Here is a 72089-nt window from a genome sequence, read left to right on the forward strand (position 1 = left end):
TTGCTGTGAATAACCATCGCCGAAGACTTAGCTGTGGGCATGTGTACCAGAATTTGCATTATTCTAACAAACGACTTTAGAGAAGAAGATATTTGAAGAATATTTTTTTTTTTTTTATTTTTTTTTATCTCCTTAGTGTCAGAGACATCACTTTGTAAAAGGTTTCTGGGTGCTATGTCTAAAGGTCCATCGGTTCCTTTCATTTTGTAGAATAATAGAACATATGCAACTCCAGTATGGCGTACGGATAAATGTATCCCATTAAAGTGGACCCTGGATCGAGTCCCCATTTGGTGTAGTTAATTTCTCTATACATTATACTGGTATTGCATTTGTTCTGTTATTCTGTGTGTTGTTGTTTGGTTTTTTTTTTTTTATATGTGCATATTAAAAAAAAAATTTTTTTCCAGAACCACATATGCCACAGATCTGCAGCTTGTTATGTCCAACCTGGACAGCAGTGATAAACTAAGAACATTGTTTTTCTAGTCTGCCTTGTGTCTGAGAAGACATTATAAACAATAACTGATAATACAGTGTTTACATAGGTAAGTGAATAAAGAGATGTTACTCTCAGAGATGAATAATGTCAGGGTACCTGAGGTCTCTACCTTTGAGAAGGGTAGAGACTTACTTGTTTATCCCTCTAGACACGCCATATCTGCCGTTCCTCGCGGTCCTTCCAGTCATTCTAACGCTGGCCGCAAGGGATCCGCTTCCTTTTCTAACACGACGCTCGATACATGACGTCTTCACGCTATCCCGAGCGACCTGTCACTCTATTGGCTTTATCCTATCAGCACCCAGCTGAGGCGTGTCTACTCTCCGGACTCAGGGTATTTAAGCTTGCTTCTCTCGTCAGCTCATTGCCCTGTCGTGGTTCTAGCTTGTCTAGTCACTCAGTGCTCTTGTATTCTAGTATTCTCTTTGGTTTTGACCCGGCTTGTTGTACTATTCTGCTTATCTCTGTTATCCCTCTGACCCGGCTTGTCTCTCGCTTACCTGTCTTCTCGTTCCCTCGACCTCGGCTTGTCTCTGACTATTCTCTGTTACTCTATGTACGTTAGTCCGGCCATTCTAAGGCCCGGTATACGTACCTTTCTACTGTTTGTACTCTGCGTGTTGGATCCCTGTCCCGATCCTGACATTACGACAGGGCCAATGGATCCTGCAGGTACAAACAGTCAGCTTGGTTCTTCCGACCCCAGGTTTGACGCCATGGAACACAGGATGGATCAGATGGCCCTAGCACTACAGGCGCTATTGTCTCGTGCTAGTAACCCACCAGAGGAGACACGTACTCCTTCGATCTCTCCTGTAAGTTCAGGACTAGAAGTAGCTACTGTTGGTGCTTCTTCTCGTATTACTCCACCAGTACGTTATGGCGGTTCTCCTGAGAAGTGTCGTGGCTTTTTGAACCAGATCAGCATCCATTTTGAATTACAACCCCGTTCCTATCCTACAGATAGAGCGAAGGTTGGATTTATTGTTACGTTACTCATTGAGAAGGCTCTGCGATGGGCTAATCCTTTATGGGAGAATGATAACCCGTTAGTCTATAACTATAATGCCTTTGTAGCTGCTTTTAAAAGAACTTTTGACCCCCTGGTAGGAAGGTCAATGCAGCTAGGTTACTGTTGCGCCTTAGACAGGAAAATCGAACACTTGTGGATTATGCACTAGAGTTCAGATCCTTGGCGGCAGAGGTTAAGTGGAACGAACAGGCTTATATAGATGTATTTTTAAATGGGTTATCAGATGTAATCCTTGACGAGGTCGCTACTAGAGAGCTCCCTGAGAATTTGGAGGATCTAATTTCTTTTATCTCTCGCATTGATGAACGCTTAAGAGAGAGGCAGAACACTCGAGATAGTACTCGTAGACCCTCCTTTAAACTAGCTCCTGCATTTCGAAATTCTGAGATCGAAACCTCACGTTTTCCTGAGCCTATGCAGATAGGTAATACTCACCTCACAGAGGAGGAGAGACAGTACAGGAGAAGGGAGGGTTTATGTATGTACTGTGGAGACAGAGGTCATCTACGCCTAAATTGTCCCAATCGTTCGGGAAACGCTTGCACCTAAGTTTCTCTAGAGGACAGGCCTTGGGTGTATCTATTTTGTCCTCTGTTCACAATTATAAAGATCACAGGCTTCTGCTACCCGTTTCTTTGACTTGGGAGAAGGGAGTAGTAAAAACCATGGCTTTGATTGATTCTGGAGCTGCTGAGAGCTTTATCGATCAAGTTTTTGTTAACAAGCATACTATCCCATCCCAGTTAAGGGAGACACCTCTGGCCGTTGAGGCCATAGATGGTAGACCTTTACTTGAGCCTGTTATTTTCCGTGAGACCATACCTGTTAATTTAACTGTTGGTATCTTGCATGAGGAAGACCTATCCCTGTTGATCATTTCCTCTCCTTCTATTCCCATAGTCCTGGGGTACTCCTGGTTAAAGAGACACAACCCTATCATTAATTGGGAGTTAGGGGAGATAATTTCATGGGGTCAGAATTGTCAAGAGAAATGTTTGCGGAAGGTCTCGCCCCTTTGCCTGGCGAACACGTCGGCTAACTCCTCTAATCCTACAGAGACTCAAATACCGCCTCAGTACCTGGATTTTTAATGGCAGTATTTGATAAAAGGAGAGCCGATACCTTACCTCCACACAGATCCTTTGATTGCAAGATTAACCTACTCCCTGGTACCATGCCTCCCAGGGGACATGTATACCCGTTATCTACTAAAGAGAATTCAGTTCTAGAGGAGTATATTCACGAGAATTTAGACAAGGGATTCATTAGGAGATCCTCCTCCCCTGCCGGGGCTGGATTTTTTTTTGTTAAAAAGAAGGATGGTTCACTTAGGCCTTGTATTGATTATCGAGGTTTAAACAAGATAACCATTAGGAATGCTTATCCCATTCCTTTGATTACCGAACTCTTTGATCGTTTAAAGGGTTCTACCATTTTCACCAAGTTAGATCTCAGAGGGGCATATAACTTGGTGAGAGTCCAGCAGGGACACGAGTGGATGACGTCATTCAATACTCGCTACGGTCACTATGAATATACAGTTATGCCTTTTGGGTTATGTAATGCACCGGCTGTATTCCAGGATCTGATAAATGAGGTTCTTAGGGAATTTCAGCAGGAGTGTGTTATTGTATACCTGGACAATATACTCATACATTCTAGAGAGATTGAGACTCACCACGAACAGGTCAGAAGGGTTTTGCACAAACTTCTTCAACATGGTCTGTACTGCAAATTGGAGAAATGTAGTTTCGATCAATCCCAAGTAAATTTCCTCGGTTATGTGATCTCTGGGGAGGGATTTAAGATGGACCCGGATAAACTCCAGTCCATTCTGGATTGGCCTCTACCCAAGGGTCTCAAGGCCGTTCAGAGATTTATTGGGTTCTCCAATTACTATAGGCGCTTTATTAAGGGTTATTCTTCTATTATTGCGCCCATCACCAATATGACCAAACAGGGGGTTGATACTAAGAATTGGTCTACGGAAGCTCTCCTTGCTTTCAAAACTCTCAAGGAGCTTTTTGCTTCCGCCCCAATTTTAGTTCATCCTAATACCACTCTCCCTTTCCTACTTGAGGTAGATGCCTCGGAGACTGGCGTAGGTGCTATCCTATCCCAAAGGCTAGGTGTGGATAAACCATTACATCCATGTGGATTTTTCTCTAAAAAATTGTCTGGTGCTGAGAGCAGATATGACATTGGTGACAGAGAACTACTAGCTGTTATCAAGGCTTTAAAAGAATGGAGACATTTATTGGAAGGGACATTACATCCTGTTACTATTTTAACGGATCACAAGAACTTGTCCTATATTGGTGAGGCCAAGCGATTGTCTTCTAGGCAAGCTCGTTGGTCGTTATTCCTCACCCATTTCAATTACGTTCTTACTTATAGGCCTGGTTCAAAGAATTCTAAAGCCGATGCTCTATCTCGCCAATATGAACCTTTGGCTTCTTCTGAACCGGTTCTGTCCTCTATAGTACCCCAATGCAATATTATTGCTAACACTACTCTCAAAATCCATTCTCCGTTGCTTGCCCAGATCTTGAACCTACAGCATCTGGCACCAGGACAGACTCCTGAGGGTAGAAAATTTGTCCCTTCTGAACTCCAACTGGAGCTCTTACAGTGTTTCCACGAAAGCAAGGTGGCTGGTCATCCTGGCATTCGCAAGACTTATTCCCTGATCTCCAAGGATTTCTGGTGGCCTTCCTTACGAAAGGATATTAAGGAGTTCGTCGGAGCTTGCGAGACTTGTACCAGGACTAAACAGCCTCACGCATCTCCTTGTGGTTTGTTGCTCCCCTTGGACATTCCTGAGAAACCATGGTCCTGTTTGGCCATGGACTTTATTGTGGATTTACCTGCTTCCAAGAGACAGACTGTTATTCTCACTGTGGTGGATAGATTCACTAAGATGGCTCATTTTGTGCCGTTGCCTAAACTCCCCACGTCTCCTGAATTGGCGGAGATTTTTGCGAGAGAAGTTTTTCGCCTACATGGGATACCTTCTGAAATCGTTTCTGATAGAGGCTCTCAATTTGTCTCACGATTCTGGAGATCCTTCTGTTCTCAATTAGGTATCAAGTTGAACTTTTCCTCTGCATATCACCCTCAGTCTAACGGAGCCGCTGAGCGTACTAATCAAAAGATTGAACAATATCTGCGCTGCTTTGTTTCCGAACACCAGGATGATTGGGTCGGTTTGATTCCTTGGGCAGAGTTCGCACACAATAATCTCGTTTGTGATTCTACTCGTTCCAGCCCCTTCTTCATGAACTATGGCTTTCATCCCTCCATTTTTCCTTCGGTCTCTTCTTCCCAAGGAGTACCGTCGGTTGATGATCATGTCGCCAATCTGAAGAAGTTGTGGGATCAGACTCGTCAAATTCTCCTGCATAATTCGATGTTGTTCAAAAAACACGCTGATAAACACAGAAGGGCGGCTCCAGTTTTTGTTCCTGGGGATAGAGTATGGCTGAGTACTAAGAACATTCGTTTAAAAGTTCCCTCTATGAAATTTGCACCTCGGTACATAGGTCCTTACAGGGTTTTGTCTCGTATCAACCCGGTTGCGTATCGCCTAGCTCTGCCGTCGGCCTTACGCATTCCCAACTCCTTTCATGTGTCTTTGCTGAAACCACTGATTTGCAACAGATTCTCCTCTACGGTTTCCTCACCTCGTTCGGTTCAGGTGGACGGTCAGGAGGAGTACGAGGTCAACTCCATTATCAATTCCCGATTTTCCCGGGGTAGATTACAGTATCTGGTCAACTGGAAGGGATATGGTCCCGAGGAGAGGAGTTGGGTACCTCAGGAGGACGTTCATGCTCCTCGTCTCCGCAGGGCGTTTCACTCCCGCTTCCCATCTCGTCCCGGTTCCTTCCGCCCGGTGGGCGTATCTGAGAGGGGGGGTACTGTCAGGGTACCTGAGGTCTCTACCTTTGAGAAGGGTAGAGACTTACTTGTTTATCCCTCTAGACACGCCATATCTGCCGTTCCTCGCGGTCCTTCCAGTCATTCTAACGCTGGCCGCAAGGGATCCGCTTCCTTTTCTAACACGACGCTCGATACATGACGTCTTCACGCTATCCCGAGCGACCTGTCACTCTATTGGCTTTATCCTATCAGCACCCAGCTGAGGCGTGTCTACTCTCCGGACTCAGGGTATTTAAGCTTGCTTCTCTCGTCAGCTCATTGCCCTGTCGTGGTTCTAGCTTGTCTAGTCACTCAGTGCTCTTGTATTCTAGTATTCTCTTTGGTTTTGACCCGGCTTGTTGTACTATTCTGCTTATCTCTGTTATCCCTCTGACCCGGCTTGTCTCTCGCTTACCTGTCTTCTCGTTCCCTCGACCTCGGCTTGTCTCTGACTATTCTCTGTTACTCTATGTACGTTAGTCCGGCCATTCTAAGGCCCGGTATACGTACCTTTCTACTGTTTGTACTCTGCGTGTTGGATCCCTGTCCCGATCCTGACAAATAACTAGCACAATAATAAGTAGTCCAGCACATCATCACACATGCACCAAAAAGCCTTCTGCAAATAATATATATGTATACTCTGAAATTATTATAATACATATATTGATGGGAATGGAATAGGCAAATATATACATTTTAGAACATAAGTTAGGTGAGTTATTCACATACTCAAACAGACCACTTACAGGTATGTGTAAGGATTATGTAACTATTCTGGAAATATAAATACCCAAAGTACATGCTTTATGAGTAATACAGCCGTATCTGTGCAATACCTCTACTTAGCCGCCTGCTACTGTTGCAGCCAGCAAGAAAAATTTGATGCCTGTCTCAGAGCCCCCATTCCTCTCTATATGCAGGAGTACTGGCTGAAAATTCACTTTCTGTGATCCTTAATGCTTCTATATAGTGCAGTGCAAGAAGGAAGCTGGTAACATAATTTCTACTTTGTCTGCTTAATACAGAGTCACTGATGGATTTGGTAATGGAAATGTGGTTTTGGAGCTAGGGTGGAGTAGGGCAAGAATGTCAGGGGGGAAAAACAACCATACAACCATGTATGTAAATTAAAGGAACACTCTAGACCCCTAAAGTACTTAAGCTTGTGAAGAGTGTGTCCTCTTTTTTTGTCATTTAACAAAAAGTGCAGATGTTTATACAAATTCAATTTTTATAGATTAACCTTGTCAGTCAGACAACCCAACCGGTCCTGTTACTTTTTGGTTGTTTAGTTCAGTGGAGCTAAACTCAGGACGGAGGCAGGTAATTGCTGCATTTGGGAAGTCTGTGATTGGACAGTCACAGACAGTCTGGGCGGGGTTAGAAGAGGAGGGCTGTAGCTTTTGCAAGGTGTTTTTAGATATACCCCCAATGAGAAAATGCATAATTATATGCATGAATGTATTTATTGAGGGTATTTATACTAAACAGTGTTTTATTTTATTTGGGCAGTGGTGTGTCCCTTTAAATAATTTTTTGTGTTGATCCCCATGATAAATGTAAGCAAAGACAACAGTTGATCCACTTTTTTTTTTGTGCAAATATAATTTTTACTGAAGAAGTTTTCAATACGAAACAAGGAAATAAAATGGAACTCTCATGGTCCAGAAACATGAACAAAATAATTTAAGAGCAAGCAAGAACAAAACATACTGGTCTTTGTCAATTCCAAGCAAGGAATAATAGGTACATGTATGTAATAGCAGAGATCAAAATGGAACCAATTGTAGAACCAAAGTGTAGCAGCAATATAAAATGCAAAGGGAACACTTTGGTAGAAGAAGAAAAAAAAGGGGGGGGAGCAGGTCTGGTGGAATCACTTTTTTAGCTATAAATTATCCGAATACACCATTAAAAAAGTGGTATTTTACTCTGCTGTCAATAGTAACAGAGGCACTGAGGCTAGTGGTGTTGTGCAGAGAGGCACTGAGGCTAGTGGTGTTGTGCAGAGAGGCACTGAGGCTAGTGGTGTTGTGCAGAGAGGCACTGAGGCTAGTGGTGTTGTGCAGAGAGGCACTGAGGCTAGTGGTGTTGTGCAGAGAGGCACTGAGGCTAGTGGTGTTGTGCAGAGAGGCACTGAGGCTAGTGGTGTTGTGAAGAGAGGCACTGAGGCTAGTGGTGTTGTGAAGAGAGGCACTGAGGCTAGTGGTGTTGTGAAGAGAGGCATTGAGGCTAGTGGTGTTGTGAAGAGAGGCATTGAGGCTAGTGGTGTTGTGCAGAGAGGCACTGAGGCTAGTGGTGTTGTGAAGAGAGGCACTGAGGCTAGTGGTGTTGTGAAGAGAGGCATTGAGGCTAGTAATCTTCCTGATATAAATTGGAAAACAAAAATAGCTACTTGTGCCAGGAGCACACATATTCCAAACTCCCTACTGGGATTGTCTCTAAAACAAGTCGTTGAGGAGCCAACTCGTAAAGAGGCCATACTAGATTTAGTGTTAACAAATGGAGATTTGGTATCAGATATTACTGTAGGTGAAAGTTTAGGATCCAGTGATCATCAGCCAGTGTGGTTTAATATAAGAACAGTGACTGAGTCACACCACACAAAAACAAAAGTTTTAGACTTTAGAAAAACAGACTTTTCTAAAATTAGAATATGTGTAAAGGAGTCATTATCAGACTGGAGCAATTTAAATGGAGTCCAAAAGAAATGGGATTATTTAAAAGTTGCACTACTGAAGGCAACAGAAAATTGCATTAGGCTTGTCAGTAAAAGCAAAAAATTCAAGAAACCACTGTGGTACTCCACAGATGTAGCCAAAATAGTAAAAAACAAAAAGTTAGCATTTAGTAATTATAAAAAAAACCAGAGTGAGGAAGACAGAATGACCTATAAGATTAGGCAGAAAGAGGCTAAGCAAGTTATAAGAGCTTCCAAATCACACACAGAAGAGAAAATAGCACAGTCAGTAAAAAAGGGGGACAAAACCTTTTTTAGATACATAAATGAGAAAAGAAAAGTAAAACAAGGATTAGTTAGATTAAAAACAAAAGAAGGAAGGTATGTAGATGAGGATAAAGGTCTAGCTGACTGCCTCAATGAATATTTTTGTTCGGTATTTACAGATGAAAATGAAGGAAAGGGACCTCAGTTAAGAAAAAGGATAAATGAGTCATTTATTACACGTGAGTTTACAGAGGAAGAGGTTCTATTTCAACTGTCAAAAGTAAAGACAAATAAGTCAATGGGACCTGATGGAATACACCCAAAGCTATTAAAAGAGCTTAGTGGTGTACTAGCAAAACCATTAACAGATTTATTTAACCAATCATTGATAACAGGAGTAGTCCCAGAAGATTGGAAGTTAGCGAATGTTGTGCCCATTCACAAGAAAGGTAATAGGGAGGAGTCGGGCAACTATAGGCCAGTAAGCCTAACTTCAGTAGTGGGGAAAGTGATGGAAACCATGTTAAAGGATAGGATTGTTGAGCATCTAAAAACACATGGATTTCAAGATCAGAGACAACATGGGTTTACTTCAGGGAGATCATGCCAAACTAATCTTATTGATTTTTTTGATTGGGTAACTAAAATTATAGATCAGGGTGGTGCAGTAGACATTGCTTACCTCGATTTCAGTAAGGCTTTTGACACTGTTGCACATAGAAGGCTTATCAATAAACTACAATCTTTGAGTTTGGATTCCAATATTGTTGAATGGGTAAGGCAGTGGCTGAGTGACAGGCAACAGAGGGTTGTAGTCAATGGAGTATATTCGAAGCTTGGGCTTGTCACCAGTGGGGTACCTCAGGGATCTGTACTTGGACCCATTCTCTTTAATATTTTTATTAGTGATATTGCAGAAGGTCTTGATGGTAAGGTGTGTCTTTTTGCGGATGATACTAAGATATGTAACAGGGTTGATGTTCCAGGAGGGATAAGCCAAATGGAAAATGATTTAGGTAAACTAGAAAAATGGTCAGAGTTGTGGTAACTGACATTTAATGTGGATAAGTGCAAGATAATGCATCTTGGACGTAAAAACCCAAGGGCAGAGTACAGAATATTTGATAGAGTCCTAACCTCAACATCTGAGGAAAGGGATTTAGGGGTGATTATTTCTGATGACTTAAAGGTAGGCAGACAATGTAATAGAGCAGCAGGAAATGCTAGCAGAATGCTTGGTTGTATAGGGAGAGGTATTAGCAGTAGAAAGAGGGAAGTGCTCATGCCATTGTACAGAACACTGGTGAGACCTCACTTGGAGTACTGTACACAGTACTGGAGACCCTATCTTCAGAAGGATATTGATACCTTAGAGAGAGTTCAAAGAAGGGCTACTAAACTGGTTCATGGATTGCAGGATAAAACTTACCAGGAAAGATTAAAGGATCTTAACATGTATAGCATGGAGGAAAGACGAGACAGGGGGGATATGATAGAAACATTTAAATACATAAAGGGAATCAACACAGTAAAGGAGGAGACTATATTTAAAAGAAGAAAAACTACCACAACAAGAGGACATAGTCTTAAATTAGAGGGACAAAGGTTTAAAAATAATATCAGGAAGTATTACTTTACTGAGAGGGTAGTGGATGCATGGAATAGCCTTCCAGCTGAAGTGGTAGAGGTTAACACAGTAAAGGAGTTTAAGCATGCGTGGGATAGGCATAAGGCTATCCTAACTATAAGATAAGGCCAGGGACTAATGAAAGTATTTAGAAAACTGGGCAGACTAGATGGGCCGAATGGTTCTTATCTGCCGTCACATTCTATGTTTCTATGTTTCTATGTAACAGGATTATTCACTAAAGTGAGAAATGTCAGAAATTCAAAGGACATTTTACATTTAAGAATAAATCTCCAAGTCAGATTGCTTTCAGTTCGGCTACTGCGGGCGTAAATTTGAAAATGACTTTGAATTCACTTTGATTTCTGACAATTATTACCTAAGTTGTAAAAGATTTGTCCTTTGTAATTAACTCAACAGAACCTAATTTATACTAAGATATGTAACAGGGTTGATGTTCCAGGAGGGATAAGCCAAATGGCTAATGATTTAGGTAAACTAGAAAAATGGTCAGAGTTGTGGCAACTGGCATTTAATGTGGATAGGTGCAAGATAATGCATCTTGTACGGAAAAACCCAAGGGCAGAGAACAGAATATTTGATAGAGTCCTAACTTCAACATCTGAGGAAAGGGATTTAGAGGTGATTATTACTGATGACTTAAAGGTAGGCAGACAATGTAATAGAGCAGCAGGAAATGCTAGCAGAATGCTTGGTTGTATAGGGAGAGGCATTAGCAGTATAAAGAGGACAGTACTCATGCCATTGTATAGAACACTGGTGAGACCTCACTTGGAGTATTGTACGCAGTACTGGAGACCGTATCTTCAGAATGATATTGATACCTTAGAGAGAGTTCAGAGAAGGGCTACTAAACTGGTTCATGGATTGCAGGATAAAACTTACAAGGAAAGGTTAAAGGATCTTAACATGTATAGCTTGGAGGAAAGACGAGACAGGGGGGATATGATAGAAACATTTAAATACATAAAGGGAATCAACACAGTAAAGGAGGAGACTATATTTAACCCCTTAAGGACCAAACTTCTGGAATAAAAGGGAATCCTGACATGTCACACATGTCATGTGTCCTTAAGGGGTTAAAAGAAGAAAAAATACCACAACAAGAGGACATATTCTTAAATTAGAGGGACAAAGGTTTAAAAATAATATCAGGAAGTATTACTTTACTGAGAGGGTAGTGGATGCATGGAATAGCCTTCCAGCTGAAGTGGTAGAGGTTAACACAGTAAAGGAGTTTAAGCATGCGTGGGATAGGCATAAGGCTATCCTAACTATAAGATAAGGCCAGGGACTAATGAAAGTATTTAGAAAATTGGGCAGACTAGATGGGCCGAATGGTTCTTATCTGCTGTCACATTCTATGTTTCTATGTTTCTATGTTAGTGAACTGTGCTGTAAATGAATCTACATCATTGTAGGTTGAAAGAAATCAAGCATTTTTAAGCATTAATAAACAAATCAAAACAGGGATAGGAAGAGACAGAGAACGTTAGGTGTTTGAATTATATGGTTAATGTTGCCATCAAAGATCAGAGTCTAAGTTACAAGTAAAAGGTCAGGTGTTATAGGGTCAGGCCTCCATCCAGATAATATATGCAAAGACGGCCTTGAGACACATCCTTCCCTTGAGATTAAACACTACGCTTGGATGAACCAAGAGCATAGCTATATGGAAGAGGAGCAGGTGTAGACAATGACTCTCTTTCTTTCTATCAGAGGCAGATGAACTCAACTGGCCACCATGTAACCAACACAATATTCTCATTCCCAATCCTTGAACGTCTTGATTGTGCCCAATAAAAATAGATGAATCTTTTAATAAGTGCCTTAAAACTAATTTCTTTAGGAAAGCTTATGGCCTCCCAGACCTCCTACAGACTGTAAGCTCGTTTGAGCAGGGTCCTCTTCAATCTATCGTTCCTGTAAGGTTTCTTGTTATTTATAGTTAAATCCCCCCTCTTATAATATTGTAAAGCGCTACGGAATCTGTTGGCGCTATATAAATCACAATAATAATAACAACAGGTGATGTTCTAAATGTAACAGCTATATAGAGCTTCAGCCAATTCTACAATCAATGTATATATATATATAGATCAGAAACATGCTTTTATCAGTCATGTACCTGTCTCCCCATACCCATTTTTCCCATTCTTTTCTTTTATATATTTCCCATACACCATTTTCCCATTCTTTTATAATATATATATATATATATATATATATTCTAATTTAGAGAGAGAGAGAGAGAGAATGGTCTGCAATAATCTCTTGCGTCCTTTTAACATTTCTTATAGTCTGTCTCTTGTTTGCCTCAATATTCTCACATTGAAATTTGAAAGCCCTATAGAATATATAATGTATATATTTAATACCCACTGTATTGTTTACTGAGTTATTTTCACACAGCACGCAATATTAATATATCATTAAAATGGTGCATGGTAAATGGAGTGTATCTTGAGGGATTTAGAAATGTCACAGAGTTCATAAGAGTATAGTGACATCATTGTTTCAAATGATGTCGCAAGATCTAGGGGCAGGGTTAAAAACGATTCTGGGTTGTTTAGCATTGGGAACTTAGAATCAGGTGGTTTAGGCGAGGAAGTGTTTGGGGTTAGGACTGTGGGACTTAGGATCTGTCTGGCTGAGGATCTTGTGGGTTACACAACAGAGACATACCCACTAATTCCCCCCTAACTGTAATAATGACTGACTATGTAAAGTCAACTTTTTGGTGCCAACTAATGTAATATATTTTTTAATATTTATGCTCACACTGAGGGTGTCACTGTTATTTGTTTCATGTGTTACGTCTACCATTGTTATAATTTTTACCCATTGATTGATAATTAATATTATGACCGTCTTTTTATATAAGACCAAATTACACATTAATTTAGAAGGATAAGTAGGGACAAGTGAACTAGTTGTCAATATAAAATTTGGTGATTTTTTTAATTTTCCAAGTGCTGTTAGTAGTGTTATGATCTGAAGCCACATGACCGGTGTACAGTCGCCATATGGGAAGTCGGAACCTTAGGACAAAACCCCCACATACCTAACCCAATAATACGCTGACACTAGGGTATATGGGTAAAATTGTCCACAGCTTTTATTAACCATATAATAATAAATAACATAAGTTTATTATTAATAATAATAACAATCATAACAATATAATATAATAATTTATTATATAAATATGGGTCATTGCCCCCATACTCTGCCCTCGCATCCGCATCCTTCTTTTAATATAACGGGCAATGACCCCCAACATACTAACACATATATATATCTTTAACAATTTGCAACTGTACTCCAACATAACAATTTAAGTGCCAACCATAAATAACCACGGCAGGGGTATACCCGGATACCCCTACCCCACCAGGTTCTGAGCCACCTCCAGGACTCGAAACCTACCACCCTGACCACAATTTCCATATCCATGACGTTCCTCATGGGAGCCTATTTCCTCCTCCTTGGCTCCCTATCCCGCCGCTGTGACCAAACGGGATACCCTCATCTATGCCAACGAGAAAACCAGGGAGGGTGGGTGGGACAAACTCGGCCAGGTAAGAAATTAAATGTGCTCTACCTAAAATGGCTGCCTACTTAAGTAGACCAGCCCCCTCTCTCCCACAATCCCCCAGTCCTAGCCGGCTCCTCCAAAGCCCGCCTCCTCACCCCTGTCAAGGCCCTCCTCCGCTAAGCTGTGCTTTGGCTCCTTGGGGCTACATTACAGAAAGTTAAGAAGGAACATGGCATTGTAAACTGGCTTCTCATGCAGCCTTGTAACTACATTGTGTAACTATGTAGTGGTTGGATAGAGAGAATAGATTAATAGAATCTTTAGGGTGAATGTGAACAATGTGTGTGGTCAGGAAGAAAGGTACATATCATAGAAAAATATAAATTTGAAATACTACTTAAAAGAAAGCTATTTAAACTCATTTTAGGTTTTTATAGGTGCCTTGTCGTGGTTTACATTTACTGGTATTTAGAGAGTGCGTTTATCTTGAAATTCTATTTAGCATTTTGACTTTGGCTTATTTAATGTAGTTATTCTGGTGTCTATAGCCTGTCCCTGCTGGCATTTACATGTAAACATTGCCAATTCATAGAAAAGGCAGTGTTTACGTTGCTACCTAGGCACACCTCCAGTGGCAGTCACTCAAAGGTGTTTCCTGGGTCAGTGTTGCACAATGTGCAGCACTGATGATCACATCTCCACCCTCTGCATGGAGGCCAGGGAGGTCGGGTGGGGGTAGAGCCAGCGCTGGAGGACCCAAACAGTGCTGGAATAAATATGAATAATAACCCTATTTAAGGGTGCCCTGGCCTAAATAGTGTTTTTAGAAAATCTATTGGCCTGTCTACTCTTTACTGCCTCATTCTGTATCCCTGAACTTGGCTTGTCTCTGACCGTTCTATATTTATGTTATGTCCGGCCACTCTAAGGTCACGTAATACGTATATTTCTATGGAGTTTGCAAATTATATATTTTACTTGGACATTGCATGTTAGGTCATTGTATATCCTGACACCGGGTCTGACTTTCTTTGAGTTGCTGTTTGATCAAGTTCAAGTGAAATTTCTTACATTTTTTGAGTTGATACGGTTTCCTTGTACCATAATTAAAAACGATGTACGTGTTGAGGTTTTTACAATCTGTGGTTGTGACTTTTCTCATTCTATGCATGGTGTTCTCTGATTCTCTTCTTTAAGTTCATTTTTTAAATAGAGATTACCCATTTGAGAAGTGGTAGTTGTCTCATTCAGTGGGTCCCTTTTTCTTTTTATTAAGACTCATTGGGACTCATTATCTGTGACATGATTTTTTTATCCAAATGAGAGATGTAATTTTTTTAAGAGCAAGTATTTATGGCATTTTGGTGTTTTCTTTTATTAGTGTATCTCTAGACTGTGGGGGAATTTTTGTGTCTGTCAACATTTTAAAGATTTGTAATTAGCACTAGGTTTGCTGGTGGTAATTAATATCTAATTTTTAGATTGTATATTTTTCAATACTACTTCTACTGGAAGGCTATTCTATTCCAGATACACTTAAATGTATCCAGACACTCACTTTTCCATAAACCCTTTGCAAAAGCCTGGGCAGTAATAGAGAGCTGGCTCCACTATTACTACTATAAATGCTTCCGGCCTTGTGGAGCGCTGCTGTGGGAATTTGTTTCCATTAAACCACAAGATTATTATCATGATAAGACCGGGCTCAAAATTGCGTTCCAGCTCACGACAAAATATGTTTGATGGTGTTGAGGTTGAGTGCTCTCTACAAGCCAGTCAAGTTCCTTCCTAACCGTTCTTCACAAACCTTTCTACAGATCTCTATTGTCATTCAAAAACATGGTCTGTAACAAAAAAAACAGTCAAAGATCACTATTGCTACTTCAGCAAAATAGCTTTCAAAATAGCACTTCAGCTAGAAACAGTGCAGAGGAGGGCTACAAAATTAATAAAAGGAATGGAACATTTTAGCTATGAAGACATTAACACATTTAAACCTCTTTAGTTTAGAAATAACGGTGCCTCAGAGGGGATATGATAACATTATACAAATATATCCGGCACCAACACAAACCATTGTCTAATAATCTATTCACAAACAGGACTATACATAGAACACGAGGTCAAGCATTTAGACTGGAAGAAAGAAGATTTAGGTAGAGGAAAGGGATTTTTACCGTAGGAACAATAAGGGTGTGACATTCTCTGTCAGAAGTAGTGGTTTTATCAGAGTCTGTACAGATGTTTAAACAGCAACTAGATGCTGCCATTCTGGGGTCAAGAAGGAATTTTCTTCCTAGCTTGTTTGAAAATTGGAATTTCTTCAAACTTTGGACCTCAGCTATGAAAGTTACAAACAAAGACAAAAAGTTGTACTCGTCTGTACTCTTCCCCGGTGGTTACCAAACTAGTCCTCATGCCCCTCCTACCAGTCCAGGATTTAGAGATTACCAAGTTGTGTCTAAGGTGTTTTTTATTTTTGTTTTCTAAAACCACCTTAGACACACCTGGGTAAATCCTGGACTAGTAGAAGGGGTCTCAGGATTTGTCTGTATATGATTTTAACTGCAGTATGTACTGCTGGCTTCATAATAATGGATATTTGCTAATATATATGTATTTTTATGTGAACTGTTACTTAAAAGATATGTGAATAGTAGTTTAACGATTTATTACGCGTGTCATCTTTTCAGCTCCATATAACACCGTGATATACAGTAGCTGTATAATGGGTAAGAGGATAGCCTTGAAACTCGGTTGCCATTCTAATGCTAATTAAAAGGAAGCATCCCATGGAAAATAACAGGTTTATGGAGTTCCTTTTCGGTTCTAGTGAAATGTATTCTCTACAATATCTTAATGCAGACGGTGGCTAGCTCTGTTCAGCTATAACAACTTAAATGCACATTAGCCATACTGGAAGAATAACTAGAATATCTGACATGGTAAATTAAAATTGGCCTACGACGTTCTTTTGTTTCATTATAAAAAATATAAATCAGTTCCCTGTCCTGTTTTGATCTTCTTTTAGAGATAGACTAGATTGTTTTTTCAGTCCCTTCCTCTTCAATGACTTTAGCATAACTCCGTTGAGTGATGGATGATGAGATTTAAACACACACAATCTAAGGTTTCGCTTGGACCTGGGGATTCTCAGTGCGACTGACTATAGAGCACACTGTACAGAATCAATCACAAAAAAACAATAAAAAGAGGGATTGTGCATGAGAATAAAAAGGTGTAATATGTCAGTGTGAACAGTGGGATTGTGTGTCTCTGTGACCGGCGTGACGGCAAAATATAGCCACATATAGAATGGTGAGTCGCAGTATGTCCTTTCGTGGGGATCTATTCATGATCGAAAAGACTAGCGATAATTCTTGATAATAATGGAAAATAAAATGTGATGTATTCTATAACCACAGATGTCTCGCTGGCTTTAGAAGCTGAGTTGGGTCTATGTGGATCGCTCTTTGCCAATAAATACCTGGCTCGCAAACACTGACATCCTTCCTTCGTTTTCAGTGCATTTTTCGGTAATTGCAGGTACAAGAGACTCACAGGAAGTCATTAATCTTTCATCAGACCATTCTACCATTCCTGAATTCTGAACAATAGTGTCTCACAGAGGCTTGCAAATTCACATACATTAAAGGAAAGAGCAATTCAGAGAAAGATAAATCAGATACATGGATGCAAGTGAGGATGAAGTCGTTATGTCAAAGAATTACTACTGGGAATGAGCCGAAGAACAGATGGAATTGTCGAATGGTCTTAATAATGTCATAAGTGACTAGGTTTGATCGTTAGACAACTTTTATTCAGTTTGGTTTATTAAATGACCAAAAAAGGAGAAGAAATAAATCGCTTTAGCAGAGGTAAACATATTTGTGTTTTTTTGTATGTCATATAGAGAGTTTTTTGCTTGCATACGATCAATAGGTTCATTATTTGAAATAATTATTTTCTGGTTTATTACATAAACAATGAATTTGACACAGAACATTTAAAATTTAGGCAATAAATAAAATTGAAAAAGTTTTACATTTTTTGCTCTAATTTGTATATACAGTTTGCAGGAAACATAATAACCTGCAGTTCTTCCTTTCCTTCAAACTACCACATTTGTTTAATAAAAACTAAATGGGGCTTATTTCACACAACTGAATATTAGATTGAATGGAAAAAAAAAATTATATTAGACAGTAATTTTCCTTTCACTATGAATGAGCTATTTTAACTGTTTTTAAAGTCTGGTTAATGTATCAGATGCTGACAGTCTAGCTGTAGAACGAGAATTACATGATATAACAGTAGTCATCATCATTAACACAAATCTAGCTTGTTCAATAAAGAAATAGACATATGAGAAACTAATTCACTCACACAGTGAAACAAAAATTAAAGGGTTACTTCGACTAATGTAAATGTAAATTAAAAGGAAAACAGATTACCGTATCTGGTGAAAGATATGTTTAACACAAGTTATAGGCAATTTTCAAAGTTTTATTCAATGGTATAAATTCCACAGAAGTGGCTGTTCTGATCCCCTTTAATTTCATGAGCATAATTCTCTCACTAATGATATTTTGGAAGTATTGCACGACAGTAAAACCCATTACTGTGCATATAAAATATATTTATAACAGATAGAATTGTGCATTTTTACATTGTATAAGTCTATTGTTTGTTGCTGATTGTTAATGTTTAAAAGTCTCTATATCATTGTTACGTGCTGGAACATTTGCCTATCCAATGTATATACAATAGTGATGTACCGAACAGTTCGCCGAGAACCGTTCACCGGCGAACACACCGTGTTCGCGACCGCGAACACGCACAATGTTCGGTCCGCCCCCTATTCGTCATGGAGGTGGGAGGGTCTGGTAGGGAGGGTCTGCTGCTGATTGGCTGGAATGTGTCTGCTGACTGTGAGGTACAGGGTCACAGTTTACTCAATGATGATGAATAGGGGCAGACCGAACATCACGCGTGTTCGCAACCGCGAACACGCTATGTTCGCCAGCGAACGGTTCCCAGCGAACTGTTCGGGACATCACTAATATACAACAAAATATGTACATTACCTCTGAGGATGCTGGAGGCAGTATCTGTACAGTAGACAGTGTGAGGACAAACATTGAGGTATAAGAACATTTAAATTAGTGGTTAGAGTGGTCATTCTATGCAATAAAGATAAAACCTAGTATATGTTAACATCACTCTTTCTTTGTGAGTTTTTTAGCCAACATTATGAAAACATGTGTGATGTAAACAGTGGTAAACTGAATAACTGACCAGATCCTATTATGAAGAATCTGAATATATACTACATCTTGATGTTTTGATATCTTGCATTTTATTTTCCCTAATACCCGGAAAGGATATTTCAACAAACAGATATTAACAGACACTTCTTCTTATATGTGCTTCGTACAGACTGATGATTCATGTTTCGGAAAAATGTTTTGGCTTGATCACCTGATGTACCGATGTGCAAACCACAAAAACAAATAACAGTTAACCACAGCCTGAATGTAACACATATATCTACGGCACCCTGCAGAACTTCATTACAATGCAAAATATACCACATAATGTATGCAATGGAACTTTAAATGCAGAATTTGTGTAGAACCAAAAAATATATTTTTACAGGATCTTTTCTTTTCTTGCAGGACCTATATAAAAATGATCTGAACAGCATCTAAAGAGGTTTAGATACATGATCCAGCAAGACCTTAAAAAACCCAATCATATATGTATTTACTAGATTTAAAAATAATTCTAATTTCTGTGTGTGCAATGCCTAAATTGTCAGTGCAATTCCAACAATGTCATGGTAACATGTTCATTTTCCAATATTGGTACAGAAGCAATACTTTGGAAATTAATATTTTTTACGACCTTTTATTAAGATTTGGATAAAATTGTTGAAATTATATACTTGCTTCCTTTTGTTGAAATTTAAAAAAAAAAAAACTTCTTAGTGTACATGTGTTTTTAATTTATTTAATTTTTGACAATTATTAAAAGTTTTTAATTTCTATTAGTGTTTTTAGACTTTGAGGAAGTTTAGTTTTAAGGCAGCATGCCAAATTACCGGAGAGACTGGGTGTGACTGAAAATAGGAATATAATTAGATTGTGTAATCCAGGGACTCAACAATACATAGAATATTATGAGAAAACTGAGTTTTAATTAAAATGTAATGGGACGTGCTAGAATTCATGATGCGTTTTTTTCTTAACAAGTGCCCCTTGGCTGAGTTAAAATAACCTAAAAAAAATTTAAACATATGATACAATAGAGATAGTCTTTACTGAATACAGTGTTAATTTTGGCAGAAAATTTAAATTTAGTTTAGTCATAGTCTTTTGACTAAAATGCTATTTTAGTTTTAGTCGTAATTTAGTCATCTGAATTGTTTTAGTTTTCATCTAGTTTTAGTTAACTTAATCTCCAGTAGATTTTAGTTGACATGACAATCAAATCGAATGGGTTTAGTTAATGCCTCTATCTGTCTCTTTTGCCCCTTCCCCAACTCCTCTATGTTTCTTTGTGTCCTGCCAGTTCCTCTAGGTGTCTCTCTCCAAGCCCTGGTCTGTCTCTTTTGCCCATTCCACAGCCCCTCTATGCAGTGTTAATTTTGGCGGCAAATTTCAATTTAGTTTTAGTCATAGTATTTTCCCAAAAAATACATTTTAGTTTTAGTCATATTTTAGTCATCTGAATTGTTTTAGTTTTAGTCTAGTTTTAGTCGACTAAATCTAAAATGAATTCAACTAAAATTGTTAGTCAACAAATTAACACTGAAAGAAAAAGGGGCGTATACCGCGCCTATTAGTTTATATATGCAAAAAATACATACATGTATCCTTGGACATTCCAATTAATCGTAACCTCAAAAAAAGAAATTAAGAAAAAAATAATAGTGCAATACAGTAAATTTTATCTTAAAGGTGGGTAGTTAATAACTATGTACAGTCCACTCACATAGAGATGAGCTATAACAGAGCTCTGCTGTGAAGCGCTTGGACGGTACAATCCCCGTCTTTGGATTTGCAGTAGTTGCCACAGATGTTCTCAAGGTGCAATGTGCGTAGTTGGTATAATGCGTTAAGTGGGACTAAATTTTATATTTTATATTTTATCATCTATTATTTTGTTTGTTTATATTAAAGTATACTTTTAATGTTACTTTTTATATCTACTATTTTTATTTCCTGGTATCCTGTATATCCTTGGTGGGGCTTATACCACCTAAGCTGTTTATACTAGAGCAGGTCACATGCTCTGGAAATTGTAAGTACAATACTATTTATTATCTATTATATTATTGGTACTTACTTCACCATATTGCTGCTATCTTTCTTTTATACCAACTACGCACATTGCACCTTGAGAACATCTGTGGCAACTACTGCAAATCCAAAGACGGGGATTGTACCGTCCAAGCGCTTCACAGCAGAGCTCTGTTATAGCTCATCTCCATGTGAGTGGACTGTACATAGTTATTAACTACCCACCTTTAAGATAAAATTTACTGTATTGCACTATTATTTTTTTCTTAATTTCTTTTTTTGAGGTTACGATTAATTGGAATGTCCAAGGATACATGTATGTATTTTTTGCATATATAAACTAATAGGCGCGGTATACGCCCCTTTTTCTTTCTCTGTTATTCACTCACAAGGTTGGGGAATCCTTGTTCTGTATACTGCTGCCTGATCACTATAGTGAGCGCCTATTAATTTTTCTCTTTCCAACAAATTAACACTGACTGAATAGTCACTGGAAAGTTATTAAGAGTTGCTTCATGTTGCCAAAGAACAGGTAAACCACCAAACACTAACCAGCTACTCAATGGCTAAGAGATGCCAAAATATACTCACAACTTCTTAGAGACACATTTCCATGGTGGTAAAGGGAACATTTAGATTTTTAGATTTTTTTATATGTACCCATTGTTTGATTTATGAAGCTTAGCAACCATTTGTCTCTTTTCATTCCAGCTTTCTTGGCCTTTCCTTATGATGATAGATGCCAAATTGATTTCAGATGTGTGTTACCCCATTTTTTTACCACAGTGAAACAGGAAGCCATAGAATACTGAGATTTACTGAAAACCTAGATTATTAATAAAGATTTATTTGATTTTCTTTGTAAAAAATAAATAAAATGACTAGTGAAGCCAAGAATGGTGGTACACATTTTTTTGGAAAAATAACTTAAAATTTAAGCAACTAATAATATGAAATAAAATTAATATTAAATAATAATTTATATAACAATCATAATAATTTAATGGGCATTCAACATTCCTAAAGCGCTATAATATACCTTATCAAATTAGTGCAAAACAATGTCTTGATTTTTGTCCAAGAGACACTCACCTTCCATTTAACATGGATTTTTATTTTTTATCTTAATGTTTTGATGCTGAGATAACCAGAACAGTGTTTCTTACTTAAAGGGAATCAATCTGTTAAAACAGATATATTTTCATATTTTATCATGGTTTTATTTGCTCTTTGTGTTTCTACAAGAAGTTTATTTAAAAGTTGGTAAATTTGAGCGGAGCTAAGCGGCCATGCTGAGCGGTCGCACTGAAGACGAGCTCCGTGCAAAACCGCTCTCCAATTGCCAAATACTGGGCAAAATCCTGCCAAATCTCACTATATCGACGGATGGGCGACCCGGTGAGGGGAGCCCACACACTGCAGACCCGAGGGCCAAGCATTCCGACTGAAATCGGAGGTCCCCACCCGGGGATAGGCCTGAGGCCTACCAGAGGCTTACCCAGCCAAAGGGAGAGACTGAAGCCACTGACCTGGGGAGCTGCCCGGCATACTTCCTCCCCCCCCCCTGCCGGAGAGGGTTATCCCGGCATCTAAAGCCTGAAGACACAAAGACAAGGACACAGAGGGGATTGCCCTTTTAAGCCAGCACGGAGACAGCAGGTAGCGGGTCACTGGGAAATGGCTAAGATGGCCGCCCAGCGGAAGCCCCAACAGCAAGGCACGCAGGCCAAGCCGGCCATGAACCCCTTGGAGGAATTCGACCGCCTCTGTGCGGGCTTTTGGGCACTGCTGAGCGACCGAGGAATGGCTCGCCATCTGGAAATTAAATTAGTGGCCACATGGGTCCGTCCGGTAACCAGGAGGCGCCATTACAGGCATCTGCTACAAACACCCAGAAGAGAATCAAGACCCCGCAAACGCCATCGAGCCCCAGGGCGGGAGGCGGCGACATATGGTATGGGCGAACATAAAGACCCCCACACACGAAAGAACACGACTGCTAAACAGGCCTCCCACACAAGCTACTCACCAACCCCAGGAACCAACGTCCAGCGCAGCGCACATCCATCACTCCTCAGCACTGCCGCAAACCGGAGAGTTGACTCTTCGCCCAGCGCACACCAACGAGATACAGAGGCGCAGGACATCCGCACACCGGGGAAATCGCTCCAAAAATTGAACTCCCATCCATACCTGGGAAGTATCCAGCACCCTAAGGGCATAGGCTGATCCTTCAAGGACACCCCACAGGCTTAACAGCCAAACTTTTCCTGGCGACATGTTCTTGGCACCTGGACCTCCCCTATATCGTATCGCAGTACGCAAGTAAACACCAACTGGCATCACTCTGTGCCCACTTATGTTTGCTTTACAATTTTGATTTGACATTATAATTTTGCTACAACTATATGCATGCCACGAATGTCTAGCTGTACAACCAACAGTTCATGCACTCGCACTATTTATGCCGCTGGCAGGAACTAGATGATCCTGGGACTGCACCTATATTCCGAACCCCTCTCAGAGAGAGACGGCAGTGGCACACTCAAAGGACTCTGTATTGCTTTCTATGCACTTAGCTTCCAGCTACCGGGTTTTAAATTATGGTTATTGTGCCCTTAGAAGTAATACCCCTGAGTTCAACCAAGTCGTATCAGCAAGTTCTTATTTGTTTATTTTTCTTGTACTTAAGTTTAGTTTAATCGTAGGTAACCATGCATGCCCTATTAACGCTCCACGCTCACTCATACAGTAACTACAACACATAGGACGGGCATGGAAAGCATGTAAATCAGCAACTTATACACATGCAGAGTCACAAATCTGTTATCACACAGGCCTCATCTAAACTTCCACAACTTCTATCTTAGCTAAGCCTCGGATCTCTCATCCCACAAAAATGGCAGTTTGTGACTCCATATTAGTGCCTCATATGCTATAACGTTTACCTGGCACATAAGATTAACTCTAGATAAAATTTAACATGTTTATAGATTCACGTTAACTTACCTGTGTAATCCTTCTTAGATAAGCTGTTGATACTGGTGAAACTATTGTTACTCTTAATAATGATACCCAAGCATAATCAACATAATCTAACTAACTCTGCTCACTTATCAATAACTTTATCAAATGCATGTTTAGCATAGAATATGTAAAACGACTACTAATACTACACAGCCTGTAAGCGTACACTTAATCGAAAAGCTTGTTAGAAACCTTAACACTCGACATGTACTAGCCTAAAACCTAAACGTTGTCCATTTGCTATGCCTTTCAAACTCTCTAAGCAAAGTTCATTTTTACGGTTTATCTCCATACTTTTCAAAAATTTGTGTGCAAGATCTCATGTTTACCCCTATGTTCGAATTGTACCTAACAAGCTAGAGGATTGCCTTCGGGGTACCTCATAAGCAATTGTTATCACTATGCGCACTTCAAAAATAAAGAATTAAAAAAAAAAAAAAAAAAAAAGTTGGTAAATTTGGTATACCTATTATAATACTTGTAATAGACGTATAATGTTTAATAAACATTGACTACACAAAATATCTGATACTGTATATTTCTCATAAATACATACTTTCCTTCTGATGTGACTGTGACAATTAGAGTGGTAGCAAGTGATGGCACTTTCTTTACTTCATGATTTATGTCTTTTAAAGGAAAACTCCAAGAAGCATAAGAACTGCCTACACTGTATTGGTAATGATCAGGGCTGCCATCAGAAATGTTGGGGCCCCTGACAAAGCACAAGGTCTGGGCCTCCCCCCCCTCCCCCCCTCCCCTTCCCCTCCCCCCCCCTCCCCCCTCCCACGTCCTACCTAATCCGCTGACAATGAAGCCGGATTGAATGTGGTGTGTATGGTGGAAGCAAATTAGAATGTGTGTAATGGATGTAGTGTTTGTGTGTATTAGATACTGTTTGTGCAGTGAATGCAGAGTGTGTGTTTGTGTAGCGGATGCAGTGTGTATAGTGAACGCAGAGTGTGTTTGAGTAGTGGATGTAGTGTGTGTACTGTGATGTAGTGTGTGTTTGTGTAGTGGATGTAGTGTTTGTATGTACTATATGAAATGTGTTTAGTGGATGCAGTGTCTGTAGTTGATGTAGTGTGTGTATTAGACGCAGTGTCTGTGTATAGTGAATGCAGAGTGTTTCAATTTGTGGTGGATGTAGTGTGTGTACTGTGAATACAGGATGTTTGTGTAGTGGATGCTGTGTGTACAGTTAATGCAGAGTGTGTGTCAGTATAGTGAATCCAGAGTGTGTGTGCATAGTTTAGTGAATGCAGAGTGTGTGGTATTGTGTAATAAATGCAGAGTGTGTGTTAGTGTGTAATAAATGCATAGTGTGTGTTAGGGTGTAATACATGCAGAGTGTGTGTTAGGGTGTAATACATGCAGAGTGTGTGTTAGGGTGTAGTGAATGCAGAGTGTGTCAGTGTAATGAATGTAGTGTGTGTAAATTTGTAGTGAATGCAGAGTGTGTGTTAATGTGTAGCGGATGCAGAGTGTGTGTTAGTGTAGTGAATGCAGAGTGTTAATGTGTAGCGGATGCAGAGTGTGTGTTAGTGTAGTGAATGCAGAGTGTGTGTCAGTATAGTGGATGCAGTGAGTGTGTTAGTGTGTAGTGTATGCAGAGTGCATGTTGTATTAGTGAATGCAGTGTGTGTATTGTATTAGAGTATTCAGTGTGTGTGTGTTAGTGTATGCGGTGTGTGTTGTATTCGTGTATGCAGTGTGTGTTGTGTCAGTGTTTGCAGAGTGTGTGTTGTGTCAGTGTATGCAGAGTGTGTTGTGTCAGTGTTTGCAGAGTGTGTGTTGTGTCAGTGTATGCAGAGTGTGTTGTGTCAGTGTATGCAGAGTGTGCTGTGTCAGTGTATGCAGAGTGTGTTGTGTCAGTGTATGCAGTGTGTGTGTTGTGTCAGTGTATGCAGTGTGTGTGTTGTGTCAGTGTATGCAGTGTGTGTGTTGTGTCAGTGTATGCAGTGTGTGTGTGCAGGGCCGTCTTTAATAACGACTGGACCCGGGGCAAGCGTTTGCTTGGGCCCCCTGGGCCCTGCCGCCGTCGCCCCTCACTCCCTGGTATGCAATCACGGCATCCGTCACAATGCAGTGGCGGCACTAAAATAGAATTAATTTCATTGGGACACCCAATTGCAAGATTGGACTAAAGGTAGAACCCCATCTGTCGTGCAACTCCAACAATGCTTTGACAGCTGGGGCTCTACCAATTTCCCATGCTTGCAGGGTTGTATTTAGCACTGTTTTGTGTGTTTGAATGTAAGCATGTGTTTGTATGAAGTATGTTTGTGTGAATGTGTTTGTATGTGGTACTGGAGTTTGAATGCAAGTGTGCATTTATGTGTAGTGTTTGTTTTTGAATGTAGGAGTGTGCTTGTATGTAGTGTTGAAGTTTGAATGGAGGGGTGTATTTGTATATAAAGTTGCGGCTCAGATGCACAGGTACATACTCTGACTACATACAGATAAGCAGGCACATACACTGACAGACATACTGACACACAGGTACATATATTGACACACACAGACACTGGTAGACGTACTGACAGACACACACAGGCTCATATACAGACATACTGACACACAGGCACATATACAGACATACTGACACACAAACTGATCAACATACTGACACACATACACTGACAGAAATACTGACACCCACACACAGGCACATACACTGACCGAGATACTGACACACACACACACACACACTGACACCCATATACACTGAGAAATACTGACACACATACAGGCACATATACTGACACACACAGACTGGTATACTGACAGACACACAGACACATACAGAGACTGACACATGCATGCACTGACAGACATACTGACACACACACACATAGACATACTGACACACACACAAATATATTGACACACAGACAGACCTACTGACACACACAGATATATTGACACACAGACACACAGACAAACAGACATACTGACACACAGACAAACAGACATATACAGACACACATACAGATATATTGACACACAGACAAACAGACATACTGACACACACACAGACATACTGACACACAGACATACTGACACACATGTAAAATGTACATTTTTAAACCCACCCTCCAGTTTCCTACCTTTTGCTGGAGGGTGGATTCCCTGGGGTCCAGTGTGGTGCCTGAGGATGATGGGAGTGAGGATCCCTCATCCTCACTGCAGCCTCGTCCTCTCTCCCTCGCGACTCCTCCTGGCTCCTGCCCCCGTCCATACAGCTCCTCTCTTTATGGGAGGAAGTGACTTGCGGCTGTCACTTCCTCCCAGCCGGCTGCCGGAAAGCAAGGGGCCCGGTCGCGGTGTTAAAGAGAAAGAGCGCCCGACCGGGCCCCTGCTGATACAAGCCCTCCGGGTGGCCCTAAGTAAACTCAGAGGACGGGGGAAAAAATTTTACATATTTTTTTTTATTATTATTATTTAATTGATTGTTTCTCCCCCCTCCCTGCTTACCTTTGTCCAGGGAGGGGGGAGATTCCATCCCTGGTGGTCCGGTGGGGGGCCCCCCGCTCCCTGTTACCGCAGAGGGGGCCCAGCACACAGCTTCTCCTCTTCTCTCCTCTCCTCTCTTCCAATAATTCTCGCGAGACCCGCGGAGCGTTGCCATGGCAACCGGGTCTCTCGAGAGTTATTACAAGAGAGAAGAGAGGAGAAGCTGTGTGCCAGAGCAGTCCGGGCCCCCCAGGGCCGCCGGGCCCGTGACAACCGTCATGGTTGTCACCCCCTGATGGCGGCCCTGGTAATGATGCATCCTACTACCCCATTGTATATAATTGGCTAAAATGCAAATCGTTGACTACTTACCTGGAGTCCACTAGGCATCGCTTCCCAGAACCACCACTTCCACTCAGGAGAGCAAATGGAAGCCCCTGAGGGTGGGAGTCTGGCTCTCTGTCAGAAGTAGTGGAGGAAGGGTATACCACCCAGTGGGTCACAGAAGTAAATCATTCTATTCTATGTTTCTATATTTAAAAGAAGAAAATCTACCACAACAAGAGGACATAGTCTTAAATTAGAGGGGCAAAGGTTTAAAAATAATATCCGGAAGTATTACTTTACTGAGAGGGTAGTGGATGCATGGAATAGCCTTCCAGCTGAAGTGGTAGAGGTTAACACAGTAAAGGAGTTTAAGCATGCGTGGGATAGGCATAAGGCTATCCTAACTATAAGATAAGGCCAGAAACTAATGAAAGTATTTAGAAAACTGGGCAGACTAGATGGGCCGAATGGTTCTTACCTGCCGTCACATTCTATGTTTCTAAATATATTTTAAAATGATTTGACTACTTATAAGGTAGTGCACCAGGGCACTCTTGGCACTGTACCCACTAAAGAGGGTAATTTTCTTGCCCTTTGAGCATTGTTCTCTTACACCAGGTTTTGACTTATTCACACATATGATTATGAATCACGTAATCCAGATGTGGCCCTACTTGCTCATTATCCGTAGAGTAATATCAACTAGACCTCACTGGCAAGGCCCAAATAAGGACATGATCATCCTGGGTTGCTATATTTCTGGGACATTTCAGTGCTAATCTGCACTTTTGGATGGGATCAGTCTGATATGCAAAAAGAACAGGTCCCCTCAATAATGACACAAATTAGATCAAATATCTAAGTGGGGGGGTGGGGGGGTGGTATTTGAGATTCAGTGATGCATTGTTCTCTTACAACCAGTTTTTGCTAGTAATACCGATTTATGTTTGATGTAACTTGTTTGGCTTCATTTAATACCAAACTCAACTGCCTGCCCCAGGTTTTAAAACAGCGAGATGTGTTAAGTAGTGCCACAGAAAAAGATGGTGGCTCTGCTTTAATAGTCAAATTCTCATACTCTAAGCCAATCACATGCATTCTCATTAGCCCAAGCAGGACAGATGGGATGGGTTGCAGGGGACTCTTTTTTAGCATTAAAACATAAAAACATTAAAAACTGAGTAACGCAATATGAAAGGGCAGCACTAGGGGACTCCAGAAGTTATAACCAGCTTAATGAAATGCATACAGTGCCTTCAGTGTCCCTTAAATGAACCCCTTAAAGGACCACTCTAGTGCCAGGAAAACATACTCGTTTTCCTGGCACTAGAGTGCCCTGAGGGTGCCCCCACCCTCAGGGTCCCCCTCCCGCCTGGCTCTGGAAAGGGGAAAAGGGGTAAAACTTACCTTTTTCCAGCGCTGGGCGGGGAGCTCTCCTCCTCCTCTCCGCCTCCGTTCTGCCCCATTGGCTGAATGCGCACGCTTTCCTATGGATCCTTGCGTGCTCTCACTGTGATTTTCACAGTGAGAATCACGCAAGCGCCTCTAGTGGCTGTCAATGAGACAGCCACTAGAGGATTTGGGGGAAGGCTTAACCCATTTATAAACATAGCAGTTTCTCTGAAACTGCTATGTTTTAAAAAATTGGGTTAACCCTAGCTGAACCTGGCACCCAGACCACTTCATTAAGCTGAAGTGGTCTGGGTGCCTAGAGTGGTCCTTTAAAGATGTTTCGACCTGATAGGCTTTCTTAATATTTTAGTTTTTTATGTTAAAATAGGCTTAAACTTTGGCTTTGTACTTTGGTTATGTGTTAGTAAAATGGTGAATTATGTTGCCAAATATACAAGGTAAGGCTTATTTTTCACTTATATTGATGAAATATGAACACTCTTTGCATTTCCAGTGAGGTAGCTCAGTTGGAAATCCCCTGACTACAAAGCCTGTTCAAAAATGCAAGGTCACAGGGTCAACTCAATCCTTTATCCTTCTGAGGTCGCTAAAATGAGTACCATAAATTGGGTAATAATAACTTCTATTACTATTCTGTTGTCGATTTGGTTAAGTCTGAGAGCAAGCGCTTAGAGTCCCGCTGGGAGAAAGGGGCTATATAATTACTAGTTATTATTCTCATACAACTTATGGATTGAAATCAATTGCCTTCTATTTCTCGTTTCTACCTAAATAATCATGACAAATATACATTGCAATTTTTTTGCATTGCTTTCCTAACATCATGTGATGTCTCTCGGCAATGGTAACGAGTCATCAGAAACCCATCCTTAACTGCCTCCACCTGATAATGATGTTTTTTATTGTCCTTGTAAACCATGTAAAATAAATAAACAATTCCACTCTGGCTAAAGTCACTAAATAATCAATGCCCTTACTGCAAAAATAAAAAATAAAATAAAGATATAAATATATTTAACACTAGTCCACTTATATAATCTCAGCGATATGCTCCAGTTTCCTTTTGAGCCAAGGTACTTATGTGAATACACTGACATTTTTCTATATTATGTTTCTCATGTCATGTGATCCCTTCTTCTGAAGGCTCAGCTGGCGAAACTTGAGAACAGAGTTCAGTGATATTATATAAACCAGTTAGTTTATCCCTAGCTAGTAAAGAATTCATCTATTCCATCATGACTTCAACATCTTTAGGTTTAGGCTCTTCTACCTTAGAGATAATGACAATATAATAACACGTGGGAGGCATCAAAGTGATGGAACAGTTGTGATACATTCTAACACATTATTGCAGATTCTAGAAATGTTATGAGGTGAGTGCATACTGTAATATAATGTATCCATGTCTATTCTCACAATTCCAAATGACCAATAAAGTTCTCTTTTATTAAAATGGGTGTAACTAAAGGTGTGGTCAGGAGGCAGGACTTTTTGTAGCATTTAGGAAACTTCACAAACTTCACAACTGAAGGCTGAACTTTCCCCACAGAAATGCATCTCTATGAGAAGATGCTGATTGACTAGGGTTGCGTTGGGCTCCGTCCCGCCCCGCCCCGCCTTCTTGGCTGAGATCATCACAATTGACAATCTTTCCTTTGGGGAAGCATTGGATTGACTGAGATCATTGATTCTGATGACCACAGCCAAGGTGACAGATTGGGGAAGAAGCCAGCGCCGGCAGACCCCCGCGGTGTTGGAAATAAGGTTAGTAAACTACTTATTTAATGGGAGTAAGGGAGGCTGGGGACCCAAATTGTGTTTTTAACACACATTTGCATTCCTGATCCTATAGTGTTCCTTTAATAACATCATTGAATGAGAAGTCCGCAGGATGTTTGAAATAATATAACTTTATTTTATATAAAAATGCATTGCACACTGTAAAGGATTTTTTTTTCTTGTTTAAAGTCTCTTTTTTTTTGAGCCATTGCATAATTCCCCAGGCATGAAATCGTTCAAGGAATCTAGCCATAAGAAGTCTGTATGAAGAGGATTTGATGTATATGGGAAGAGACACAACAATCATTAAATGGTAAAGTGTGCAGTTCTAATAGAGTCAGCAGGCCAACTTCCTGATGACTCATATGGCAGAACCTACTGAAATAAATGAGGACACCAACACTGACCTCTCTCTCTCTCTCCGCAGCTGGGTCACACATGGTGCTAAGCATATACATAATACAAGTTTGTCTCTTTCTGCAGAAGCAAGTCAAAAATAAATCAACAACATGAATGAGAACCAAACGAGGGCTTTATGTGACTTTATGAGTGTATTTAAAACAGCTGAACCTACACCTGGATAAAATCCAAAGAGGAAGTCCCCTGGTTAATATTAACAATCATTTAGAAGATAAATGAAAGTCTTGAATAAAAGGAAGCACTTGGCAGATGACTTTCCCTCCCTGACCTCTTGCTAAAGACAGACTAGGTTTGTAGAATTCACAAGCAGAGATGTTGCAACAGTACGTCATGGTGTGGAAAGGTGAAATGTGTCTAACACAAGCCCGAATAATTCATTCCAGACATTCGTAATGCAAGAGAAACAGGTGCAAACAATTGAGCCATCTGTCAGTAAGCTCTTGTGATCGCTCCTGATATCTTAATCGTTTGCTGATCCATGTGCAACATTGGCAACATGTCTACCGTGGCTGGCTGCTGTGAGCACATCTGTAAGTCTTCGCTGCTCTACGGCTGATGTGCTTTTTAAATTCAGGCACACATCGGGTTCTTGTGAGACTCAAACAGACATGATTGCCATCATTTCCAGTCTAAGGCATCAGATCATTAAGAAATGTCTATAAATATTAATAATCCACTACTGGTTCTCAAACACATGAAAGGTGATGTGTTCATTCACCAAGACTTTTCATTATCAACTAAGTAAATGTTATGACAGTTCCTTGATTATTATCATGTTAGTTTTCTTTTTTAGTGTATAGGAAGATGTAAATGATTATGACAGCATGAAACTTTATGGAATCATTAAGCCACTTAATTTGTTCACAAATCTGGATATATGATTGGTGTTGTATTAGTATTATTGCAATTAGTGCAGTTTTATTTATATTTCTTGTTGCCAGTGTTGCCATGAATTACTTGATGACTTCGATATGCTCAGGTATGCACATAGCTGCGCCACTGCTCATTAGTTATACTCGGAAGTCAGTTTAGATTGGCTTCTGAGTGTGACACAGCTATTTGATCTATTTCCCTGAAAGTATGACAATAGGGAAATTGCAGATGTAAGCCTAGGAATTATAACTGAAACATCCACACACTGATTCTGTTTGTAGATATAATAATTACAAATCAGATAAATATTAACAAATAGTGAAAAAAAAACAAAAAAAAAAAGGTCTGCGAAACTTTGAACGTTACAAGTGAACCAACTGGGTTTCTCCATTAAAATAAATAAATGTGTAAAATTAAGAAATTAAGCTTGGCAAAGAAAAAAATAGGATCCTGTGAGTGGCCTCTCCATGGCCCCATGGAATGAGAGGTGGATAGTAAAACAATATGGGCCCAAGAGATGCCCAGTCTTATGTGCTATACAAATAAAATGCATGCCCCATAAAAGGCCCAGAAGATGCCCAGTGTCTTCAGTCCTATTAAAATAAAGGAACATAAGGGCTCAGGATATAACACAAGAGAAATAACTCTTTGGGTCTCTAAGCTCCCGTTCACACCTCAAAAAATATATCACTCCCTAACCCTTTACATTTATAATATTAAGGAGTTACAAAGAATCTAAAAATAGAAAAATACTTTGAAAAATATTTTTTAAAAACATAACAAAACACATGTAAAATTTGGATAAAAATCCATGTCTTATATCCCCCCTAAGGACGGAGGCAATTGTCCAAGTACCGAACCAAAACAAAAAATAGAATTTGAGCTATATGTCTGTTCAACCATAATTCACAGCTTTCATATTAAGTGCACCCACACGTATTATATATAATTTTGTTCAGAAGAAATAGGGCTTCCATATCACATCAAATGTATATACAAAAACATAATGGAATATGACTAAAATCTAAAAAACTGTGAGTCATTAAGAAAAGTTCTGCATGGCATTCTAACTGAGAATATCATAATGCTATGATGTCCTACAAATAAAATGATAACCCCATATACAGGTTTCATTGTATTTTGGAAAGCTACAGGGTGAACTTGCTCATTTCAGTTTTTATATATTAAAATTTGGCAGATTGATTTTGCTGACCTATGTTGCCTTCCATTCCTTGTCTACCACCACAATGTCAGGTTGGTTGCAGGTGCGCGAGGGAGCAGAGAGGAAATGGAGGATCCATTCCCCACTAGACCTCAAGGACAACATCATTACTGGGCCCCAGGAAGAAAATTCCCACTGGACCACAGGGAGACAATCCTCACTGGGCCCTAGAGAAGAAAATCCACACTAGACCTGAGGAAAGAAAATCAGTGAGAGTCTGTGTTTGTCACTGAGAGTGTGTGTTAGTGTGTCTGTCAGTGAGTGTGTGTCTGTCAGTGAATGTGTATGTCACTCAGTCTGTCTGTCAATGAGTGTTTCAAATTACTACAATAGTGTGTCTGTCATTGAGAGTGTGCATCTGTGTGTTTAAGAATGTATATCTCACCATTTATGGAGCAGAGAGCTTATTTGGAAAAAACACTATCTATTTCTCTGCATAATGTTTGCTAGTGGTATTTGCTGAATTCGGTTGCTTGTTTCTCCTGTGTGCTTTGGACATATCCCATCATATCAAGATTTTTTTTGTTTTTGTTTTAAAGAAGCATTAATGTACATATCACCATTTATTAGGTCAAATAGCTCATTTGGCAAATTCTCCTCCTCTGCTATAGTTGTGTCAGCTGAAATGTATGTGTAAAAAGCATTTATTACGTATATCACCATTTACTGGACTGCATTCACTATTTCAGCCCATGTTGGGGAAATAACATGCTTGCCCAAATACAGTCAACAAGCTACCAATGTTATATTTTGGCTGAATGAAAGGTCAGTTTGTTTTATGGATTAAATTGTTATATACCATGGTAAAGGTGGCAAAGTATATAGGCACCAAGCTGAGTCTTGACATACATGGTAACCAACTCTTTTCTTGGTAAGTATATAATTCCAGCTGGATACCTGATGATTGGTAGGGCATATGAGTTAATGGCTTGGATCTTGTTCTTGCCATTGAGCTGGGTCTTCAGGACCTGTTTGACTATCTGAAAATAATTTGATGTTGCTATCCTCCTTGCCTCTTCCTCATGGTTTCCATGTGTTTGTGGAACCCCCAGGTACTTGTAGCTGTTCTCTACATCTCCTATTTGACCTTCTGGTATCTGAACTCCTGTCCTCATCATCTTCCCTCATCATTTATCTGTCATCCTTCCACACTTATCTAGTCCGAATAACATTCCGATGTCCTTGCTGATATCATCCTATCAATATCATTATCATCAATGATCATGATGTAGATAAGATTTATACACACATATATATATATATATATATATATATATATATATATATATATATAAATACATTCCGACATGCGTGGTCTGTGAATTTCGTCAAAACAAAACGTGTGGAAAAACACGTTGACCAAGAATTCTGAAAAAATGGTCAAAAGAAAAGTGTCAAAATGCTCTTAATTACATAGCCTGCGGGATCTACTTTCTACAAATATATACTATTGTGTAGTAGTTTTGGATTATGTGACTACTGTTAAAGTTGTAATATCAATATGCCTCATTTTGCTAAGTTTTTGCTTTAAAACCGTAATTCACTACATTATTTGTTTTATAACTTCTAATAATTCATTGAAATCCTAGACATATTGGGCATTTTAACAATCAGGTCTAATTAGTGAATCTACTTTCAGTTCGTTTTCTTTACTTGTACTTGGTGTGTAGAAATGATTGCATGTAAAACTGAGTTTTTCCCCTATTTTTTTAATATTCTACTCCTATTTAATAGAGCATTATGTATACATTAGAGCTTTAAAAGGAAGCCCTATTTATCCTTTAAAAAAATTATATATAACATGCACTTAAACAGAAAGGGGGAAATTGTGTTAGAATTAATGCATGGCAAAAATAAAAAAAATAAAAACTGGTCCTTAAGGGGTTAATTGGAAGAAAAGAAGTGAAGACTCCACCAGTCTCAGTGCAGGTGTTGGTTGTAATTACATGAGGCACATTAAAAAAACATTCCTATCCCTTCTACCTTCTGGGCCGGTGCACAGCCTCACTGGCCCAAGTCCGCGGGTTGCTTGGCAGGAGGGGAGAGCTGTGCTGCTCGTCGGCGAGTGGCTGTGTTCCCGGCAGAAACATAAGGGAGCATACTCCCTGCTCCCCTCACACGCCGTTTGCTGATGACGTCATATTCCGGCTCCCGGCATCAGTAGACGGCCCACGCGGCAGGAGGGAGCAGAGCAGGGAGAAGCCTAGCCGTCTCTGCCGGGAACACAGCCGTCTGCCGCACTGAAGCCCCACTGGACCCCAGGGACAGATCCACGCCAGCTCCCCAGTTAGGGAGACTGGGTGGACATTTTTAAATTTAAAAATTGTGAATAATTTGTGTGTGTCTGTGAGTGTGTGTGTGTGTGTCTGTGTCTGAATGTGTGTGTGTGTGTATGTTTGTGTGTCTGTGAGTGTTTGTGTGTGTCTGTGAGTGTATGTGTGTGTGCTTGTGAGTGTATGTGTGTGTCTGAGTGTGTGTCTGAGTGGGTGAGTGGGTGTGTCTGTGAGTGTGTGTCTGTGAGTGTGTGTCTGTGTGTGTCTGTGAGTGTGTATGTGTGTGTCTGTGAGTGTGTGTGTCTGTGAGTGTACGTGTGTGTGTGTGTATCTGTGTATCTGTATGTCTGTATGTGTGTTTGTCTCTACATGTCTGTGTGTGTATCTATGTGTGTCTGTATGCATATCTGTATGTATGGGTCTCTGTATGTATATGTCTGTGTGTGTCTGTATATATGTGTGTGTCTACATGTATGTGTCTGTGTGTGTGTGTCTATGTGTGTGTGTGCATGTGTATCTGTTTGTCTGCATGTGTGGGGGGGTGGGGACATGTGGGGTGGGAGGTAGATGCTATTTTTGCACCGGGACCCCATGGTTTCTAGTTACGCCTCTGATGATATGACAAGCAGTTACTCATAATCCGAGTAAATCTTTGCATGATGATGTTTTCATACGTGTTTACATGTTGCTTCTTGCAAATAATTCAGCATTTTTTTTACAAGTTTTGTAAATTTGGCAGTATTTGTATTTTTTTTTTTTTACATGGATTACAAATTGAAAGCTGCAGTAACGCTTATATGAATTTTAAAAACGTCCTTTTATTTATGTACTTGGGTAATTCTTCTTTTGTGTTTGCAACGAACCCTGGAGTGGTAGCTAGGGGTTTGTCAGTTTTTACCCGAACGGCTAGAGCAAGAGTGATTACAGCTCGCCGTTCAGTTCTCCGTTCGTCTAGTATTCCAGAGTAGATGAAGCGCTCAAGCTGAATTTACCCAAAGCAGTAATCAGGTACCCAAACATCAGCCAAAACATGATGAAGGGTGTAACAGGAATGAAGTTTTATTGTGCCACACTGGCTTTTATGCAAGTTTCAGGCCAGGGGAACATCCCCCCTGGACCTTGTGGAAAAAAGGGACACAACTTAGTACAATAGTAACACAGAGCAAACCAGTGACACTCTCAGTACAAACAGTTAATCCCCGCCTCTCTGCCTGGAGATAATTGGGTCAGATAATAACTTAATTATCTCTGGGCAGAGGGGACACAATTTCCACAATATCTGGAAAACACCCCAAAACATACAGGACCCCCACAAATGTCACATCCTCTGATAGCCCCGATCTGGATGACCAACATATCCAAAAATCACCAAGATCGGTTCAGGGGTTTTCGAATTTCATGGAAGTCCTATGAACAGTTCCATGAGTTTAGGCTGTGCGGTCGGTCTGTTTCGTTAAGTCATAAAACCAAACAAAATACACAAATGCATTCATCTGGCTCATAGCAGCGATTGTTCCCCTGGTTCGTGGGAACCAAACTACCGAACAGTGCTCTCCTAGCTGTTCGGGAAAAAGGAAGCAGTCATTCATCAATTTACCGGTGTTTCGGGAAGTCGAGTGTCCGATTTTAGTTCCAGACACTCGGCGACCAAGTCCCACTACCTCCTTTCGTGCAAACAAGTTGGCCGCCATTTTCTCTTCCACGTGGCATTTGGCTATACGAACGGCGGCCACACATAGAGAGCACTTAATTGAAGGTTTCCTGTTGTGATAATGAGCCATAGCGGTGGTCGGTTGTTCAATAGTTTGAAAACTACCGAAAAAATGTATGAAATGTATATAAAAATCCGAAAGGTTGCACGCACAAAGGTAGAAAAGGCTGATTTTCTCATAGTGTTGTTGAAGTGAAACCAAGTAACTAACCCTTCACCAAGGCCTTAATTTCTCTTTCGTGACAAATTAGTTCTTTATTCTTTTAAAAAATACAAATTGGAATTAAAATGTACATGTGCAAAATCCACCATTCCAGGCAAATTGTTTAGCTAACACAAGTGGTTTAAAAATCGAAAATTAGTTTTCTCGTACAAACAGGTGGATGGATTTTCTGACGTAACCTAGCAATATGCACAATAAAGGAGAAATAACACAACTTCTCAGGTGACAGCCCCAGACCCTGAAAACTGGCCACGGGCTTGTCCATTGACAACTCCCACGCCCTACAAACAAGTCCGATACCATATAGCATGCACCTAGAAGATAATAATTCGGGAATAGACATAACCGCTAGAAAAAAAAAAGGCTTAGGCTACAACTAGTTGTAGGTGACACTTTACTTTCTTTCAGTTCCGAGTTACTTTTCGTTATGTTTCCTATTTCTTTTGTCATATACGATCTACAATACTTCCAGCATCTAGGAGAAAGCCCTGTAAAACCAAAGTTCAAGGAAAAAACTATCCTATAGCAACTGACCTTGGTCTACACTAGCTCTGGATACCTCCGGAATACCACTGAGGGCCAAACACAGAGACACAGGCAATCTCAACTAATGAAACAGTGCAGCTGAAATCTTGGATCATCTCACACACAACATAGACATATACTCCGCAATTCAGACACTTGATGCTCACACATTATGATAGCTGAACCTAAAGACTACATATTAAAACACAGCAAAAGAATAGCTGGTAAGGAGGCTGCTACAGATCGGTATTACCTTACAATGTTTGTATGTATTTCCCTATCATGCCTTGCACTGTATTCGCTGCATGTTTTGTTCGGTTGCACGTTTTATGTAAAAAAAAAAAAAAATGAGAAATAAAGTGAGATAGCCAACAATTCTTCAGTGCATTTAGTTTGCAAATAAAGCAAGATTTTAAGTTTGACATCTGGAAATATTGCAAAAGATATCAATGAAACTACAAATGTAAGGTTAGCATGGCTGCAGATGTGAATCGATTACAGCTGTGACAAAATGGCTTGAAGAGTTATAAAAGTCAAATTAACAGTGTATTGGAAAATAATAGTGTTAAATCTGGAAAACAGTCTTTGTAAACCGTAGAGGTAAAAATTGGTAGTGGTATTGTGTTTCAGGTACTGCTTGCACTTTTCCACCAATCCTCAAATGTTTTTTGTTTTTTTTTAACATCATGTAGAATAGTGTGAGTTATAATACTCTCGTACAAAATATTGTAGTTGGTCTGTGCCTGAGTGCCTCTCAAGCAAAACAATATACACGAGGAAGATAAGAGCACTTTGGAAAGACTCTAAATGTCAAAATGTTGGTGTTATAGCAATATCTCTATCGATGTTACAGATTTATACGGGTTATATATGAGCAATCAGTAGTCACACAAGCAAACTGGGAAAAGAATAATAATGAAATGACTCAATTACTAATATAATAGCCTAAATAATCTATTTAGAAGGCATTATTATTATTATTATTATTATTGCCATTTATATAGTGCCAACAGATTCCGTAGCGCTTTACAATATTATGAGAGGGGATTTAACTATAAATAGGACAATTACAAAAAACTTACAGGAACAATAGGTTGAAGAGGACCCTGCTCAAACAAGCTTACAGTCTATAGGAGGTGGGATATAAAACACATTAGGACAAGAAATAGCAATCAAATAAGGTGGGAGTGAAGCAGCTGGAGGAGAGAATAGAGTGCTGCCCTTTAGGAGAGAGCAAGAGACAGGTATGTAAGGTAGAGGTTAGTCTGGGAGGCCATAGGCTTTCCTAAAGAGATGGGTTTTAAGGCACTTCTTAAACGATTGAAGACTAGGGGAGAGTCTCAGGGCGGTAGGCAGGCTATTCCATAGAAAGGGAGCCACCCGCTAGAAGTCCTGCAAGTGTGAGTTGGCCATACAGGTGAAAGCAGCGGACAGGAGACGGTCACAGGCAGAGTGGAGAGACCGAGAAGGGGCATACCTATGGATCTGTGAAGAGATATAAGAGGGGCTAGAATTGTTCAGTGCTTTGTAGGTAGGGGTTAGCACTTTGAATTGACTCCTATATGATACAGGAAGCCAATGTAAGGACTGACAGAGGTGTGAGGTGTGAGAGGACCAACTAGAGAGGAAAATCAGTCTGGCGGCAACATTTATTACAGACTGTAGAGGGGGAATACGGCTTTTGGGAAGACCAATTATGAGAGGGTTACAATAATCCAGGCGGACAATTACTAGAGCATGCACAAGCTCCTTGGTAGTATCTTGCATAAGAAAGGGGCGGCTGTTTTTAAGATGGAATCTTCAGGATTTGGCAACATACTGGATGTGAGGCCAGAATCAAGTATGACACCAAGACAGCGCGCTTGCAAGGATGGACTTAAGTGGATAACACTAATTTGAAGGGAGAGCGAAAGAGAAGGATCAGTATTAGGAGGAGGAAAGACAAGGAGCTCAGTTTTAGAGAGATTGAGTTTCAGAAAGCGGGAAGACATCCAGTCAGAGATGGAAGAAAGGCAAGCAGTTACACGTTGCAGGACGGCATTGAAAAATAACAACTGAAATAACTATGAGAAATGTGCTAATTAATGAACAAATAACATGGAAACAAATAGAATTTATTTTACCATTTAGGACAATGCTTCAGAAAAGCACCTGATTTTATTGGTAATTCTACCACTATGTGTCCAGTTATAAGATTTTTGTGTGTGTGTATACCATTTTACCTATACTTAAACATTTTTTTTTCTAGTCCAATAATTTTTATTAAATAATTTATCACATTTAACAAAATTGAATAAAAATAAATTTAAACAATAAACAACAACATCAAAATAAAACAGGGGGGAAATTTCCATCCAATATAAATATATAAGTGCAGTAAATCTGCAGTATTTGTTATATAACACATTAATAAATTGGATTAGGAAACTAATCTGAGATAATTTGTCCAAATAAAATATTAATTACAGAAAATACACACGTATAATTCTATCCGTCCAAACACTCCAATGATGCTTCAGAATGTCAACTGTACAAGATAGAAGTCTAAGGGCCAGCTATCTTATTTAAACATTTTTGTAGATTTTATTTGATTTTTTAACAAACCAATGTAAGCAAACTTTATTGGTATTGCCATTGCATGTCATACATTTTTCAATTTATATATCCCAGCTCTCTTCTATGGATTATCAATTTAAATTCTCTTTTATTTCAAACAATAATGTTATAGGCACTCACGGTCATATAATTTTTTCTACAGGTGCACATTGAAACTTCTGTCCTTTAATAATCAGCAACACTATGGTTCCAGCAATGTGGTGTTTATTAATATCCAAAAAAGGACCCAGTGTTGTTTCAACTCTCGCAGGTGTCTTTGTCAAGCTTTTGTCTTTGTAGCTTGAGAAAGACACCTGCAAGTGTCAAAACGTTGCCAGGTCCTTTTTCTGGATGTCTAATAAACACCTCATCGCTAGAACCACAGTGTTGCCACATCCCAGGAAATTCACTTTTATGTCACATTAATGGATCTGTGAATGTTTTACGACATTGTGATATATGTATTTCACTTGTTAATGTACTTGACTAAATATTATCCCCTCTACACCTTCTACAGATGTTTTTGCTGCTACAAATAGTTTGACTGCAAAAAAAAAAACATGAAACACTTCCTAAAAAGAAACTAATGATAAAAGTTAATGAAACTAGATTTTGTTTCACATTCTTAATTTAAAATTCTGTAATGTCAAGGAGAAGGATTTGATGTGAGTGAGAAGGCAATACGAAGACTATAAATCAATTCAATAATGGCCTTTCCCAGCATATTTTTACTTTTTTAATTGAAATGTAATTGATCTAAAAGCTACACCATCATGACCCATCTTACCCCTCCTATCTTATCACTAGATTTTTTTTGGGGGGGGAGGGGAGATTAGACTTTGCAATCCCCACATCTTTCACCAATTCAACTGAGGCCTAAAGGCCTACTTTACTTACCAAGATTTTTAATATTATGATTATGTATTCCCTGTATTTTGCAAATTTGTGTTTGTGAGGGGGGTGGGGGGGGGGAAGCATTAAATCATACTACCCAACATTGGGAAGTATGCACTCTGGACCACGGGGGAGGGGGGTAAAGACTCTAAGGGACATTACCAGTGCCATAATATGGGCGTCACAAGCAATGTCAATAATGGGTCTGACCAGGACCAGGAAGGGAGCACTGCTCAAGCACTCTGCACAGCGTGTCTAATGATGTGCTCGCACTGTGCTGCCTGAGCACAGTTCCCTGGTATCTCCAGAGTGGGACTTTGGGAGACACAGAAGTTCTAGGCGGTCAATGTTTTTTTTCAGGTAATAATTTCCTGAGAGACAACAGTTATCCTTTAAGAAAACTTACAAACAAAAATGTAAAGAATTGCAGTCTATCTTTAATTTATTGTTAACATATTATGTAACAGCTTCTTTAATGAGTATGAGGGCATCATATTAAAATCTCAAGAAAACACTATTTCTGGTCCCTCAACAAAAAAGAAAGAAAGCAGCTAAAACTCAGAGCCACGGCCAAGTTCTCCCAAAGCCTGAGAGAGACACCAAACAGCTGAGAGGAGGATATGTTGTGCACAGACGAGGAAGACGTGCCACCATTGGCTGTCTGTTGCCAGCATGCAGTGCGTGCTGATGAGCGATGAAAAATGTGCATAGAACTGGCTTGTTCAGGGCTAGCTGATGACGTCCCAATGACACTGCCAGTAAAAGGGTTAAACTGAGAATGTGATGTGTTCCATAGTGATGCTGCTCATACAAAATCCAATAGCATCCAAAATACTTACAGCAGTGTAACAAACAGTCAGGGTAATTTTAACAAAATGGAAATAAACAAATACTTTGTTCTGCTTTTCTCATACTGCAATGCCAGTAAGGTATTATTTTTTATGTAAAAAAAGTGTATCAATTGATATCCATTAGGATAAAAGGTCTGAGCCATTTTATATGCACACTTACCTTATAAGGTTGTAACTAAACATGATGTCATTATGCATCTTACATCATAATAAGCTGAGGGTATAGAACAAGGGCTTGCACCATCTGAAGCCGGTCAGGGTTTAGCTAGGACTACGGATAAACAGATACCCATCAGATTTCATATATATATAATCAGAACAAACTGAGACATTCAATTTCAAGATTTCAATGTCTTTGCTTTCCAAGCATGCAGTCCATTAAGCAGTATTACTGCTGCAACTTAACTGGATCTGAAGAGGATGGTGAAAAATAAGTAAGATTCATACTAAATAAATGTAATAAAAATCCAGGGACAGTATGCTGTATCGAGTCTAGTGCTCTAACCCATTGTAAGTAGTCAAACTGTTTTAGAAGAGCTTGACTTCCCACCTGGGATCCGCTGGTTGATGTTCCCCACCTCCACTACAGCTGACAGAGAGCGTAAAGCTGTCTGTCTTAGCAAAACCTAGAAGAGCAGGACTTAGCTGATTGGCTGAGAGTGTGTCAGAAAGTGTATGGATTGAGAGTTTGCCAATGAGTTTATGTATTTGTGAGTGTGTGCGTCACTGAGTGTATGGGTCATCTACTGCTGTCTGTGAGGCCATGTTACAATACAGGTGTATGAGACACAAAAAAAGGGGTATGAGCCACAATGGGTGATGGGTAAGGGCCATAAGGAGGGATTAGAAAAACAAAGGAGATAAGGGACACAGTGAGGTAAGAGGCACAGGTCGGTAAGAGACACAGGGGGATAAGAGACATGAGGTAAGAGACACATAGAGGGGAGTGTATGAGACACAGGGGGTAAGAGATACAAGGAGGATAAGTAAGTGACACAAGGGGGGGGGTGAAAGTCAACAGGGTGGTAAGAGACACAGGGAATGATTAACACAGTTGATTAAGAGAGTGAGGAGGTAAGAGACACAAGAGTGGAGTAAGAGACTTAGGACGGTAAGCAGAGACGACAGTAGAATAATTGGATGTATTTGTCCATTGGCACCTCCCCCACCTGACATTTTAAAATTTAAAGGCAACATTCCAAGCACCATAACTACTAGGACTGATTGTAGTGGGTATGGTGCAAGAAGGCTATGGGTGCAATTACTCTTTGTTATATCAAACTATTTTACAGTGGTTTAATATCAAGCCTCATGCAATACCTTGTGTATCTCTGCCATCTCTACCATGTCCCTCATGTGCCTATGCAAGCTCGCCGTGTGACTCTTCAATCCGCCAATGTTCCTCATCTGTCTCTGTCTTCTACCCCATGTCCCCATGCATCTCTTTCATCGCCCATTCTCCTTCTTTGTCTCTGCAATCCCCCATGTCCTTCATGTATCTTTGCCATCATCTCCACATTCTTTGTCTTTGTCAGCTGCCATTGCCCCTCATGTGTCTGTGCCATTCTCACATGTATCTATGCAATCCCCTTATGTCCTTTATGTGTCTCTGCCATCCCTCTAGTATGTCTGCAACGACTTTCATATCCCTCATATGTCTCTGTAGTCCCCAAATCCACACATCTTGTTGCCCTGCACCCCCCTCCCCTCCCCATATCCCTCATGTGTCTCTGCCAGCCCCATGATTTTCATGTGTCTGCTGTCACCTGGACCCGAACTCCCCATGGACCCCTTAGTTCACCACTGCGAATGGGTTTCTCGAATGTTGTTATTTTGATTATTTCTCTCAATCTGTGCCTCCAGGTTTAACTTTTTACCAGGGTAAAAATTCTGAACTCATGCCAACAGCTGAGATGCTAACTTAAGGTTAATTCTGTCTTTTCCTGTTATGTTACATTTTGTACCATCATGGTTACATTGAAAGATACCAAGTGGTCTCTATATAATGTACCCAAAGAATAAACCTGCAGGGGCAAGTGAGTACTGAGATAAAGACAGCAGCCGTATACAGGGAGGACCAATGCCCTAAGATGTGTGGTCATTTACACCTTTGATGGATTCCCATGATGTCTCTGAATCTACATTATTAAAGTTCTAGTGTTTCTGAATATAGTGTTAAAGCTACTACTTTGGTACCTGATTCAGACATCGAAGAACCACACTTGTGACAACTCCCAGGATTTAAACAGCAATTTGTATTATGTATTATACAAAAATAGATACACAAGGCAGCATGAACAAACAAAATGTGTGAAAAATTCACATTTCCATGCAGCAAAACATAATAGGAAGAACACCAAAAAGCAAAAAATAGAAACAAAAAGAAGAAAAACCTGGACGCGTTTTGCGTCAACTAAACATCACTTCTTCTGCAAACACAATAAAATCATTAACATCGCCCTTAAAAATTAGCGTAAATTAAGGGGAGGGCTGGAAAAAAAAGGAATCCCACGTCCTTTCCTTAATAACCTAATTTAGGAAACGGGGGTTTCCATTCTTTTCCTTTCATCCTCCACTGAAACATGGAGGATGACTTCTACCCTCCATCAAAGCCACAACACAAATAATAACGGCAGCATCTTTAAGCCGATACATAAGCCGCCACAATTGCGTGCTTATTTGATTTATCAGATTACAAATTCCGCAGTGGTATTTTTACCAGTATATCGTATCATGCTATAATATTCTTTATGACCTCGTCCATCTGCCTGTGCAGAGGGTAATTAGGGGTCAGCATTTTGTTCTGCTATTCAGGTATGTGTTCCATAGTATACATAAACACAATTATTTAACTATGTATGAAATAGCAATGACACAGCACTACATTCCCTAATTCCAATTGTGTTTAGCTTCTATACAGAGAAAAATTGGGTTTTAAAAATAAATGCTGGAATGGGCAAGCTCAGACATATAATTCGGTGGGTGGGCAGTTTCATATTGCCTTTAAAACTGATACAGTTCAGTTTGCGTAGCTTGCATAGTGGTACTTTCCAATTTGGTGACATAAAACCTCAGATAAAACCGAATAGAATATGTTTGTTATTAAAATCAAATAAGATCCTTACGCTGTACTGTTACATCTGCTGTACTGTCTATTTTAGTGAATAACTGGCATGTTATTTGCCTGGAGTTCTATGTTATTAAGTGTACAGGTATGTGTACACATTATATTGTCGTCAAAGCTTTAGCTACACAAATTGATGTGAATCTTACATGAAAAGTGGTGTTTGAAGAGATGACATAGTTTCATTTCCTATACATTTAGGAAATTGCAGATATGCATGGAAATTCCATGTAGCTTGCCCAAACATATGTATACATAAAGGGACACTATAGAGATCATGCCTCTGATGTCTCGCCGCTCAATTATCTGCCATTTAGAAGTTAGATCACTTTTATTTCTGTCCATGCAACCCTAGCCTCCCCTCTCCTGGCTATCGCTCACACAGCCTGCATTAAAATGATGGTTTCGAGGGGAGGGGATGCTTTCTGAGAGCTCCAAGCTTGATCACAATATATTGCCAATAAACCAACTCTCAGCAGCCAATTTGTCTCCAACTAAGACTTACCTGACCCTGGATCCAGTCGAGGCACCCTGGAATGTACTAACAAGGTGTTTACTGTTGTTTCTTCTAGTGATTCCAGTGGGGCCTAGTGAAGCATTCGGGCGGGAGAGATGGCCGCTCTCCAGTTCCTTGCGATCACACAAGGCTGTCCTATTGACCTGTTCCCCTCCCCCCGGACCAGTGGGGGTTATCCCGGTCCTGCTGGATCATACACTCACACCACCATTGTCGTTGGGCTGACTTACTGCCACTTTAACTACATTGCGGACTGCGTCTCTGTCCACAAGATGGCGGACAGCCGCCTACAACAAGGATGCATACAACAGCCACCACACCATGACCCAAGCAACCACATAGAGAAATGTTTGCAGAAACTGGACATAATCTTCAATACCTTCTGGGCTACTTGGGAAGCTAAGGCAGCAACACCTCAGAGGAAGCCTCCAGGGGGTGATTGTAGAAGTGAGCGGCGGAAGAGAGGAGGGACTCCCTTAGGTACCGCTCAAACACAAACGGTATAATCCCCCTCTACTGACCTGCCTAGGCCAAAGGCCATCAAGCTGATTTCCCCGCTGCATCGACCACGCAAACAGAGGATTAAATACAGACAGTGTCTGGGACCACCCCGACCCTTCACTATCCCCACGCTGGGGAGGACTTGAACCTTGCACAATTACCAGTCAGTGGCACAAGGATGCAGGCCGGCAATGGGTCTGGGGCTCTGGAGAAGACCTGTTGAATGCATATGAGTGGGTAGGGGTCTGTGAGTAGGTAGGGGTTCTGTGAGTTGGGTAGGGGTTCTGTAAGGTGGGTAGGGGGGCTGTAAGGTGGGTAGGGGGCTGTGAGTGTGTCAGGTGGCTGTGAGTAGGTAGGGGGACTGTGAGTCGGTAGGGGGACTGTGCGGTGGGTAGGGGTTGTGAGGTGAGTAGGGGTTCTTTAAGGTTGGTAGGGGGGCTGTATGGCGGGTAGGGGGACTGTGAGTGGGTAGGGGGCTGTGAGTGGGTAGGGGGTTCTGTAAGGTGGGTAGGGGGGCTGTATGGTGGATAGGGAGACTCACTGACAGACAGTCCAGCCCTGCTGGGGGGAATTTCACTATTACCTGTCCCCCCCATGATTTCCTTTGCCCGTGCCGCCTCTACCTATTTAAGACAAAAACGCAGTTTGACTGACAGACACATACTGACACACCCATTCACTGACAGGTACACACTCTCAGATACACATACAGTGACATACATTCACTGACCGACACACACTGGTAGACACACGCATTCACTGACAGATACAGACACTCACTAACAGATACACACTCATTCACAGACATACACTCATTCACAGACATACACACTCACTCACAGACACACTGACAGACAAACACTGACATAAACACACACATTCACTCACAGACACACACACATATTCACTGACAGACACACACACACATTCACTGACAGGCACACACACTCACTGACAGACACCCTGATACTGACACATTCACACACTTACAAAGTATTATATATATATATATATATATACATATATATATATATATATATATATATTAAATATTAATTTGTATCCACCCAGCCTCCCTAACTTTGGGAGAGATGGAGTGGATTCTTCACTTCTGGAGTGGAGTCTCTCTTCTCTTTACTAATCCTATTATATATATGAAAAAAGTGGAATGGGATGTTTTCCAGTAATCACCACAGTTTATTGTGTTTTCTTGTTAAGTGGAACTCTGAGGTCAGGTGCAAAACAACTTCATGCTTGAAACCATACTCAGGTTTCCTGAGCCAAACATGCATTCAAACCCAATAGGGTCAACCAAATTGCCATATCAGCTCCAGTGTGTCAATATGTGTGAGAGTGTTTTTTCAGTTTTTCAAAACTGTATGCATGTGTCTTAGACTTTGAGCTACACTAAGATCATGTCTGTAAAGTGTAATATAAGTGTGAGTGTGTCTAAACTGTATGATATGTGTGTCTGTTTGTAAAATGCTGAGAAAAACAGCACATAATATTGACATCTGCAATTGTTTGGTTAATCATCATTATATTTACATGGTTAATCATCATTACTAAATGTGTGAACTGAGGTGGGAATGAGGTGGGCATATAAAGACAGACACACGCATGGCAAGGGGGCACCATAATTCTGCATCAATTCCTATAATTGAGCTTTGAATTACAACCCCATTTCCTCTATGTTGGTCCTGTGCAGTGGGTCCAAGTGTGACATATGTGTTCATTACGTTTGAGACTTTTTCCTCACAACACAATAAATAATTTTACAAATATCATGCTCCTCTGCCCATGTCACCAGCCTTCTTCCTCCTACACCACACAACCACATCCACCCCGACCTATAAGAAATCGGTGGTACCACGATTACTCAATGCGGCGAAAGCAACGGTCCCCATATTCTGGAAACAGCCACGTGCCCCCTCACTCAGACGCTGGGTGGAGGAGGTGGAGGACATAAGAAAATTCGAGGACCTGAAAGCCACAACGGCAGCGGCAAAATAAAAGCTCCTGACCAGATGGTTCACTGGATACGACACATCGCTACAGATGAGTTCTTACAATACCTGAACTCACCCTGAACCCAGGACACGCCACCACAAGACAACCGGGCGCCTGCACCTTGGGTGGCCCCTATGCGGGTCGCCCTCACCCACTCCCCCCACCCCTCCCCTCCACCCTGGTACATGCCAACACATACAACCCAATTACGGACTGGAGGCAACATGGACCACACCACGTGCTAACTGCTCTATGAACCGACCAGTGCATCCATAATGCAACATTATATATTACATAGGAACGACACATGAAAACCCAGGCCTCACGTCCGGGGGCTCCCGTTCAAATTTTGACACTACGATTTCGTTTAGGGCAGGAACACCCGCGTAGGGAACCACATGCGCACACAAGCCAAATTAAACTGCTAAAAGGAGGTCATACACTAACGTACTAAACCTCTGCGTAGGCTAACTTTGAATACTTATACTGATATGCTTAACGATTGCCTCTAATGACAACGTAATAATTACAAATAGTATAGGCCTTAACTATAATAGACCAGCTATAACTACTACTTGAGCCTAGCAAAAGCGAATATGCACTGTTTACTGTATGCATTAAAATAATTTTTAATTTCTGATATTTCTGACTTTCTGACTTCTGATATGATTTTAGCACACCGCACCATTTCAAACCTCGCAGGCCACGTAATTACGCTATATCACTATTTGTCACAAGCATTCTAACACGCTAGACATGCATAATCCTGCAAAGTATGTACAAAACTATGTTGTATTGTTGGACATTCACTCTGATTCATTTGCCTCTGCGTAGGCAACCACAAGCTATAACTCCGCACTGTGCTCATCTTCAAAAATAAAAATATATTTAAAACAAATATCATGCTCATTTTGGGCAATGATCGTTTGGCCTCTGAAACTCTGGCAGCTTGTTTTCTGTTGCAATAAGAGTTCACATATTAGAGTTCTAATTTTCAGACCTAGTCATTACACATTCTGCTAATTGGTAATCAACTGCACAGCTAGGAAATTTTCTTCAATGAGGAAAAAAAATTATTTTATGTGAAAAATACATTACATTTAATTTTTTTATTTTGTTATATCTTGATAAAGTACCTGGCAAGCTTGGAAACACTGAATAGTGTTACTTTTGATTTCAATTTGACCGTATGTACCGATGAATATACAAATGGAGTGACACAATAGGATCATGGTTACTTTAATAGGACATTTTAGTCACCAGAACAACTATAGCTTAATGTAGATGTTCTGGTGTGTATAGCAGGTCCTTGCAGATACAGGAGGACACAGGTACATACACTCTTGATAAAGGCAGCCTGTAGCCAAAACCTTGGGGGGATTGGTGGCTCGTCTTTCTTGCTTGAGGATTGTGATACTGTGGTAATTATTGTAAGGTTTACTATTTGCCTTTTTTGTTGCTTTTTTTTGTATTGATTATTTTGGTTGTTCTAATAAAGATTTTTAATAATTAACTGTGGCTGTCATAGTGTGCATCCTGTATCTTGTATATATATATATATATATATATATATATATATATATATATTAATTTATTGAGGCATATTAGGGAGTGCCTATATTGTTTGCGGCTTGCTGTTATATAACATATTTGGTCTCTCCATGTGTTTTTTGTCATTGACCATTACTGCCTAGTAACACCTCTAGTGGCATTCACTCAGACAGCCACTAGAGATGATTCCGGAACCGGTGTGTGGGAGACGCTGAACACTCCCCGTAGAGATGCATTGATTCAATGCATTTCTATGAGTAGATGCTGATTGGCGCCATAAAAAATAGCACAGCATTTTTCTGCCATGTGCAATTTCTATGGGGAAGCATTGGATTGGCTGAGATTATCAAATATTACAATCTCAACTAAGGAGACGGAGTGGGGAGGAGCTGGAAAAAAGGTAAGTTCAATATCTTTTTAAACTAAGAAGATGGGTCCGGCCACCTAAACTATACTTTTTAAAGCAGGAATACACATTTTGTATTCCTGACACTATAGTGTTCCTCTAATAAAAGGCTGTGAGAAGGGGGTGGAAGGAGATACTCAGAACAGCAAGCGAGATACTAACTAGCTGGAAATGAATAAGCATAAAAATTGGGAAAGATTGGACATTTCATGAATAAACTGTTGGAACGATCATAATTTTGCACAAAAAACAACAACATACAGATTTAAAATAAAACATTCTAAACAGGTTTACAAAAGCTATTGTGTTATTTTTAGCTTTAAATCTAACAGACTCCTTTGCTTAATACCCAAAGAGTGAATTCATCTCATATTGTGCATTCTTGTAGAAATGTCTGACCTTTAAGACACTGGGGTACTTGTATATAAAATGCTGAGTTTGAAAACTGTCTGATAAAATATAGAGATGACATAATAGCTGAGAGATATTAAGTAGGCTCCTGGTGAGCTACCATTATCAGATTTCAGTAAAATGCCATGTGAATTCACTAAAGGTCTGACTTTGCTATCTATGTACCCTTTGTTTTCCCAAAGATCCATGCAATAACAGTGCCCTCTTTTGGTAGACTTGGAATATGCACGGACGTTGTACTGAAACACTCAATGATCAAATATCCTCTGTCCCATGATTCCAGAAGAGAAAGAGCAGGTTACAAGTTTAAATTTGTTACCGCATTCTAGCCTTATCCTAAGCCGTGTCAAAGGAACATTCTGAGAATTTATATATTAAAATGATCTGTTAATGGGCAGGGGGTGCTTTCTCACCATATACTACACAGTGGGTGATATCACCCAGGCATAGTTTATGTCCTGGTGTGCTCAAGATTAGTGGGAGTTAAACTCCGGGCAACTGCTGCTATTTGAAACTCAAAGCCTGATCCATCTCCTGATAATAACATTTGTGGGCAGTGTTCTCCTCCTCGTTATTTAAAAGCCCCCATTCCCATGGGATGGGGACTTTCTTACGACTTGACAGAGGTTTAAAACCACACTTGTACTACTGGGGGGGGGGGGGGATTTCAGAATCCCTGAGGAAGTCATCTAGACGAAACGCGTCGGATTATACTATTTGGGGGACTTACTTTGTATGCTGTCACTACCACCTTGCGGAGTGGATTTTATGCGTTTTTATTTGGACCCTGTTGTAAGTGCATTGACTAATAAATTCTGTTAATTTTATTTACATCTGCACTATTATTTGGTCTCTTTTACCTTACAAGGAAAAATAGAAGATTGTGTCTCATATATTCTGAAGATATATTCTGACTGAGGATGATGGGCTTGATTATCACTGCTATCTTGTGAGTTCCACATTATCATCCTGCCTGTCCTCTATGTTTATTCTGTAATACACTATGTGCGATTTATTTTTATAGATATCGCCTACTTCGTTATTGTAAGGTTGTATATATTTTTTATATCTGCACCTTAGAAGTGTATCTCTGGTTTTGCATCCCTACTTCTCTATTTGTTACATTATTGTTTTTGGTGTTGTAAGAGGGCACACTTTTTGGTAGGTTTGCTATCTTTGTTTTTTAGTGGTTGGGGTATTTTTATTGCCCTACAACTACATGTCTGTTCGTCCACCCACTGTAAAGCGCTGCGGAATTTGATGGCGCTATATAAATAACATCATAATAATAAAAATAATAATAATAAAGCTCGCACCGCCATGGCTTTTATAACTACTTGCACATTGTCTGCCAGCACTGCCAGCGTTAAATAATTATTCAAATTATCAATTCACTTGGAAAAGAAAGTAAATGATAATTTGCAAATGGTTATCCTGCCGGATGCATTAAGTCCACAATGGTCTGACTTTGTATAGGATTCGGATGCGAAAGTAACAATTTAATCTTGGCTCCAAATGCATCCAGTGATTGATGAAAATGTGTTCGATAGGGGCCAAATTCTGACCAGTATTACCTTTAGTAAATATGAGAATTGCAATTGTCTAAATTCAGCCATTCTCACTGGATTTTGTCCATATGGACAAAATCTGTTTAGTGAATAACCATGTTTATAATTCACATACCTCCCAAGTGTCCCTATTTAAGAATGACAGTCACTTGTTTGGGCCCAAATCCCTTTGGCCCTCTTGTCTGAGTGTATAACAGAGCTCCACAGCAATAATACTCACAATAATGTGCCTGTAAGCTACAATAAATATGTTTAGAAATCAGTCGGTGTAAATACGATTTTCTTAGAACAACACCACCCCTGACAACACCCCACTCACACCCCAAAATTAAAGTGTCCCTTTTTGTCCATTTGAAAAGTTGGGAGGTATTGTTTTGGCCTTAAATTTGAAATTCACTTTGAATTCTCACTTTCGATTAATAAGCCTACCAGTTTTAGGATATTCAGATGTCCACATGCAACATAAAATTATACAAAGTCTTATTGTAAATCTTGATATGGTTATAATGACTTTTGATGATAGAGTCCATTTAAGAGATTATTTTATTTGCCTAAGCAAAGATTTCTACAAACCATTCACTCAATGTTTCAATTAGATTTTGGCCAGCTTCCGCACAGGTCAATCTTCAAACTGCAAGAGACAGTACTACATTTGATAAACTAATTTTATACAAACAGACCACCTAGGAGATATCCTTAGACATATAATCTATGGTAAAGAGATTATGTACCCTTATGTGAAAGTCTTGAAGAACAATCTATAGTATATGTATGTAAAATTGCTTTAAGAACATTTGTAATGTGATTTGATCTAAATGTGTTTATGACTATTTCACACTGCTGGCTTGTAGCTGGAAAATAATCATTGTTTAAAAAAAATAAAAAATAAACAGAATAAAAATTCACAGAAATGTTCACACTCTTACTGTGCATCTAATCTATCTGAGCATCCATCTTGACAAGGGATGCGATTGTCAGCCATTTTAATTTCAGATTATATCCAGAAGAAAAATGTCAAAGAACAAAAAAAAATATTAAAATTAAAACATTTTGGCTTCATTTATGAACATGCCTTTGCGGTAACTTACAAATCCCTGAAAAGAAAGGTAGCATATTTTTAAATATCTTTAGTTACTTATGTACTGCTCAGTGAGCTAAACACTGCAAACATTTGATTTCTAATGCAATTTTCATCACTATTAAAGGGTTAAATGGGAACTATAAGCACCATAACAACTACACTAGACTGTAGCCTGCTGTACTGTCCCACCTCACCTCTGCAGCCACTTGCAAACAGTCTACACCAGGAATAGGCAACCTTTGGCACTCCAGATGTTGTGGACTACATCCCCCATTATGCTCTTAGTCCCATAATGCTGGCAAAGCATCATGGGAGGTGTAGTCCAAAACATCTGGAGTGCAGAAGGTTGCCTATGCCTGGTCTACACTATATATACTCACCATAGTCTAACCCAAGTTAGGCCCAAATGCTGTAGTCACATATGAAATATATCAGTGGGCCAGTTTAGGACTAGAGTCCATTGAGACTGGGCTAACAACAGCCGAGCCCAAATATTGCTTGCTGCTTTACTCTGTGACAGTAGGACTGCAGTCCACAACTCGAGCATAGTATGGAGTAGGGGGAGGGGGTACAATTTCCCTTTCCCCTTTTCTAATCCTCTCCTGGCAGCATCCCACATTAAGGCGTCAAACTGTTTTCACGTATTTCAACCTAGGACTCATAGGCACCTGTTGTTCAGATACAAAAAATACCAAAACGGCAATCTACAATACAACAATAAGAATAGACATAGGGCAATATTGTTTGCAAAAGTTATGGGTTAATGGATAAGAATGATTTGCACTCACAAACCCAATTTGATTGTAGGCATATCACTAGAATCAATGTAGCGACTTCAGGACCTTGGAACCTCAGTAGCATGCATAGGAAGAATAGAAAATAATAATAGTGCAGAGTATCTCAGTAAAAAATATACATTTTATTAATATCACACTTACAGAAACGAAGTGTCAAATAGGCACATCAGGTGGAAACACTTTGATCCGAAATCCACAAGAACAGAACAGCCAAATAAAACAACATAAAAAAATATATAAATAGCTAAATACTCTGTACACTAAAAAAGCCCTACGCGTTTCGTTCAGGGTTGAACTTCCTCAGGGGCAAATATCCAGATGCTGTCCTTTGCAAGGACTGTTGTTCAGACCCTCTTCACAAATCTTTCTAAATATTGGTCCTATATGGCCATCACTCAGTGGCTGAGACAAGAATGATATTGCGTAAGTAGAATGAACATGTCCATTTTAGTGATGTTTGTAAAATTGTATAACCGTTTAAAATTTTACTCCTTATCATGGGATGGTTTTAGAGAACTCCTGGCGCTATAACTGCTGAAGAGTGCTGTAGTGGTTATGGTGCTTAGAATTCCCCTTTAAGTGACTTGTTTGCATTTGGCATTTAATATTTGTATCTGTACCATAGACTTCCTCGTTAGCTTGTGAGGCTTTCAAGAAAATGTACTGTTAAGAAGAGAAAAGCTGAAATATCACTGTGAAGGGAAGATGCATAGAGGTATGGCATTGAAACAATGTGTAAAGGAACACTCTAGGCGCCATCACAACTACAGCTTATTGTAGTGGTTCTGGGACAAAGAGCATGTCCCTGCAGGTTGAGCAAGCAGTGTTTACACTGCTGTCTAACTCCACAGTTAGTTGCTGTCACTCGGACATCTACTAGAGGTGCTCCTGGAAGCTACCACCCACCCATGGTTGAGCCCTAAGGTTTATAGATCCACGATGCCAGCCGAAGTAGATGGAGTAGGTAACAAGGGCTAATTGGAAGTTACATGCATGGCTTCCCCCAGGTTAGTACTGGATCAAAGGCAAAGCTAAGATATTTCACAGATGGGACAAGGAACTTGAAAAAAAAGTCATGTTTTTGAAATGCATAATTAAATGGACACATTAATTCAGGTGTCTCACACTGAGGTCAGGGACAGACAAGGTATAGATTACAGTCAGAGCTAAGGAAGATTTGGGATGCAGGTGTTCACTAGGTACTAGAATATGAGAAGTCCGGATACACAGGTGCAGAGGGGTCAGGGTAAACTGTGTCAGATCCCTATATACCGATATGACATAGAATTATTGGGCCAAAGTGTGGCCTGGCTTAATTAAAAATACAGACACATCCCTAAAAGGTAGTAACTAATAGTTATAATTACCTAAAAGGTAGTGACTACCTTCAAAATAGGTCATTGCAAATAATTACAAGAATAATCTGAAGTCAAGGAATCTAGACAAGAGTAAACAATAGAAATGTAATAAATAAAAAAGCAGGTTTGATGCAGGCAGAAGAAAAATATGAAATGACTAATCAAACCAATTAAAAAAAAACAAATAACAGAAGAATCTAGAACGCTAGCAAAATGCTCCTAAATGAGATGTTACCATGAATTGTGTGAAGCACGGGGGATATAAGCCTCTTCCATAGGTTTATTTGCTGAATTCCAAATTTTAACAATTATGACAAAATACAATTCCATTCTTCAGGTGAAACTTACTCGCAGTTCTATCCTCAGTTATGACTCGAGCAGGATGCATCTGTGATGGAGCTCAGCACTCAGCTTGAGTGTCTCTTTCAAGGGTCACTCTTTTTCAGCACTGGACACCTGGAGTGATTATAGCTGTTAAGCTGTCTCACCCAAACACTTGCCGAAACTTCGTGAATGGTGAATAAGAACTGGTTGATTGATAACTAGGCACACTTTTATACACACGACCCCAACAGGACTTGAACAATGTAAATTCCACCCTGGTGCCTCTGAGTATGGGACATAACTAGATCAGTAATGGCAAAGCTAAGTATCCCCCAGACATCATGGCGCCATTACAATATACCCATATATCATTAAAACATACAAATTACAAAAATAACCTCCACATATGTCATATCTCTGGATAGATCTCCTTCTCCGCCTCCTTCGGTCAATAGAGCGCTCTTGTCACACGCATGGTGTTAAATCACTACCCGATCAAAGGCTTTGCCAGCTGCAGCCGATCTCCAATTTGACTGAAAGTTCCATGCAGCTGGCCAGAGTGATCATTAGGAGACTCACGGTTTTCACTGCGAGGCTCTGTTACTAGGCGGGTTGGAGTGAGCACCCTTTTTTGGCTCTGTGCCTGGTAAAGGACAGGGGGGAAACCAGGGAACGTGACTTTAGCTCTTAAGTGATAAATTGGGATGGATGTCTCTACGTAGTGACAAAACTGCAGTTCTGTCACAGCATTCAGTGAGGGCACAGCTTCCAAACAAGCTTCTGCTATGACCCCAACACCAGGCTTCAAACTGACAACCACTGAGCCTACCTGGGAACTTTGATGAAGGCCCTGTAGCCAAGGCTGCTATCAGAAATCATGGGGCCCCTTAATAACTTTCACACAAAGATACTTATTCACATTGGAATAGCTAGAAACCACCGGGCCCCAGTGCAAAAATTACCCCTGGGACACCTGGGATAATTTTCTTCCCCAGCCCATCCCCAGCCTCATTCCCTCCCCACCAGCTCCTCCTTGTGTCTCATCACCCCCAGCCCCCCATGTGTCTCATTCTGCCCAGCCCCTCCATGTGTCTCATTTATACCCCTACCCCAAGTGTCTCATTATCTCCCCTCCAAGTCCCTCCATGTGTTGCATTCCCCCCCCCCACCCCAGCTCCTCCATGTTTCTCATTCCCCCCAGCCCCCTCATATGTCTCATTTCCTTTCCCCCCACCCAGGACCTCCATTTGTCTCATTCCTTCTCCCCCACACAGCTCCTCTATATGTCTCATGTCCTCTCCCCCATCTATGAGTCCTATTTCCCCCTAGCCCTTCCATGTGTTTTATTGCTTCTCTCCCCAGCCCCTCCATTTGCCTCATTACCTCTCACCGCCAGCCCCTCATTGGTCTCATTTCCTCTCCCCCAACCCCTCCATTTGTCTCATTTCTTCTCTTTTTCTTGAAAGCTGTAAATAGCACCCAGCAGAACTATATATATTCTCGGGTCCTCTACAAGAGACCTGGGAGTTTGAGGGTTTCGCACAGTATCTTACCTGTTCCTAGAACTGCACTCTTCTGGACAGCGATCTCAGATGTCCAACCTGGAATCTCTTGAAGCCACTCCCCCAACTTGGGAGTCACAGCCCAAAGTGCTCCTATCACATATGTGACTACAACTGCCTTCACTTTCCACGTCCTTTCTAGTTCTTCTTTCAGTCCTTGCTATTTGTCCAACTTCTCGTGTTCCTTGGTTGGCCAGCACTTGCTTGTCTGTGTGGATCTTGAAGTCCCTCAAGATGCCAAAATATCAGAGTATTGCAGTATGCAATGGAACCTTTTTTATTGGACTAACATAATATTTCAAAGACAATCTTTCGAGAGTTTTCTGCTGGCTGCAGAGAGGTAACTTGTCTACTGGACTAATACGGCTAATCCAATCTACAATATAGATAGCTAGCTAGACAGACAGATAAATAGATAGAGAGATAGACAGGCCAGATCTCCAGTTCCTGCTCCCAGCCCCTGCGTGTGAGCTGTGTCGGCTGCCCGGCGCCCCTGCTGATATGGACACCGGTGCAGCCACACGGCTCACTGAACTCCAAGACTGGCCAGCCCTGGTGGCACCCCCCTACCTGATGGCACCCGGGGCGGACCGACCCCCCCTCCCCCCCCCCCCACGCTCCCCTTAGTACGCCACTGACAGTTGCAACTGCTTTGCAATACTAAATACTAAAAAAAAAAAAAAAAATGCGTACTGTATGGATTAATGCAAGCATTACTCTGTTAAGGTTACTGTTGGCTCTCTGTGAATTAGTGAATTGCATCTATGGGAGGGACATCATGAACTTTATCCCGGCTCCACTGTCTCCACACACTCTATGGCACACCCATTTTACACATTCATAAACACAGCACTAGTAAGAGATAGAACACTGCTATACATCAAGATGTCTGAGACGGAAGCAAAAACAGAACGGGAGAAATTCCTGGCAGAAATGCAGAAAGTTGCAGCAGAGGCTAGCAAGAAAACCCCAGAAGAGCTAGTGCTCAGCTATAAAGGGGTCCCGTACCCCAGTTCCATCTGCAGTATTGAGACCTTTCAAGCCTTGGAATCTTTGGAAGCCAGAGAGGATGATGTGATAATTGTGACATATCCTAAATGTGGAACAAATTGGGCAATCCAGATATTCCATGAAATTCTGTTTTCAATGCAAAATAAGGAGGTGACGATTAATCAAGCAATGATTGAATTTGGAAAACCTGAGAAAGTAGAGTATCTAAAAGGACAACCTTCGCCAAGAGTCTTTTCAACACATATGTTTTATGATCACTTGCCTAAATCCTTTTTTGAAAAGAAAGTGAAGATTCTATTAATTCTCCGTAATCCAAAAGATACAGCAGCGTCATATTATCATTTTTCCAACACCAATCCTGTCCTTCCTTCATTTGAATCATGGGATTTGTTTTTCAAGGCATATATGGAAGGAAAAGTGTGTTTTGGATCCTATTTTGATTACACTCTTGACTGGAACAAACATGTAGATGAAGAAAACATTATGGTGGCCACATTTGAAAATCTGAAAGAGGATTTTAAATCCGAACTTCAGAAAATATCTGATTTCTTTGGACTGTCTTTGACAGACGAGCAAATTTCGTTGGTTGAAAGTAAAACTGATTTTAAAACCATGAAAGAAAATTCTTCCAATACACATGGCAAACATGGTAACGTTTTCTTTCGAAAAGGAGAAATAGGTGACTGGAAAAAACATTTCACTGAAGAGCAGAGCAAAGAATTAGATGCAAAGTTTGAAGAGAAGCTTGCAGGAACAAAACTGGGAGAGAAGATAAATTACAATAAATACTGCACGTTTTAGAATCTATATCAAATAGTATGGCAACCCATTGCTTAGATTTTTAATAAAACATTACAATATGTAAAATGTTATTGTTTTGCTTTACATTTTATATATGGATCAATAATTAAATAAACAAAGAATGCACACCAAAAAACCATAAAAAAAAGAGAGAGATAGACAGACAGACAGACAGATAGATAGATAGATAGATAGATAGATAGACAGACAGACAGACACGTAGATAGATAGCATTTTGCACCAATTTCTGGCTGTACTTAAGTTAAATACCTTAGTAAAAATAGAAACTGAACTAGTGGAAGTTAAAATAAAAAATTGCAAACAATACATGGGAGTATTTTTTTATGTACATTCAACGATCAGGGGACACATCTTTAATTATTAAAGCGTTCATCCTAGAAAGACATTGTCTGTGTGTTGGCAAAAGAGTGTCTGTAAATCCAGGCATATTGCATTCTATAATTACCTGGTTCCTTGCCTTATAGCTTGATTCCCTTACCCTTCCTGGGGGGGATTCAATAACCACAGTCCAGCCCAATAACTATATACAGTACAGACGTCTGATGGTCCCTTCTAGGAAATCTGAATTCGGCTTCAGCCTACAGAACAGCTAAAACACAAATGACTTACTATCTTAAATACTGTGGCAGAAGCAGCCACAAGAGACTGTGACCTAAAATGTTATATCGTATTGGAATTATATGTCCCTGAATGTATCTTGTATTTTAACAGCATGTTAATGTAATCGGTTCCCGAATCAGAAACCCTTAGCCGGTTCGGGAACCGATTGAAAGTACCGAATGCAAGACCACCCTGCTGTGGTCGTGTGCCTCCCCTTAATAGAAGGGAAACAATGTTACAAGTACCGTAATTGGGTTCGTGGGTGGCCGCCGTTCGCATAATCTCCACGTGGCGGCGGCCATCTTAACTCCCGAACAGCGGTGTTTGGTCGTCGAGCGTCTGGAACTAAAATCGGACGCTCGACTACCCAGACACCGCTCAGACCTCCAGGACCACCAAAACGCACGATTCAAACTGCCGAACGGCCCGCCGTTCGGTAGAATGAATCCCCCAGACTAGGGGATTCATCCGAACGTAAGATTAGAGCCGGATGGCTGAAATGTTCGGTACTTTGTGTTCAGTGAAACAGACCGACTACAGGGCCAGAATCCATGGAGCTGTTTTCGGCTACCGAATCCCTGCAGTCGGTCAAATCTTTAAATGGCTTTAACTCCCGAACCCCTGGTCTGATCTGGGTGAATTTTGAGTATGTTGCTCACCCAGAACAGACCTACCAGGGGACCCCTCATTTGTCACCGTACCCCCTGTATTTAGGGGACATCCAGAAACTGGGGAAAACTCTGTTCCCACTAATGAGCTTAACTGTTAATCTAAGGGGAGGAGAGGGAGAGGAGGTGACTACGATGTGATTGGATATTTTAAGTTACCTCCCTTGCATGGGAAAAAGACATAAAAGCAAATGTGTGAATAAAGCTGACAGTTGACCTCCAAGCTATGTGTCGTCTAGTTCTTGGAGGGAAGGGATTGTAACTACGCTACCTGTTTTATACCTGTCTTGGATTGCTGTTCCTGTCTACCAGCGGAGCTACCTTGGATCATACCTCTACTCCGCTACAAATACAAAAGGCAAAATTATTTCATTTTACCTTAAGCATCAGTACATGGACCATTCATATATACTATAATATTTTCTTACATATCAACACAGAGAACCATCTGCACTAAAACAGAAGCAAGTAAGTATATTCCAACTTCTGTGCCCTCAGACTCAGAACTTCCTGTCCTGTTGCAACCAATAGAATAAGTGTCCCTTTTATAAAAGCTCCTAACTATATACACTGCTCAAAAAAATAAAGGGAACACTTAAACAACACTATGTAACTCCAAGTCAATCACACTTCTGTAAAATCAAACTGTCCACTTAGGAAGCAACACTGAGTGACAATCAATTTCACATGCTGTTGTGCAAATGGGATAGACAACAGGTGGAAATTATAGGCAATTAGCAAGACACCCCCAACAAAGGAGTGGTTCTGCAGGTGGCGACCACAGACCACTTCTCAGTTCCTATGCTTCCTGGCTGATGTTTTGGTCACTTTTGAATGCTGGCGGTGCTTTCACTCTAGTGGTAGCATGAGACGTGGTCTACAACCCACACAAGTGGCTCAGGTAGTGCAGCTCATCCAGGATGGCACATCAATGCGAGCTGTGGCAAGAAGGTTTGCTGTGTCTGTCAGCGTAGTGTCCAGAGCATGGAGGCACTACCAGGAGACAGGCCAGTACATCAGGAGACGTGGAGAAGGCCGTAGGAGGGCAACAACCCAGCAGCAGGACCGCTACCTCCACCTTTGTGCAAGGAGGAACAGGAAGAGCACTGCCAGAGCCCTGCAAAATGACCTCAATAAGGCCACAAGTGTGCATGTGTCTGCTCAAATGGTCAGAAACAGACTCCATGAGAGTGATATGAGGGCCCGACATCCACATGTGGGGGCTGTGCTTACAGCCCAACACCGTGCAGGACGTTTGGCATTTGCCAGAGAACACCAAGATTGGCAAATTCGCCACTGGTGCCCTGTGCTCTTCACAGATGAAAGCAGGTTCACACTGAGCACATGTGACAGATGTGAGAGAGTCTGGAGACGCAGTGGAGAATGTTCTGCTGCCTGCAACATCCTCCAGCATGACCGGTTTGGCAGTGGGTCAGTAATGGTGTGGGGTGCCATTTCTTTGGGGGGCCCCACAGCCCTCCATGCGCTCGCCAGAGGTAGTCTGACTGCCATTAGCTACCGAGATGAGATCCTCAGACCCCTTGTGAGACCATTTTCTGGTGCGGTTGGCCCTGGGTTCCTCCTAATGCAAAATAATGCTAGACCTCATGTGGCTGGAGTGTGTTAGCAGTTCCTGCAAGACGAAGGCATTGATACTATGGACTGGCCCGCCCGTTCCCCAGACCTGAATCCAATTGAGCATATCTGGGACATCATGTCTCGCTCCATCCACCAATGTCATGTTGCACCACAGACTGTCCAGGAGTTGGCAGATGCTTTAGTCCAGGTTTGGGAGGAGATCCCTCAGAAGACCATCCGTCACCTCATCAGTAGCATGCACAGGCGTTGTAGGGAGGTCATACAGGAACGTGGAGGCCACACACACTACTGAGCCTCATTTTGACTTGTTTTAAGGACATTACATCAAAGTTGGATCAGCCTGTAGTGTGTTTTTCCACTTTAATTTTGAGTGTGACTCCAAATCCAGACCTCCATGGGTTGAAAATTTTGATTTCCATTTTGTAATTTTTGTGTGATTTTGTTGTCAGCACATTCAACTATGTAAAGAACAAAGTATTTCAGAAGAATATTTAATTCATTCAGATCTAGGATGTGTTATTTTTGTGTTGCATTTTTTTAAACAGTGTAATTAAGCCAACCTAGTGCTAACTGGGTTACTTCACTTAAACTTAAGACCTTATTTTGAGTATTGAGAAAAAAGGGGGGGGGGAGCATTTATGCACAATATATTTCATGAGCATAGTAATCTAACTTGGGGGAGTGACTAAAAACCATCAAGTCCAACTGTCCAGACACCAACGGTTGATCCAAAAGAAGGCAAAAGACCAATGAGAAGCCAAAATGCTTCAAAACATTCCTCCAACCTTTGGAATTCAATGTTATTCAGACTCCAACGTTCTGCTGGAAAACTGTAGAATTAAGTGAAACTAGTCAGACAGGAAAGCTACAACAGGTGTAAAAAAACATCTACAGAAAAGTCAATGAATATATGGCAGGCAAAAAAAAAAACCTGCTCTGCCACAATTTATTTACATCATACGCTATTCCTGCTTTCAGAGATTTCATATGACATGTGATAAGATAGGTTTCGACATGTGTCGGAAACATTTGATTATGCTTGTTACCCCTTTATAGTATTTCTTTCTTGTCATAAACTAAACCTGCACCTGTACCTCCTGTCATGAACATGTAATATCTCCAACGAACCAAATCAAACCACACCTCAATTTACAAGAATAGCATATTACACTATATGGACAAAAGTATTGGGACACATGACCGTTACTCCAACAGGAACTTTTATGACATTGCATTCTAAATACATAGACATTATTATGTAGTTGGCCCCCCTTTTGCATTTAGAACTGCTTCCTCTCTTCTGGGAAGGGTTTCTACAATATTTTGAAGTGTTTCTGTGCAAATGTTTGCCCATTCATCCTGTAGAGCATTTGTGAGGTCAGGACCTGATGTTGGACGAGTAGACCAGGCTTGCAATCTTTGTACCAGTTCATCCCAAAGGTGTTCGATGGGGTTGAGGTCAGGGATATAAGCGGGCCAGTCAAGTTCTTCCACAGCAAACTCAGGCAACCATGTCTTTATGGACCTTGACTTGTGCACTGTGACACGGTCATGCTGGAATAGAAAAGGGCCTTCTCCAAACGGTTCCCACAAAGTTGGAAGGAAGCATATCATTGTCTAAAATGTCTTTGTATGCTGAAGCATTAAGATTTCCCCTCACTGGAAGTAAGGGGCCTAGCCCAACCCCTGAAAAATAGCCCCACACCATTATCCCTCCTCCACCAAACTTTACAAATGGCACAAGGCAGTCAGGAAGGTAACGTTCTCCTGGCATCTGCAAAACCCATCAGACTGCCAAACAGAGAAGCGTGATTTGTAACTCCACAGAACACGTTTTCACTGCTCCAGAGTCCAGTGGTCATATGCTTTACACCACTCAATCTGACTCTTGGCAATATACTTGGTGATGTGAGACTTGCTTGCAAATTCTTGGCCATGGAAACCCATTCCATGAAGCTCCTGTCGGACAGTTTTTGCACTGATATTATTGCCTGTTAAAGTTTGTAACTCTTCAGCTATGGAATCAGCAAAGTATTGTTGACTTTTATGCTCCATGCACCTTAGCACTCAGTGACCCCACTCTGTGGCTTCACATGGTCTTCCGCTGCATGACCAAGTTGTTGCTGTTCTTAAATGCTTCAACTCTCCAATAATACCACTTACAGTTGGCCGTGAACTATCTAGCAGGGATGAAATTTCACCTACTGACTTATTGCAAAGGTGGCCTCATATCACAGTATACGACGCGTGAATTAACTGAGCTATTTAGAGCAACCCATATTTTCACAAATGTTTGTAAATGCAGACTGCGTGGCTAGGTGCTTGGTTTTAGATGCCTGTGGCAATGGGTCTGATTGAAACAACAGAATTCAATTATTAAGAGGTGTGTCCCAATAATTTTGTCTGACAGTGCAGGTATACCCCATACTACCTTATCCATTGCTATAATAACCCCTCCACCCCAGATATAAATCACCTAATCCTAATTTATCTACCAATACCTCATTTACTACTATTTAATCTGCCAGCTTTCACCATGAAGAAAATACAGATTTTCTCATGTTTTCAGGTATGTTGGATGTAACAACTGACCCTCGCCCTAAGCACATCACAGGCTTCCAGTTAAAGGGATTCTCCATTGCCAGGAAAACATATTAGTTTTCCTGGCACTGCAGGACCCTGTAGTGCCCCTCTCCCTCCCACCCCCCATCCCAGGTTGCTGAAGGGGTTAAAACCCCTTCAGTGACTAAACGGAGTCCAGCGCCCATGTCCCTCAGTGCTGGGTCAGGCTCCGCCTACTCTCCTCCCCCGCCGACATCAGCCGGCAGGGGAGACCTAATGGCCGCGCATGCGCATTAGAACTCCCCAGAGGGAAAGCATTGTATAATACAATGCTTTTCTATGGGGATTTCGGCGACACTGGAGGTCCACTCCTCACATAGCGTGAGGACGTCCAGCGTCGGATAACACACTTTTCGAGTTCTAAGAACACGGAAGTGCCCGCTAGTGGCTGTCTATCAGAGGACTTAACCCTGCAAGGTAAATATTGCAGTTTATGAAAACTGCAATAATTACACTTGCAGGGTTAAGGGTAGTGGGAGTTGGCAATGGCAATGGGCAGAAGTGGTCTGGGTGCCTGGAGTATCCCTTTAACATTCAACAGATGTATTCCTGGTAATTACAATAATCAGGGTTGTTCTATAAAGTGAGAATTCAAAGTTAACTTCAAATTTAAGGTGAACATAGCCAAATTGGAAAAATTCTCTAAATCAGCTATTCTTTCAATTCAGCTACTTGGCCTTAAATTAGAAATCCACTTGAATTCTCCCTTTTAGTAAATAACTCTGAATGTGTGTGAAAGAATGAAAGTCTGTGTGTAAGAGATGTTGGTCCCTATAGTCACTACTAGATGGAGTTTTCAAGAGCTTTGTTTTTTTTATACGTGAATGCTAAAATATTAGTTTTTAGCCCTATTGCAATAGTCTTACCATTGAACATTAAACATAAAGATTCTAACCTCGCTCTTTATTCTGCCCAGCTAAGTAGTCCATACTTCACGAGATTCAAAATATACTATAAAAGAAAGCCGGTTTTGACATTTTTTTTTGTTGGGAGGATTATTTTTTCATTACAACATCACTACAGTCAGGAAAGATAAATAAGCTAATTGCCCACCAATTACAAGTCAGGACGTAGGGAGAACGATCAATGCTACACAATCAATTAATAAAACACATGCATACACATAATTGTTGATTTTTTTTTCCCCCAAACTGGTCCCCAGACCTTAGATGCTGCACAAAGGAGAATGTATAAAAAAAAAGAGTAATATATTAAATATACATTATTTAAAAATATTTTTTCATTCAAATTATTAAAACTAAAGGGAGACTATAAGCATCAAAACAAATTTAGCTTAATGAACCAGTTTTAGTACATAGATCCCGGGGGTGGAACTAACGCAGATAGGGCCTCGGTGCAAGAAATTATTTTGCCTGCACCAACATATTCCACAGCGATGTAAGCATGTTTTTAATGGAGTATGTGTTTATGAAAATGAAGGTGTCTGTGTATAGTGTTGGTATTTGAATGTAGTTGTGTGTTAATATGAAACTGTTGTTGTAATTTAAAAGCGGTGATGTAAGTGTGTAGTGTGTTTGAATGCAGGTTGTGTTTGTGTGTAGTTTTGATGTTTGTATATAATGCTGGTGTTTTAATATAGGAGTGTGTTTGTATGTAGTGTTTGCATTTGACAGTAGGAGTATGCTCGTATGTAGTTTTGATGTTTGAATGCTGGGATGTATGCACATATACACATATGTGGCCACACACAGTGACACAGAAACACACTAACACAGAGATACATAAATGTACCCAAGCACACATAGATACAAACATATACCTATACAGATACATATACACAGATACAAACATATACCTTCACAGATACACACACACTGGCACACAGAGATACACACACACTGGCACACACACAGATACAAGCATATACCTACACAGGTGCATATACACACACTGGCACACATACAAACATATACCTACGCACACATACACACACACACACACACACAGATACACACACATAGACACAGACACATAAACATAGATACACACACATTCACACACAGATGCACATGTATACACACTGGCACACACTCAGATACATAAACATATCTACACATACACACACATATATACACTGGCACACAAATAGATACACACTGACACACACAGATAAACACACCTAAACATACACACAAACAAATTGCAATTTACATATTGCTACCCCCCTTGACCCTTGCTTCCATACATTTTGATTGGAGGGAAGTGACATCCTGGGGCTGGCTGCCGCTGATGAAAGTCCAAAGCTTTCTGCCTGCAGTGCTCTCCCTCCTCCCCTCTCTGTGCTGCTCTGTGTGCTCACAGCCAGCACGGTCTGTAGGCTGGCAAGAAGATGCTGCAGGGGCCCATCAGGCTCTTAAAGGGCTGCGGTGCCTAACGGGGCCCCTGTTTAGCAATAATACCCATCCGGTGACCCTTAGTGCATGTACCACCCGATGGGCCTTCATGGTGTGTGGGCCACGGTGCAGCCGCACCGATGGTAGTTTGGCCGTTGATAGATCCCTGCAGTCTCACTGCTCATTTCTCTGCCATTTAGGATTAAAATCACTTTTGTTTCTGTTTTTTGCAGCCTTAGCCACACCTCTCCTGGCTGTGACTGAAACAACCTGCATGAATACAAAATGGTTTTATTTTCAATCAGATATTAACTTACTTTAAATGTTTTTAATTGTAATCATTTTGGAGTATATTGCACTCTGAGATATTGTTACATTAATTAGGCAGTATTTAAGTCCTGGGGACCAGATTGTGAAAAAAAAAAATAACAATTAACAATTTTAGTTTCAGTACTCAGCTTGGCTATTATAACGGTTGCCAGTTTAGTAAAGTATTCTCTTAAAAGATTATTTATTTTTATATAAAGGGAAGAAACCTAAAATTGTTAAGACAGATTTACAAGGAAATAAAAATTACCTTCAGATACAAAACAAAATGCACAGGCTGTACATTTACTACTTTACAATGTAGCAGAGTGTCATTTCTTCAGTGTTGTCACATGGAAAGATATAATAAAATATTTACAAAAATGTGAGGGATGTACTCACTTTTGTGAGATACTGTACACAGAGAATTATTTGCAGGATAACTAGATTACTAAGGTCAAAAGGTTGAGGGACTGAAAGATTGCTGGTATCTTCCAAACCTGAATGCTCATTATTGATAAATAGACTTATTGTTGGTGGCATGTTTTTCAGTTTGTTCTGTACAATTGTACAGCACTGCAGAATATGTTGTCAATTTATAAATTACAATAATAATAATGATAACAACAACAGTAATAATAAGTAAAACTTAGAAATGAGTGTCACATCCCTGTAAAAACACATTCTAGTTTATTTAAACACCAACATTCTATTTAAAACAAAAATAAAAATACATTTGTTAAGGCATTATAAAACGTTTCATTCTGCTAACTTGCTCAGATGAGTCCCCATCAACTTTATCTCCCATGATTTCCTTAGCACATAGGGTTGGGTGAAAACACACATAGTAAAGGATTAACGAGATTATGCCTAATCCCAAGGAAAGAACAGTAGCAATGCTTAAAATAGTGAAAAGTAAAGTGCGCGTTAAGTTAGGTTTATAGTAGAAGCATAATATGAGAATCCCTGTGACGGTAAGCACCCTGACGAAATAGTAAATCGAGATTGGGATTTTAGTCTTTTGTCCTTTTACATTGAAAAAGGTAAAAATAAGTATAAATCCGATTATAATTCTATACAGGATTTCCATCTCCGAGGAACTGCAGAAGTCCGTTTTCTGCTTCAATGTCCAACACCAGCCTGCTACCCATAGCACAGTCATAAGAATAGCAAACAGGTAGGGTTTGCAGGAGAGGAGAAACACGATGCTCACTATCCACGAGGTCAGAGTGAAAAATTTGTACAGTACGTAAGTGACGGCAGGTAACCCAACATTCATTCCTTTTGTTCCCGGCAGAGATTTCCGTAAGCACATCTGGTAGTCGACAGTAGACCATGAAATACTGGATACTGACACCAAAATGGAGGCATCTGAAATAAACAAAACACAATGAACATGGGAATCTACACAAATCAATAACTGAAGACACAACAGACAAGGCACCCAAGATGAAAAGTTCAATCTAACTGGGCAACTGGGAATTATTTTGTGTGTTTGCAGATCAATGTTTTTTGTTGTAATTTGGAGTTGGGGGTGAACCACAGCATTATTATGTTTTCATTTCTAACATTAACAAACTGGAAAAATGTATACATAAGCACATCTTGTTTTTTCTCTTGTCCGTGCTGTCTCCATCCTCGTGCCCTGGTCACATATCTCAGTGTTGGGAGGGATGCCATCATTTTCAAGTTATAAGGACAATTACAAATAATAGAAAATAAAAACAAAATGGGCAGAAAACTTGTGATTTTAGCAGCCAGTCAAATTTGTAGAACCATGTATTTACTTAAAACAGCAATGTTGATAATTTGCCTAAATCACATCTGTAGTGGCAGTTAGGCTTAGGGCAACTAGAGTAGCTTCCTCATTGAGAAGTTTAGATTTTTGAAGGTCTTTATGTTTGGCATCGTCTTCATAGCATGACGACGACAGATGCAGTTAGTGCGTCTCATGGAGAGGATTCAATGCTTGCAACAGCAGATTGCGCTTGCGTCCTCGATGCTACTGAATTGGACAGAGATGACCACAAGTTATGTTCTCAGAGAAGGAAGAGTGACTGCACAGAGGAATTGTCCAGACACTAGATAACAGATTTCACATTCATCTGTGTTTTTTTTTTACTTTTGTTATTTTTTTAATAGGTGGGGGGTTGGCAAAAGTTTGTGGAAAATAAATCTAAATTACATTAACATAGACCATAAACAGTTAGTTTAGTTTTTTTTTCAATCTAACAATTTTTATTGTTTTTGTTTATTAGTTTGTTTGTTTTTTAATGGTGAACACACATTTGATTTATCTGCAAAGTATAGGATTGTTTTAACATGCTGGCGTAGAAAGTATTTTTTTGATTCTTCAAGGAGCCATTTGTTATGTAGGCTTTTCTTTTTTTTTTCATTTCAAAAATATTGTTTTGTTCAATTTTCATTTCTCATTCTATTTGTAGTTTATTAAACACAGTAAATTACATCTAACTTAAACAAAACAAATTGCCTCCAAATTGTTAGGCCAGTTTATTGCTGCAAATTCACCAGTTTTTTATGAGAACATCAATATAAATCTCAGTTCCATTAAAATATTTTTCATTTGTCTTGACATTGTCCTCCTGCCTTTACCAGTAAGAACATTATACAAAAAAATAAAAGGTAGAAAAGTAAACATATTTATTTGAAAATTTTTTGGTATTTTTTGCCTACAGTAAAAAATGTGTGTACATTACAAAGACGTCAGATAGGGTTACCACCTGGCACACACGTAGACAAATCATACACACAAAGACACATAGACACACATAGACAACAGCAGGTACACAATGTTATGCACACATTTAGAGAATGACACACTGCTATACACACTACTATTCTCACACTCATCCAGATAGTATACATACACGCTGCTACAAATACAGAATGCTACATGTACAGTTAGACAGACACACATAGTAAATAGTTTCCTGGTGATTTAAATATTATTTTTACTCTTTCAAATTTTTTTTTTTCTTATAGATGTTACTTAACATCAAGTGACATTGTGTCTTGTGATGTTATGTATATATTTATGTATAGTAAGGAATATATTATTGAACAGAAGTCCTTAAAGGGACTCTCCAGTGCCAGGAAAACATTTGTTTTCCTGGCACTGTAGGACCCTGCAGTGTCCCTTTCCCTCCCACCCCCCATCCCATGTCCCTTCAGTGACTTACCTGAGTCCAGAGCTTATGTCCCACGGCGCTGGGTCAGGCTCCGCCCACTCTCCTGGTCATGCAACTGGGCGCGCACGCGCATTACAACTACCCATTGGAAAGCCTTAATCAATGCTTTCCTATGTGGATTTCGGCGACGATGGAGGTCCTCATGCATAGAGTGAGGACGTTCAGCGTAGTTTAAAACACTTTTCGTGTTCTAGTTGCTGTCTGATAGACAGCCACTAGAGGAGGAGTTAACCCTGCAAGGTAATTATTGCAGTTTATAAAAACTGCAATAATTACACTTGCAGGCTTAAGGGTGGTGGAAGTTGCCACACAGACCACTCCATTGGGCAGAAGTGGTCTGGGTGCCTGGAGGGTCCCTGTAATCGTTTGCCTCCCTCATAGACATGTTTGGTCTTCTAACTGGAAAGAGTTATTTATTTGTATTTATGATGTACATTGTTTAGATACATTATATCTATTAGATATATACTATTTGTATATGTTTGGGGTTTTTTTTCCAAGTCCACAGATTGAATTAGATTATTGCTTTCTCTGATTGGATTGTACATGTATATTTTTTATATACATTTTCTTTTTGAGATATATTTTATGTCTTCAGTTCAACAAAGTATTGTGGAGACTACAATATTTCGATACATTGTTTGTTTGTCACTTTATTTATCCACTCAGATAGCTAATGGATTACTTATTACCATGTTTTAACTATTGATTACTTTCACTTAGGATCTATATGTTGTTCAGTCCGAGAAATGATGTACACTATATGAGACATTTAGGACCTCTATTAATAATATGTTTCTGGATCTATTACTATTTAGGTGTTATTAATTACTGAGAGATTACAATATTATTGGCCTTTTGCAATATATAATTTGTAAATTCATGTCACTTGTTCAGCACTATAACTTTAGCATTATGTGAACATTGTTTACCCACTGCACTTTACATTTCCGAGTTTATTTGCACATAGCGTGGGGACACGGCATTTTATGCACATATGCACAGATGCACTTACAAAAATCGAGGCATTGGTTATCTATTATGAGTTAATACCACATGGTTCACTTCAAACCTTTCTTATACCAGCCTCACAAACTTGACTAAATATGTATTTACATGCACTTTATATCATTGAATGATTATCCATTATGATCTTTTATCCTATTTTGTAAGATACCTCTTTTCACATTTGTCTTTTACACT

At 40.2% G+C, this 72089-nt stretch overlaps 2 protein-coding genes across 2 annotated transcripts in view; one reads left to right on the forward strand and one right to left on the reverse strand.

Moving 5' to 3' along the window:
* Positions 1 to 1662: 1662 nt before the first annotated feature.
* Positions 1663 to 59578, forward strand: LOC134607820 (sulfotransferase 6B1-like). Its single transcript, XM_063450386.1, has 2 exons — positions 1663 to 1667; positions 58558 to 59578. The coding sequence occupies exon 2, from the start codon at positions 58581 to 58583 to the stop codon at positions 59505 to 59507; it is 927 nt and encodes a 308-aa protein (XP_063306456.1). The 5' UTR covers positions 1663 to 1667; positions 58558 to 58580; the 3' UTR covers positions 59508 to 59578.
* Positions 59579 to 68416: 8838 nt separating this feature from the next.
* The window catches only part of XKR9 (XK related 9), a 13559-nt gene continuing 9886 nt past the window's right edge, over positions 68417 to 72089 (reverse strand). The window contains exon 3 of the mRNA XM_063450387.1: positions 68417 to 69048. Coding sequence (XP_063306457.1) covers positions 68417 to 69048 — 632 coding nt within the window. The remainder of the gene's footprint in view (positions 69049 to 72089) is intronic.

Source organism: Pelobates fuscus, chromosome 4 (genome assembly GCF_036172605.1).
Source record: "Pelobates fuscus isolate aPelFus1 chromosome 4, aPelFus1.pri, whole genome shotgun sequence".
Classification (NCBI taxonomy): Eukaryota; Metazoa; Chordata; class Amphibia; order Anura; family Pelobatidae; genus Pelobates; species Pelobates fuscus.

Bases quoted from the DNA above. Each gene is read 5' to 3' on its own strand.
- LOC134607820 (XM_063450386.1), top strand. From the start codon at position 58,581: ATGTCTGAGACGGAAGCAAAAACAGAACGGGAGAAATTCCTGGCAGAA.